Source organism: Gambusia affinis, linkage group LG09 (genome assembly GCF_019740435.1).
Source record: "Gambusia affinis linkage group LG09, SWU_Gaff_1.0, whole genome shotgun sequence".
In the NCBI taxonomy this organism is placed as follows: domain Eukaryota; kingdom Metazoa; phylum Chordata; class Actinopteri; order Cyprinodontiformes; family Poeciliidae; genus Gambusia; species Gambusia affinis.
Window position 1 is genome coordinate 19,254,847 of NC_057876.1, and position 60,948 is coordinate 19,315,794.

General features: G+C 37.5%; 4 protein-coding genes across 7 annotated transcripts; 2 read left to right on the plus strand and 2 right to left on the minus strand.

Moving 5' to 3' along the window:
• Positions 1–8,080: 8,080 nt before the first annotated feature.
• On the minus strand, positions 8,081–9,507 carry LOC122837465. The gene is made up of 4 exons (XM_044127820.1): positions 9,504–9,507; positions 9,038–9,382; positions 8,591–8,938; positions 8,081–8,106 (listed from the first exon to the last, which is right to left on the minus strand). The coding sequence occupies exons 1-4, from the start codon at positions 9,505–9,507 to the stop codon at positions 8,081–8,083; spliced, it is 723 nt and encodes a 240-aa protein (XP_043983755.1).
• A 5,282-nt stretch (positions 9,508–14,789) lies between these two features.
• On the minus strand, positions 14,790–29,048 carry gpc2 (glypican 2). 2 transcript variants are annotated; one of them, XM_044127610.1, is made up of 11 exons: positions 28,581–29,048; positions 26,814–26,972; positions 25,417–25,551; positions 24,285–24,460; positions 24,082–24,162; positions 23,361–23,526; positions 21,466–21,596; positions 20,281–20,421; positions 18,466–18,602; positions 17,355–17,527; positions 14,790–16,511 (listed from the first exon to the last, which is right to left on the minus strand). In XM_044127610.1, exons 1-11 carry the CDS (start codon positions 28,735–28,737, stop codon positions 16,225–16,227), a joined length of 1,743 nt encoding a protein of 580 aa, XP_043983545.1. In that variant the 5' UTR covers positions 28,738–29,048; the 3' UTR covers positions 14,790–16,224. The 2 variants fall into 2 exon arrangements, with proteins under 2 accessions (XP_043983545.1, XP_043983546.1); XM_044127611.1 differs by lacking the exon at positions 28,581–29,048 and adding an exon at positions 27,999–28,132 and having other exon boundaries at positions 14,805–16,511.
• Positions 29,049–32,175: 3,127 nt separating this feature from the next.
• On the plus strand, positions 32,176–47,861 carry LOC122837200 (cohesin subunit SA-1). Of its 3 annotated transcripts, none has more exons than XM_044127369.1 (32): positions 32,176–32,280; positions 32,649–32,682; positions 32,817–32,913; positions 33,457–33,675; positions 34,165–34,261; positions 34,490–34,566; positions 34,940–35,144; positions 35,450–35,601; positions 36,362–36,559; positions 36,961–37,059; positions 37,619–37,698; positions 38,605–38,712; positions 38,862–38,961; positions 39,136–39,238; positions 39,400–39,503; positions 39,668–39,760; positions 39,848–39,940; positions 40,031–40,231; positions 40,379–40,446; positions 40,531–40,618; positions 40,920–41,000; positions 41,657–41,749; positions 42,005–42,173; positions 42,478–42,608; positions 42,917–43,018; positions 44,232–44,365; positions 44,522–44,641; positions 45,307–45,482; positions 45,593–45,788; positions 46,064–46,159; positions 46,239–46,350; positions 47,538–47,861. In XM_044127369.1, the coding sequence occupies exons 2-32, from the start codon at positions 32,654–32,656 to the stop codon at positions 47,586–47,588; spliced, it is 3,672 nt and encodes a 1,223-aa protein (XP_043983304.1). In that variant the 5' UTR covers positions 32,176–32,280; positions 32,649–32,653; the 3' UTR covers positions 47,589–47,861. The 3 variants fall into 3 exon arrangements, with proteins under 3 accessions (XP_043983304.1, XP_043983303.1, XP_043983305.1); XM_044127368.1 differs by having other exon boundaries at positions 32,187–32,275; positions 47,538–47,826; XM_044127370.1 differs by lacking the exon at positions 32,176–32,280 and adding an exon at positions 32,348–32,366 and having other exon boundaries at positions 47,538–47,826.
• A 370-nt stretch (positions 47,862–48,231) lies between these two features.
• mcm7 (minichromosome maintenance complex component 7) lies at positions 48,232–60,555 on the plus strand. Its single transcript, XM_044127628.1, has 15 exons — positions 48,232–48,551; positions 51,726–51,805; positions 52,843–53,007; positions 53,100–53,224; positions 53,308–53,488; positions 53,579–53,716; positions 54,278–54,427; positions 54,509–54,623; positions 54,695–54,826; positions 54,958–55,041; positions 55,954–56,165; positions 56,241–56,506; positions 56,588–56,756; positions 58,378–58,487; positions 60,019–60,555. The coding sequence occupies exons 1-15, from the start codon at positions 48,521–48,523 to the stop codon at positions 60,233–60,235; spliced, it is 2,175 nt and encodes a 724-aa protein (XP_043983563.1). The 5' UTR covers positions 48,232–48,520; the 3' UTR covers positions 60,236–60,555.
• Positions 60,556–60,948: the final 393 nt, after the last annotated feature.

The following is a 60,948-nucleotide window of genomic DNA, read 5'->3' on the forward strand; positions in this document are numbered from 1 at the left end:
CTACTATTCACAAAGCAAACTTTGAAGCGAAATTCTTGTTCTTGTCCATCAATCCATACATACATACATACATCGGGTCGTAGGGGTAGTAGGAGGCTTAGGCTTCCCTCTCCCCAGCCACTTGTTCCAGCTTCACCGGGGGAATCCCAAGGCATTCCCAGGCCAGCCAAGAGACATAGTCCCCAGGGTCTTCTCCAGGTGGGACATGCCCAGAACACTACACCGAGGAGGCATCCTAACCAGATGCCCGGGCCACCTCAACTGGCTCCTCTTGACGTGGAGGAGAAGCAGCTCTACCCACCACTCAGTCAACCCTCCCGGATGACCGAGCAGACGCTGCACCAATCCGCCTGTCAATCTTCCGCTCTCTTCTTCCCTCGTTTGTGATCAAGACCCAGAGATACTTGAACTCCTCCCTTTGGGGCAGGACACCCCCCTGACCCGAAGAAGGCACTTTACCCTTTTCCGGCTCAAGACCATGGCCTCGGATTTGGAGGCACTGATCCTTATTCCCGCCGCTTCACACTCGGCTGCGAACCGCTCCAGCGAGAGCTGCAAATAACAACCTGATGAAGCCAACACATCATCCGCAAAAAGCGGAGATGAGATCCAAAGATCACCAAAACGGATCCCCTCAACACCTTGGCTACGCCTAGAAATTCTGTCCATGAAAGTAATAAACAGAATCGGTGACAAAAGCCATTAGTGGTTGCTAATTGCAACCATTAATGTTGGTTAGTGTATGCAATAATAAGATTTTATACCTCAGTATAAATATTTAAACGTCAAGTATGCAGATTTAAATTGTGCTTTCAGGTATTTTGTGAAATAAAAAAAGGAACAAAATATTTCTTCACATTTTTATTGAAGCTGAAAATATCACTGGTTTGATACCAAAAAACAGTTACAACATGAAAAAAAGTTGTGCCATAAATTCACCTTGACAGGAATGTTTGCAGAAGTTATCAGAGAAAGAGTTCCTGGCGTTTAACATATACAACAGATGCTGCCAAGTAATACAATACAATCAGAAAATTATTATTCAATAATCTCCCAAAAGTTAAGCTTTTTGTCCACAGTGTCAAATGTGAAGCTTTCTGAATATCACTCAAACATGTTTTCTTTGAAACCAACTGTTTTGGGTTTTTTCTAATAACTCAAAATCATGTAAATGTTAAAGATCGTTCTTTGTTATTTTTGAAAGAACTACGTAGAAAAATTTCCAAACAGCCAGAAAATGTCACTCACAAGATAGGATCATCATATTTGTTTAAACTAAACAATAGAAGAATACTTCAAATAATGGAAACTGTTTTACACTAGTATGGTGACTATATTCTAAGATCATGATTTTAAATGCATCTTTACTGTTCTCTTTTTTTTCTAGTTTGAACTTCATCCTCTCTATTTATAGGTATTCAGGTTGCTACCATATGATTTACTGCTTTATTGTTTGTTTTTACAAACCGCTGATTAAGTACGGTATATCTAATAAGATAATCATTATACTTAATGCAATTCCACCAATAACCTGAAGCATAGTTTAAGTAATTTTGAGCCTGCTTATATTAAGTATGGGAAAAAATTTAATAAATGAAATTGTGTAGCCTATACTATAACTTACACAGGGAAACATAAATCTGATAATCAGACATAGCGTGAATTGTCAATTGTAATACTGGGTAAAGCAAGTGGAATGAACTGGAAGGATTGCATGACTTCTGTGAACAACAGATCTGTAGTATATGTGACTTCTCTCTCTCCTCAACAAAAAAAATAACAAACAAACAAACAAACAAAATAACCATCATGCGAACTGAAAGAAATTAATAAAATATAGCCTTTGAGTAACTGTGTTTTTCAGAGACCTTCATGTGGCGTGTGTCCTTCTATTGAAAATTAGTACAATGTCATAATTTGGACGATTCTGCTGTTGCTTTGGGTTTGTGAACTTTAAGGTGTCTTCATGCCACAAAGTTGGGGTTTTTAAATGACACAAATAGGCAGGTGGCGAAAGGGTAACTGTGCCTTAGTGGTAAGAGTAGTTGAAAGTTGTGGGTTCAACTCCAGCTTCTGCCTGTTACATGTCTTTTGCAATGAGCCCCAAGTTGTCTGGGGGACCTGAATAAGATAGAAATAAGATAGACCTGAATAAGATAGAAAGATAGAAAAAATAAATGTGTGCATTTTGAAAATATTTATGTCTCTGTTTACAATTTTGCAGGTTACATATATACTACCTTCTTCTTTTCTGATTTCATTTCCAAATAAAATTTTTCCACATGTGGAGACAGCCCAGAAGTAAATTTCAAGGTGAGAGGAGCTGATGTTCCTGGGGAAGAAAAAATTACATTTCCTCTGGGCATTAGGGTTTTTCTCACAATTATCATCTCTTTTTCCTTCAGTGTATATGATATTTGGGAAAAAGTTTATTAAACCATAGTGAAATAATGAATACACACCACACAGGTAGAAGAAAGACCCAACATTGCCAGGCAAAAACAGATGTAAATTGAGATATGACTATAAAAAGAAATCTGAAAAATATACAATAAACCACATTTACATGTATACACTTAGAGCACTTTAATAACCAAAAACTGTTTTACAGCTTTTTTGCTTTTATAAAATTTATCTGTGTAAAATAAGACAGCAATGTTTTTTTATATATTTTTATCAAACAACTGTTGCAGCATTTTAGCAGCACACAGAAAAAGAAACTATGTAAAAAAAAAAAAAAACTAACTTTCTATTTATATGTTCACTAATAGGCCAATGGACATTATCATGACTCTAATATGTCACATCAAATTTCTTTATTCTCTGTCAAGCAAGTTTAAAACAAATATGTTAAAACATATAACAACATATTAACTTGTACATTTGAAAAGCCTGGAAAAGCTTTCTATACTAAGGTGTCTGACAAGGCTAATGTACAATATTACTGTGATACATCTTTGATTTGCCCTAAAAATGAATATTTCCAAATAATGTAAATATAAAAAAGTCAAATGTTTTTGTACATATGTTCATTTTATATTATCCCTTTGATGGATGCTGCCTTTCATGGACAGTTTAATGTTTGAATATGTGCAGTTGTCCGATGTCTCCCTCTTACTCTTCCTTCTTGTAGATTTTCGTGAAGAGAAATTTAGAGCCACATAGTTCAACCCATCCTCCGCATCATCCTCCTAAAATTGGTTAGACAATAGTGTTCAGTTTGTTATAGAAAATATATAAGTTTTTTAATAGATAAAATCTGTTTTTAATTATTCCAAAGATGACTTATGTTTTTATATAGTCAGTTTATTGAAACAGAAATTATTTTTGTTTTAAGTGATAAGCTGCTGCTGTGAATATTATATTTTCATCAGTGTCAGTATTTCAGCATATATCATGGCTTGATTTTTTTATTCAAACTAACATTTATATACAAAACATTTATATACAAAACTAATGTAGAAAAAAACACCATTTGTTGAACATAATAAAACAGGTTTTAATTAATTTGCATCGTTGGATTCTCTGTTATTTTTGCACATAGAAAAAAAATGTTTTTACCCCATTGCATGGCTGATCCTCATCCAGTTCAGTAAGACTTGTGACTGTTGTATTCTCTGTTATAGAAATAATACATTAGTTGCAGTAATCTTTTGACCAACAGGTCCCAGATTTTATAAGTGGTGAAAATATAATTAGGTGTTCTGCTTTTCTTATATTTGCCTTTTACCTTACTTTGTACGTGAGAAATCAAAGTTCATCAATCTCTCTTTGTGAAGTAGAAATAAACCTTTACATGGAATGGACTTGAAGGTGACTGGTACCTGAGCTGAGACTTTTAGGACGGCTTACCAGGGCAATAGCCTGGAGTTCTGGGGTTTGAGGTTTCCATAGAAAAATTATGTTGAATGGACTTTGTTTATTTCAATTGTAGAAATATACCCAAGACTTAATTGAGTTCATCCAATTAGTCATTTCTATGAGTGAGGTGCCCAATATCTTCTTAAATCTGATCCCAGTATATATACCTTAACACATGTGCAATTAAACAAACAATTTAGAGAAAATATTATACACACAACAAACCTACCTTTGAGATTTTCACAATGTCGTTTTGGCTTTCTTCTTTGGAAAATCAAAGTGATGTTCACAAGAACAGAACAAACCAAAAGTCCTCCAAGCAATACAATAGCATACAGGAACAATTCTTCTCCTAAAAATAGAAACATAGACATTACATGTAATGTAACACATGTAATACTGTTTTAGTGACTCCTAAATCCACTATAGGGATTTAATAAATCATATGCTGTGGCATTTTTTCATATGGTCTGTGTGGCTCTCTATCACAGTGACTACAAAGCAATTCATTTGTCATTTATTTCTAAACTTGTTAGGCATGTGTAAATTAATTGCAAAGATGGAAAAAAAGATAAAGATGTACTTAAAAGCTTACTTGTCTCCACTTTGGTTCCTTCTCCAAACAGGATCTCCCCACAAGTGACCACAGCACAGTAGTAAGTGCCAGTGTCCAAGGAGCTTCGTATAGTTTTAACCAGACGGTATCCACAGCTGCTTCCTGCTTGTTTATTGCAACTTTTTTTATCAGCATAGATGAATCCTGGATTCGATTTTGATTCTGCTCTGAACCAGAACACATCATGTTTATCTGCACACTGGTCTGTGCTTTGTTTTTCTTTTTCCTCTGAGTGAAGTGAACACTGTAGAGTCACTTCAGTTCCAGGCAAAACTGACTTCACTTCTGAAGTTTGAATCACATTGAAAGACTTCTTATTTTGAGATTCTGAGTTTGAAAAAGTAAATAAAAATCATGCAAAGGTTAATTAACTACTTCTTTTTATTAGACATAATGAAAACATATCATATCTTTGTATGAGGATATGAAGATATCTTTGCACAAAATGAAAATATCTTACCATTCACAACCAAGTTGGTGCCATTAACAAAGGTCATTTTATATGCTGACCCTGCATGACATAAATATGTTGCTTCATCCTCTTTGCTGACATTTTTGATGATGAGACAATATGTGTCTTCGACTTTTCTACTTTCGAATCTTGAGTTCAAAAAGTGTTGATCCAGCTTCACTTTATCAAATCTGCCTCCAGCCACTGTTTGGACCTTATGTCCAGAATTTATCTTATACCAGTAAAACAGTCCATTGTCAAGCCCAGTTATGTTACATGTCAGATTCACAGTTTGTCCAAGTTCAGCTTCAGTCAGAGGGATTTTGTCAGGAATCTGTAGGGTTTGAATCACACCTAAAAAAAATTTAAATACAGCCATAATAAAACACAGAACAACAGTAAAAGGTACTCTAAAATAGTATAAAGCTCAACAAAAATTTGACACATTTAAGTAATTATCCTCTTTGAACTCACTCATTGTGGTTAGAACAATGAAAGCAGTCAGTCCTCCAACCATTGTCATTTTTTCCCCGTTGTCTTGCACAACTGATGTCTTTCCACCAAGTTAGAAGATTTGGGTTGTCAATGTTGACGAGATGAAAATCACTTTGATTGGCTAAACTAAAGAGTGCACATCCCACAAATAAGTAAAACAATGACCCATTTTCAAATAATCTGCAATAAAAGTAAAACTTTTCATACATGACTGTAAGGCGGAGGTAAAATTTGGTTCAATTTTTTTTTCTTTTTTTTTTGGTTTTGTGAAACAATAACTGCCTACCTTTTTAGGTCTTAATTACTTTAAACAAAAACATAAATCATGCAAATGTTTGCATTTCTTTGCTATTGTTAATGATGAGCAATATTTTCTTATTTTAAAACAAAGAATGAAACCTTGATTTAACATTAAGATAAATTTAATCTTTTGATCTATTAACGGCCTTTAAATTGTGAATGCCATTAACAGACATGTGTCCCTATAACAGAGTGACCCTATAACAGAAAACAGACATGACCAGTTTTCACATCCTGTCCCGGGCAGCTGGAGGACTGTCTTTGATGAAGATGTCTGCGTTTTCATCGATTTTCAGGTGACCAGTAAATTGACTTAAACAGACTTGAGTGATGCAATATGCAATATGACATTAAAAATACAAACATATTGCATTAACATGGAAATAAACACTAGTTATTCATTTCAGCTCAGAAATGGCCAACATCAGCCAATAGCAATGTTTATTGTTTCATGTAAGTGTTTCAGGGCTTTTTCAGAAATCAGAATATGATCTGAGAGGAAAATGGTGCAAAAAAGAGGTCACCTGAATAGTTCACAGGTTGTTGAGACAGACTCACTGTATCTTGAGTCTGCTCAAACGTGATAAAAATCAAGTCTGCTATGATTTTGCTTTCGATTTTTTAAGTCATCACAATGTTACACGCTCCACTTTGCATAGATCGCAGTATCTGACAAAAACAATGGTGGTTATTTATACAGATTTGTTGCAAAACACTGTGCACTGCTGCAATGCAACTTACAAGGGGTAGATGTTGCTTTTTCCCCAACTTGCATGCTTAATAGGTTTATATTCATAACCAAAGGATAACAAAGTCCCAATGGTACCAGAAAATCAGACATATAAAATCAGGTATGACTAGAGAAAGAAACCGGGAATAAGATACAATACAATACCTTAAAACAGCTATTTAGATATGTCTTTTTTTTTCTTTAATTAAATTTTACTGTTTAAAATAAGACAAATCTGTTTTTGTTTTTTTTTTGTTATCAAATAACTGTTACAAGTTCCTAGCAGTACACAAAATAAATAACATACTTAAAAAAAATTATTTTACCATATTGCATGGTTTATCCTCATCCAGTTCAGTAAGAGACGTGACTGTTGTATCTTCTGTTAAAGGAAAGAGATATTAATTGCAGCAATTATCCTTTTGACCATCAGATAAAACCCTGTCAATATTAGGGTGAGATCATTCCTTGTTTCCACAAATCAGAAAAAGTTATGGGAACTCACATAATCAAGGCACAAAATTATTGGACCTCTGAGTGATTGAGTAATGTTAGAATATGCACTGACAGGGTTTTCTTTTGTAGTGTAGTTTGCCTGTTACATAGGCAAACTTGTAGTATAATCATTAAATCAAACTGTGTTTTCTTATTTGTTTTATCAGACTTGCAAATTAATCAATATTAAGTGAATATGATTTTTATATCTGTAATCTGTGATGATTTAAAATGTATCATATGCGAGTCTACATTGTAACTAAGGCTTTACCATATTGCATGGTTTATCCTCATCCAGTTCAGTAAGAGACGTGACTGTTGTATCTTCTGTTAAAGGAAAGAGATATTAATTGCAGCAATTATCCTTTTGACCATCAGATAAAACCCCTGTCAATATTAGGTGAGATCATTCCTTGTTTCCACAAATGTTATGGGAACTCACATAATCAAGGCACAAAATTATTGGACCTCTGAGTGATTGAGTAATGTTAGAATATGCACTGACAGGGTTTTCTTTTGTAGTGTAGTTTGCCTGTTACATAGGCAAACTTGTAGTATAATCATTAAATCAAACTGTGTTTTCTTATTTGTTTTATCAGACTTGCAAATTAATCAATATTAAGTGAATATGATTTTTATATCTGTAATCTGTGATGATTTAAAATGCATCGTATGCGAGTCTACATTGTAACTAAGGCATTTCGGTGCGACCTCAAACAGGGAACATTAAGACAAGGACTGAGGCAGGCAGGCACTCCTATCAGTTGTAGGCAGACACCGAGGAGACTATGTCCATAATGAGGAAAATGGTTTCCATGGCAACAAGATGCCATCACCCTTGAATAGCAAGGATGGACAATACAAAAAAAAAAAACAAAAAAACTCACCAATCCAATACTATATGGCCAAGACCATTTGTCCAAAATTTCCAAGTCCTATGGCTGGGACGTGAAGCTTTTGTTCCATCAAGTCAAGAAAAGTCTGGCCAAACATGCTACAGGTCTGCTTAAGTTACCGGGTAATGGCGCAGTACTCATCGATTGCAATTTAACAATAGGGAGGTTTTTGAAACAACTCATTTTCCAGACACCAAAAAACATTAATTTGTTGCCAAAAAGCATGTGGGTGTGGTTTAAGCGTTTGGCCTGTTAATGGGAGCTGTTTAGACCCAAATGGAAGCATAAAAACATGCAAAAAGTGAATTTTATTTACAAGGTCCCCTTAAAACAACGTCCCTGTGTGATGGTGAAGGAGCAGATATTTAATAAATGTCCTCTATTTATGATCTGGTTACTTAGTCTGGTTAACCCATGGAAGGAAGCAGAATGGGTCATTCAGATGCAGATTGTGAAAATCCTCTCTGATAAATTTCTATGTATTGGGAGGTGGTTTATACTTTGCAGATTTAGGGATGAAGAGGTAAATATAGCTAGTTAGATGGTGTTTCCACTTTTACAAATCCATTTATTTACAAGGCAAGAGAAGTGGAGAAGTAACATCTTTGACACAAGTTTTTGTAATTTGTGAAAATCTGTGAATTACACTGGTTGCAAATACAACATTTCTACTTCTAAAGTCTTCAGACATGTGTAAATTAATTGCAAAGACAAGAAAAAAGATAAAGATGTACTTAAAAGCTTACTTGTCTCCACTTTGGTTCCTTCTCCAAACAGGATCTCCCCACCAGTGACCACAGCACAGTAGTAAGTGCCAGTGTCCGAGGAGCTTCGTATAGTTTTAGCCAGACGGTATCCACAGCTGCTTCCTGCTAGTTTATTGCAACTTTTTTTATCAGCATAGATGAATCCTGGATTCGATTTTGATTCTGCTCTGAACCAGAACACGTCATGTTTATCTGCACATTGGTCTGTGCTTTGTTTTTCTTTTTCCTCTGAGTGAAGTGAACACTGTAGAGTCACACTGGTTCCAAGCAAAATCGACTTCATGTCTGAAGTTTGTTTCACATGAAAAGACTTCTTATTTTGAGAATCTGAGTTTGCAAAAGCAAATACAAAAGGTTTTTTAATAATGTGATTTGATTAGGCATGAACTCAAAAATAGCAAGAAACCAAAAATTAAGTGATCTTACCATTCACAATCAAATTTGTGCCATTAACAAATTTCGGCTGGTATGCTGCTCCTGTCTGACAAAAATATGTTGCTTCATCCTCTTTGCTGACATTTCTGATGATGAGCAAATTTTTGTCTCCCATATTTTTTACTTGAAACCTTGAGTTTGTAAAGTTATTTTCAAGTATTAAGTCTTTAAAAATGCCCCTAACAACTGTTTGGATCATATGTCCATAATTCATTTTATACCAGTAAAACAACCCACTTTGCCGACCAGATGTATCACATGTCAGATTCACAGTTTGACCGAGTTCAGCTTCTGTCAGAGGGATTTTGTCAGGAACCTTTAGGGTTTCAATCACAACTAAAACAAAGAAAGAACAAAATTATTAAAACCACAGAACAGCTAAACGGACACTAACAGAGTCTAAAAGCAAAACAAAAATTTTACACATTTAAATAATAATTATTTTCTTTGAACTCACTCATTGTTCTTAGAAGAATTAACGCTGACAGTCCTCTGAACATTGCCATTGTGTCACCGTTCTCCTGCGCGAATGATGATTTTAGATAGAAGATTTAGGTTATCAACGTCAACAAGACTGAAATCACGCTGATTGGTTCAAACGCAGAAGACGCACACTCTACAAATCCCATGAATATGACCCATTTTCATTCAGTCTGCAATAAAAAGTAACACCTGTCACACATTACTGTAAGGAAGAACTTCAGACTTTTGTTTTGTTTTGTTTTTCAATTTTGTGGTTTTGTAAAACAATCATTCAAATACAGGTTTTTATTTTTTCAAATAAAGATACATTGCCAAATATTTGGCAATGTATCTCACCATACACACAACGTAGGTTTATTTAGTAAATGTTCAGGTTAGAGAAGTCTCCCTTGAACTTGGTAAAGATAAACAATATCTATCCATTTTAAAACAGAGAAGAAAACATTATTTTCACAGTACAATTCTGTACTAAATTACAATTAATTGCTAGTGACAAATGGCTTTTAATAGATTTCAATATCTTGAGCCAGGTGTCACTGTTATATTACTTTATTTATATGTTTGTGGTAAGATGAAACAACTGTTTCTTTTTTGAAGTTAGAAAAAAAACTACTGTATATTTCAAAGTTCAGTCATCAATTTGTAGGAAAGAGAGTGACAAAGGGAATATTAAAAGTAACAGTGTTCCCCCTTAAGTTTGTTTAACATGTTTACTCAGTGATATAATTAAAGTTAGCTAAATTCTATGCAGAGCAGATTTACTATTAAAACTATCAGAAAATAATTTATCCCAATGTTTATGATATTGGAGCGTTTTCATTTGTTTTTAGCTATTAAGACATTTACCAACAATCTGAAACATTCCCAAGCACGCAACAAAGTATGTCAGGTGTGATCAGGTTTCTATGATGAAATTAGTTTGGTTTTCAGCATCGTTCATCCATATTGAAGACACTGTATCACTGTTTGTGCAGAAGTATTTCTGTTTCCCCTAACCTGAACCTATCGGGGACTATTACAGAAATAGGTAATGTCAATGAAAAACAGTGAAATGTATGTTTTTTTAAAACTGAACAATGTTTCATGGGAAAAGTAGTGCAACAAAAGAGGCCACCAGAATTAAACAGAGGTTGTTAAAGTAGATTCTCTGCAACCTGACAGAAATCAGGTCTTTTACATTTGGACTTCAGATTTCTTAAGTCATCACGATGAAGCAATTCTCACCTCAACATTACATAGGTCTTGCAAATATACTGAATCCAAATGTCTGAATAGAACAAAAAAATTTAAAAAAGACATCCCCAATAATGAATTCAAACTTTGGACTCGGCGTTCCCTTGCCCGGACGCGGGTCACCGAGGCCCCACTCTGGAGCCAGGCCTGGAGGGGGGGCACGACGGCGAGTGTCTGGTGGCCGGGCTTTTACCCATGGAGCCTGGCTGGGCTCAGCCCAAAGAGGAAACCTGGGCCCTCCCTCCCATGGGAGGGCCCATGAGAGGGGCCAAAGGGGTCGGGTGCATTGTGTGATGGGAGGTGGCCGAGGAAGGGGGCCCTGGCGGTCCGATCCTCGGTTGCGGAAGCACAAATGTCTATTCTGTTGTTACTTAACCACTAACAACCTCGTCTGAGTACTAACACAGCCCCATCATGGCTGGGGGTTTCTCCATTACAATTGCAACCCACTACTGGCAAAACAGTAATCAAGCCTGAAAAAAAAAATACTTCAGATTTGCCTCAGTTGCCACAGTAAAGGATCTGGGGTGTTTACTTGGCCTTCAAACTCCCCAAATATCCCTTTGAATGAAACTCCACCCCAAAACTCACACGGTCCAAAAGATATATGAACATTTTACAGATGCTCTCCTCATTTATATCATATGTTCTTTCTGAATTGTCTGATGGATGGAAGTTCTTTTGCTGAATGAGTAAGAAGGAGGCGGTGGTGTGACGTTTTGAATGATTAGTTTAAATGCATGTGTGATTGACTCCCACCAAATTTGTTCAATTCAAATAAATACAATTAATACAAAGAAATAAAAACACATAGACGGCTGACTCAGTTGTTGATCTAATGCAGTTGCAGACAAAGAAAATATCACTATGGTTCCACCTCTATGTTCATATTTGAGTCACCCACTGGGGACTTTCTGGAGCTGAAGGTAGGTTGGCTGGACTATCAAGCTGATCTTTTCATGTCAATGTACTCAAATAGCAACAAAAAAACACAATGTTTAACCGCATTTTGTCTATTGCTATGTACTTTCTCTGAACATTGCTGAAGAGGATGCAAAACAGGTCAGCTACAAATATATTATGCAGAGGATTGCAGAATGATTGTCTCCGTAGTTGTAGGTGGAAAATAAGTAATGAAAAGGACAGCTCTGGTGAAGAGAATTTGCTGACTCAGGCTATGCAATATCTAAAGAAACCATTATTTTTCACAGGAACTGTGACAATCATCCACCATATAACTTTTAAAGTATAAAAGTTTGTAAAAAGTAAAAATAAAATAATTGTTTGCTTGTTTTTTCCTCTTTTGTGCTGACCCCGAAATGAGAAAATGTATTTCAGGTGGAAATTCTTTAACTTGAGGTGTATTAATACAAATGCAAATATGAAAAAAAAATTGTTTGCATGAACAAATGGTTTGCACTTAATTACCTATGAAACAAGAAGTAAAGCCACATGCAGTGGCTGAGCTGCAAGATGTAGGTTGTGGCTGGCCATTTCTATGCATCTGGCAGACCGCACAGCATGTTTACTCAGAATGTGCAACGTTCTGTGCGTCAACAGGATATGCAGCCAAAGTGCACTAGATGTTTCGCTGAGCTAAATTTAGCAGAAACTATTGACCTGATCCTATGCTTTCCTGCAACAATAATTTTATGTTGTTCAAATCAATAAAACAAAATATCAACTTAACCTATACAACTACAAAAACTGCAATTAGTTAAATATTAATTGCCATTTTTACCAAGCTTAACGAACATGTCAGTCAGTTTTGAGATTGCTCAGTTAAGGCAGGGTGTGTGTGTTCAGAGTGATAAGGTGAGTTTCAGATCAACCATGACAATGTGGCGAATCTAGCACTACTCTACCCACTACAGGAGGGTAGAGTATCCAAAACTTGTACTCAAGAGTACCACTAATTCAGCATATTTTTACACAAGTAAAAGTTGAATGGAGTTATCCAATAAATAAATCAAGTAATAGTAAAAAAATTATTTTTTTTAATCCACTTAAGTAGTGAGTAAATGATGGTAATATCTCATTTAATATTAAAAGATCATGTCATCAGAAAAACAACAATCTAAAGTAACATGTAAACCCTGGTATTTTGGAAATCAAAATGAAAAAAATATAAATATAATAACAAAATAACACATTTATGTAGTAAACTACTCCTTATAGTATATCTTTTCCAAAAAGTCAAGTAAATGTAGTTACTTTCCATCTCTGAAAACCTGTGATAAAAACCCACTCCCGAATTTGACGTTAGACTGATTATACTAAAATGAAGAAAATCTTGAGGCATTGCGATAATATGTTTTTCAAAAGATAAAAGACATAGAACAGGAAGACCTTCTCATGTGAGTTTAATCAAGAAAAAAAAATGCATGGGGTGCAGCTGTGTTGCATCAAGCAGGGCTTTGATCTGAATTATCTTTCTGTGAGGTTGCATATTTCACTTATTTATGGTAGTGGTAGATTTAGGATGGGTGTTTTTCTAAACTGACAATGCATGGAAGGCCATACAGAAAGCCTCGCCCCACCTTTTTAAATGCTCGTGTGTGCATTGGTGCACCAATGAACCCGCCTAGACAAGGAACAAAAAAAGGGTGACAGAGTTTCGCATCTCCATGGCAATCACATCCCATATCTGCCTTTGACTTTGTCTGATGTGAATCCACACCTCATCTTGACCACACAACCACACTGATGCTAAATTCCATCATTGCTGTTTGTTTGTCACTGTGCTGTACCATAACTTGTGTGAAAATCAGCTCAAGCACCATAAATTAAGTCAAGTTAATTTAAGTACATCAAGCTAATCAGACTCCTCTTGAGTTGTTGCGTTGATTTGTTTGTTTTCTAACATAAGTTTTAATAAATGGCAGACATTAGGATGCAGCTGAAGGTATCTAATTAGAGTCTAAATTAAACACATTAAGTTGCAAATAACACAGCAGTTTAACATCTTAAAGTATTTAAAGTAATTGGATTTAATAAAAAAAAATGTCTAAATTTAAAATAATGTTTTATATTCTTATCAGTGCTATAAAACAATATTTTGATTATAATTACCAAATTAATTTGGTAGTAATAATTTTAAAAGATTATCATCTGGATTGAAACTGCATTGTTGCTGTTGCGTTATATTTTGGAGGCCGCTCTGTAACCCAAACATGCTGACTTGGCGCTGATAAAACCTTTTGTGCCCCCTAATGGTACATTTTATGTCTTTTTTTAGCCATTTGAAAAATTGACATCCTTTTGAGTAGTTGCTGTTGCATTTATATTTGACGGCCTTGGGCCTAAGACGCTGAATTAGTGTTGAAAAATCCTTTAGTGCCCCCTGTTGGTAGATTTTATTTGATTGCTCCTGTCACCCTTGTGAAATTGTTGCATGTTTTTATGGTAGCTCGTGTCGCATTAACTTTTGGCGGCCATCCCTCAACCCAGATGCTGAATTGATGTCAAAAAATCCTTTGGTGCCCCCTGGTGGTAGTTTTTTTTTCTAGGTCTGCTGATTTATTCACATCTATTTCAGTGGTTGGTTGTTCTGTGCTGAACTGGTGTGAGCATAAATGTTTATTTGAAATTGTTTTATTGCTCGTAATTAAAGTTAAATTGATCAAAAAATTGTAGGTTAAACTGACTGCACATCCTTCTTCTAATCAGTGTACACAGTGTTATGACAAAAGTTTGGACCTTTTCTTTCTTCTCATATTTTTTTGACAAAGACTTACAGAGTTTGTTTTTCTCATAAAACAACACAGTAGGCTACTCCCCATGAATTGGCAGATTTGCAGATTGCATAAGCAGATACCTTTGGTTAGTATATGCAATAGGGTATGTGCAATATGCTATGGCATATACTGTATATATATATGTATATATATAGCATAATGACACAAATCTATAGCATAATGACACAAAAATAAGATTTTATACCTCAGTATAAATGTTTAAATGTCAAGAATACAGATTTTAACTGTGCTTTCAGGTATTTTGTGAAATAAAAAAAAGGAACAAAAAATTTTCTTCAGGTTTTTATTGAAGCTGAAAATATCACTGGTTTGATACCAAAAAACAGTTACAACATGAAAAAAAGTTGTGCCATAAATTCACCTTGAAGTTATCAGAGAAAGAGTTCCTGACGTTTAACATATACAACAGATGCTGCCACTCAATTATCTGGCTGCTGATCATCAAAAGCACATAATTAAAACACTTTCATTCATTTGTTGTGTAATTTAATCCTGTGTGTGGTAAAACAATGTAAATGAATGCCACTGTTTCTACTGGAATGCTTTTTTTCTGAACTGACAATCACTTCTGACTTGCTGGTGTTATTCTGTGAAAAAGTTTGGCTCAGAATAAAAAATTTTAAAGCAGAGCAAATAAAAGCTTGATTTTTTTTCTACAGTGGCTGATTTGCATAAATAAACATTTCTTTTTCTGTCAAAACCAGATTTTCCAGGGTCTGTTTGCAGCATTTATACATTCTTTCGAGTCTCAGTGCCTCTTTTCTCTTCAAAAGTCCAACCAACAGACTTCAGTAACTTTGTGTTTTATGTTGACATTTTGGGAAATGTTCTTAGTGCATGAGTCTTTATATGAGCAAACAGCTGATTAGTAGTTTTACTTCAAAATAAAATTCTAAAACATACAAACATCTAGAGCTTGTTGGCAGGAAATTAAAATCAAAATTTTCAGTTGGTAAATATGGTGCACCACGTTTACAACTTAATACCATGCACATCCATTATATGTAGTGACTCAACATATGTAATTTTTGCAGCATTTTGATAGCCAAGCAATACAACACAATCAGGAAATTATTATTCAATAATCTCCCATAAGTTAAGCTTTTTGTCCACAGTGTCAAACAGCAAGCTTTCTGAATATCACTCAAACATGTTTTCTTTGAAACCAGCTGTTTTGGGTTTTTTCTAATAACTCAAAATCATGTTAGAATTAAAGATCGTTCTTTGTTACTTTTGAAAGAAGAAAGTAGAAACATTTCCAAACAGCCAGTAATAATTGGGACCACTAATCTCTACTTCACAGATGACACTATTCACTTTCTCAAACACTCAGAAAAGGTGCTAATTCACTTGATGTTAAAATAATAATACAAAAATCTCTTTCAACTTTCATCAAAAAAGTACACCATTCAGTAACAAACTCCAATAGGTCAAAATCTCACAAATGGCACTTAAAACATAGCTCTACTTGTTTTGGGGGGTGGGGTTTACCTCAAAATTGGGGAATGTTTGCTTTTGATAACTGGGGGGAGAGAATTTCATTTTGATTTCTTCAGTATAGTGTAAAAAAAGTGTTTTCTTTATTGCTAATTTAGCCTCGGTTTGTCCTTGTAATGGAATTGCCTTTTTAAAATCTTCAGAATGTGCTTAAGACGGCAGCATGACAGAAAACTCTCTACAATACCTCCAGATTGTAATAACCAGCTATCTCCACAAGGGGGAAACCATGATTACACACTGCAAAGACAACAAGGAAACAAGGGAGGAAATGTGCAGATGAGGAGAGGTGGCAGAGGCTTTGACACGTCCCTGGCCATGGTTTCTGCTCCACTTGGACCCGTTTCTCTCCCGGCCTCGCGTAGGCTTTGCCGGACTGGAGACGGGGTTACGTGGGGTTTTGCTGTACGGAGGAGAGTGAGGGCCATAACCTGGCCAATCATCACTGTACCTTTCATCATGATCTCCACCCCCTGAGCCACTGCCCTCCTCACCTGAAATAATAATAAAAAAAGATGCATTCATATTCAATCTGGAGGCAATAAGGAGATATATGCCAATAAATATGGATGAATGGTATTTCACAACAAAACTGAATCCTTTGGAGATTAACAGTTCCCTTTAGATTTTTACACATGTAATGTTATGACATGATACATAATATTTTCTTGAGATTTTGTGTGATCAACACAAAATAGTAATTGTGAAGTGAAAGGCAAAAGTTAAATGTTTTTTTAAATGCTTTAACAATTAGGAATCTGAAAAGTGTGGTGTGCTCTATTTCCTATTTCCTTTTACTCTTATACTCCCCCTTTTCAATGGAGAAAAAAAATCTACAAAGATCCACCTTATTCACCTAATCTAATAGGCTAGACAAAGAGTTCATTTATAGAGGTGCTGCAGTGATCATGGCTCAGTTAAATAATTTGTTCAACTTTGCAGAGGTTCACCTTCCAGCAGAACAACAACACTAAAAAAGTCTAAACCGCTTCAATCAAGAGGTTTAGATCAAACATATCCATGTGTTAGAATGGCCCAGCCAAAGTTCAGACCTTAATCTAATTTTGAATATGTGGCAAGCCTTAAAAATGTCATTGGATGATGTTCATTGATGTTCTTCATCCATTCTGACTGAATTGAAAATAAGAATGGTCTAAATGTTCAATCTCTAGATGAGCAAACTCTAATGGCAGAAATTGGAGGTTCCATGAGGAATTGAGCCAGGAAGGGAGATTACAGCTATTTTTAGTACTGATTTATTACACAAAATCCCAATAAAAACAAAAATGTGACAAAAACGTTGAATACTTCAGGAAGGTAACTAAAGGTAAACTCACTGTCTATGAAATTTATATCCTGTCCGCGTTCAGCGTGCTTCAGTTTGTTGGTCACCACCTTCAGATCCACGATTAGCTGTTTGACCTTCACATCTGGACGGGCAATGTCCACCTCCACCTCTGGGTTGTTTATTTGGCTGGCGAGTCCGTTGCCTGTAACATCCGGCAGGTACCTGAACACACAAAGTCATTCACATACTTCCCATCCAAAAGCCATAAATTTTTATGATTTTGAGCAAATTATTTCCTGTCTTAATCACAGCAGTGAAAGAGAAGTTGTTTTAGCTCTCAAAGTCCAGGCTGTTGTAAATGTTGCATCATGAGAAACGACCAGATGACCATGTTTTGCTTGAGACTGAGTCATTGATGTGGCAAATATGCAACAATTCAGATCAAACTGACATATAATGCTACAGAAGGATTTCTATGTACATTTATATTTAGTTTTTTGACCTTGTATACCTCAGGCTGTCAGGCAGGTTCTCAAATATTTCTTGATTCTACAGATAGTAGAGGTGTTAAATTGAACCAGGAAGGTGAATAATCAAAATTAATTCATGAATTACCAAGGGATACATTTAGGAAAAGAAAGCCTAATTTTAACATTGCTATTTGAATTTTTTTAATCAGATGTTTTAATTTTAATCAGATGTAAGCCCTTGTGTAATGGAAAACATACAGCTCAATCAAGCAAAAAATTTAAGAAATAATAAATACAAAGTTAATGCAATCTTTAAATATTATAGCCAGCTTTAGCAAAGAATGAAACTTGATAGCAGTAAATCTGGCTGCTATTCCAGTTCTGATTAGCATGTCTAATTTTAGTGTAGTTATAGTGTCATTGTCACTTAATGCAGCAGTATTAGGAGACTTCATTTTCCTCCTCTCACCAATCCAAATGGACTTGTGTCATACCGTGTCTTATAATGTCAAACCTGCTATCTTGGCTGGATCTGTGAGCATAAAACCAAGCTTCCTGCAGAGAGCATGTGGGTGACTGGTGGAGGCTAAATAAAATACATTCCCTCACTCTCCTCCGTCTATTCCTGAAAGCCTCTCCTACCTTCCCCACATTCATCACCTCCAGTCACTTTCCTCTGATCTGGCTCACCTCCCCCGGGTTTGCCCGTTCCAGCAGCGGTCCTCATTAGTGACGTCGGCAGCCTTCCTCTCATCATTGCAGATGGTGTGTGGGAGGGACACCCAGAAGCCTCGCATAGGCCTCAGTCGCTCCTTCAGCTCAGTAACCTGTGTGGAGGTGGAAGGAAACCGGGAATGATTCAGACTTCGTTTTGAAGTTTCTGTCTTTGTTCGGCTGGCTGAAAGAACCATGTAAGGTCCTGATGGTGGGCAATGTGAAAAGCAGACATGACACTGTTTACTGATTACACCACACTTCCTTTGTTGGAAATATAATTAATACACTAACACATAAATGCTCATATTTATGTTGTAGGTCTAAGTGAGCCCTTGTGTCGTGAAAGACCAATATTTTTTCAAACCATCAACTTTGTTTGACTTTCCCCTCTTTTTGATTTATTGAATTTATCTTAAAGCACTTTTGATCTAATGTTTACAGATAAAGCATGTACATTGTATATAGTTTTACTAAATGACCTAACATGCAGTACTTTCCACAAATGTTTATTCACTTGAATATCACTTGAAATTCAAACACTAATGTATTTTTGGGGGATTTTATAAGATGAACCAACACAAAATTGTGCATAGTTATGAATTCAAAACACAAGGATAGCTGGTCTTAAATTATTTTTTAATTATTTTTAAATGGCAAACACTGAAAAGTAGTGAACATCTGTACTTTGAGACCTGGTCTTCAACCTTCCCATAAATTCAACTTCCATATTCCTGCATGAAGCTCCCAATAATATGTTTAACCATGGAAATGTTTTGTCCAGGATTATGTGAAGTCCTATACCACCCACAGTGTTCTGCATGTACCTCCAAATTTTAGTGTCATCTTATCAGTACCTTCCTTCACATCTACTGAGTTTGTCCAAAATCTGAAAATAGGACTTTTTAGTGCACTCTTACATCAATGGCTTTCTACTTGCAACTATTTCATAAAGTTCAGATTTGTGTGGTGCATGACTAAGAATGTCCTACTGACAGATTTCACACCTGAGCTGTGATTTAAATTTTTTTTAACTTCTCCAGAGTTACCATGGACCGCTTGGCTGCTTTCCTGATTAATGCTTTCCTTATCTGGCCTGACAATTTTGCAACGTTTTGGTAGGCATAAAGTTTTGCCCTACAATTTATGTTTTCCTATGACGGATTGGACGGCATTTGATGAGACATTGAAAGGGATGCGGTTTTATAACTTAACAAGACCTGCCCGTTGCATTTTTTCATCTTCGTGGTGCTGTTTGTGCTAATGTTCTCTACCAAACCTCTGAGGTGTTCAAAGAGCAGCTAGATTTATACTGAGATGAATCAAATTACAAACAGGTGGACTCTTGTTACTAAATAGACGACTTCTGAAGGCAGATGACTATACTGGATTTTACTGAACTCAATGGAACTGAAAAAATATGGATACCAGAATGTTTAGTTTGTATGTACAAAATAATCGAAAACCATGTTTTTTCTGCTAGCTCACACTCGTCTGTTACTTGGTGTTGGTCAATAGTCAATAAAATACATTAATATCTGTGATTTGAATGTGGCAAAATATAAAAACTGTTACAGGTGTACAAACTGAAGGCACCAATTGTTTGAAATAACAGTAGTGTGACTAAATAATACAATACAGATTTTTGCATATTAATTAGAGTGCTAAGCCTAGTATTTTGATTTAAAGTTTCTAATAATGAAAGGCTATGGATGTCCAAAGGATTCTCAGCTGCCTACAACAGGACAGCAGAGACTACAATTAGTCTCTGCTGTCATTTTTTCCACTCACCAGCCGGTCCAGGTTGGTGCCTGCAGCTGTGGTGGGTTTCTCCTCGGGGGTGTAGGTGCGAAAAGGCTTCCTGTTCCCTCCTGACTCGCTGGGAGAACGTTTGTTCCTTGCTGGAGTTGGATTCCCACAACCTTGGAACACCTACAAGAAAAAATTTATCAGACACATGTATGTGCAATGAGAATTTTCAGATTTCCTGCTGCTCCAAGTTCATACAACATTTCTGTATTCATGCCATTACTATGCAGCTTCTTACATCATTCCAAAAGTTGACCATAAGCTTTTTACACAAGATTCTTCAACTTCCAAACCGAAGCAACTTAATGTTTGAAAATCTTAAGAGGAAAAACTGTGTGGGCTCTCGCATCCAAAAACTGATTTCCAAAGCATCAATTTAATCAAGATGCAACATTGATCCTTCAACTACACCCACATCCAGCAAATATAAGAAACCAAAATGCTAATTTTTAGGCATGGTGAAACCCAAAAGTGAAAGAGAATAGTGAGGCTTAGCAGTCTTATCTGAGAATCAAAACAAAAACACAAACAAAACCAGTAGTAATGAAACATAATAAATGCCACCAAATTTTCAGAGATGTCAATTATAAATTAAAGGAGAAAATCTTAAGACATCACAAAAGATGGTTGTTTTCTGGAATGAAAACAGAAAATGAGGCTCAAAATTAGGCTTTCATTTTCTGCTTCTAAATCCCTTTTTCCCAACATCCATTTGGAAGATTAGACAATTAAACAAGATTAAAGCTGAACCAGGAATACTGAGAACACAGGATAATTATGTTTATGGACTTGTTTTGTATTTGTGCAAGAGCTCTGTGTATGAATTCACGTAAAGCAGTAATCACTGCACCTGAGTTTATTAGGGATCAAAGATCATTGAGGTCAGGGGTCACAGTATCTCTGCTGGGCGCACTGAACCTTGATGGAACTTTATAAGGCTGAAGCAGAAAAAACAAATGGATAGTTCCCTTGAAATTTGATCACTAAAGCTAACTTTGCAATTCAGTTTGTCATATTGATGTCATTTCAGGTACTATCTTTGTTTATTTGGAAAACAAAGGAGGACCCCTCTTGTTAAGAAGGCCCTGGACCCTTCCCATAAATGACTTCAGTTCTGTTTTAATTAATCTTTATATGCAATCATCTGTTGAGATAGCTTCTTCTTACCTTTCTGGAGATGCTCACACTGTTCTCCTGCATGTGCATAATGGCCTCAGAGACTTTTACAGAAATAGAGTCAGCTGCAAGCTCAAAGTTAAATGGTCCCTCCAGCTTCTCAGATACCACATAGAGAGCATCTGGCAGAAAGAGCAAGAAAAAGTTTGCAGTGAGACACAACAGCAAAGTGTTCAGAATATGTTAACGCACACTAAAAATAGATTTTATGTAACTCATATTGTAAGAGCAAATAAATGTTAAGACATAGGCTTGCTGTGCCTGGATGGAAACTAAAAGTATATTTTACAGGCCAAAAGGTTCACTTTACATATCTTTTAGAGATGTTTAATTAAACTGTAATAATAAAAAGAGGAGAACATAAAATACAAGGTTGGTGATTGTGAGTGGTGATTTAGAATACCTAAAATGAGTGTGAGTGGTTTTTAATAAGAATAAGGGATGAAAGCTAATTTACAGGTTTGATGAAAGGAAAAGGAAAACGCAACAGGACAGATCAGTTGTGACAGACCAGACAGGCATGAATGATTAATGGAGGAACTTATTAGGGAGAAAAGAAAGTGAAAATAAATGAGTGACAAGGGTGCAATAAAAGACCTCTAGCTTTTGCTCTGTCCAGTATAATTATGTTAATGAATCGAAACACTGCCGAAAGTAATTTGGCTGCTGACATTTTCTATTGTAAGGATATTAAGTTGTGAGCGATTTAGCTGAAATCCGTAATCTCCTTCACCTAGAAACTAAAATGTAGCTGAGGTCAGACATCAGGAAACCAAACAGTTCAGCAGAGCACAGCTTGCATAATGACATGAATTTATGGAATAAAAACATTATGGCAGCACCAATATACCAAATACTGAAGATCAAGAATAAAAAAAGCGAGAGCTATTGCCTTTAATCAGCTTTCAATATAAAAAGGACACTAATAGTAAAAAAATATATATATACAATTAAATAAGTTCTAGCTTTAAGAAAGAAATTTCCTAATATGTTGCCATGCAATCAATCTGGGGCGTTTGTAATTTCAACCCTTTACTAAAGTTTATATTTGATTTTAGATATTTTTCAGATCAATACAAAAAAATTATAATCACAACATTGATATATGTTTTTAGATATTTCTGTAAGTTTATGTTCAAAATAAATCAGATACATAATTTACCCTTTATGTTGGTACACAAAGGTATATCTGATCTCCACTTATCACCTTTGAGACATTAAACCATCAACTGGATTTGAGTCCTCCTCTTGTCAGTTTAGTTTATTGAACATGACTAAAACAAACTAGTCCATGGCCTTACAGTTGACCATGCAAATCAGAGCAGAAACCAATGCAACCAAAGAAAACCTCTATAGGCCCCCAAGACTGGATTGTGTGAAGGCTGAAATCTGGGGTTGAATAATTTGTCAGCACTGAACATCTCAAAGAGCACTTTGGTCTATATTATTTGGAAATGAAAGAAATCAAGGTTTGGAGCCACTAGAACCTTCCACAGATCTGTCCACTCAACCAAGCTGAATATTGATGAAGGGCTTTGCTCTTTAAATAGTGGTACTGTTTTCCATAGGAGTCACCTGGTCCAAATGGAGATAAGAACTCCAACATTATAAAAATAGGGTTTCCAGAAGTTTCCAGAAAATAATGTCCATCTAAAATAAGTAATCCTTTAGCATTTTTATTACTATTTTTCAATACAATCCATGAAAATATTATACTTTTAAAAAAAAGAAATGCAATGATGTAAGTTTATGGGTAAAATCTGCAAAATGTAGAATGACGTTGGATCCTTGAAACCTTTTCACAAATATGTCCCATTTTTATATTTATATTGGAAAAATACCAGGACATCATGTGGTGTGGATTGTTTTTCTATCCCTAGATTCACCTATGAAATTGTTCCACTCTGTGTCCAGTTCTGCCTGATTGGCTAAGCATCCCTTCATCACGTTAAGGCACAGTGTGTGGCAGGGCCGGAGAAAGGGCAAACCTCGACACAGGGGGCAGTACCACTGACGCATAAGGCCATGCACACACTCTGAATCTGCTGTCAACTAGAAGACAGACAAAAAACAACACAAAACACACCTTGTCAACAGTGCAAGCTAAAAACAAGGCAGTTTTACATCACCAAAGGAAGTCTTGTGTTAGAAAGCAATTAATAAAATCAGTCTTCTGTCATTCAGCAATCAGTTGGCATTCACTTTACATATTACATATGCATTCACTGATTGCAGTTGGCATTCAGTTGGCATTCAACTGAATGCGCAATATTCATTAAATATTGATTGTTGAAATCAATATTCAATAATATTTGATATTATTGAATATTGATTTCAACAAGTGAAATCAATATTTCACTTGTTGAAATATTCATATGTGCTCTTATGATTTAAATTAAACAAAAATAACTAGTTTAAATGTTCTTGAGAGAGCAGACCTTTTTAGTTTAAATAACATGTAAAGAAGATATTTCAGAAAGTGGCTATTATTAGAAATAAAATAATTTTTTTTTTGCTTGATGGTGAAATTAAGATTACTTGTCTTCATTACATAATGCCACTGTACTTGCCAAGGGAAGAGAAAACTAATCTGGGATTATCACTCACCTTTGTGGCCGTATTTACCATATCCCGACCAAAAGCTAGGCCCTGAGATAGAGCTCTGGCAGCTATGAAAGCTCTGGACACCTGAGAACCAAACCAAATATTGTAATCAGACCCCAACTTTTATTTTCTTAAGACATGTTTCTTATTTTTGGGGAGCCACCAGTACTTCATACATACACACACATGCACACACCCACACACACCTGCACTCGAAGTTTGCGAGGAACATCTCCAAACGGTTGTAGCTGCTCAGTGTGTTTGCTGACACACTCCAGGTAGTCATCACTGAACTGATATTGGGGGTTGACCAATGAGAATACTCGCTCCACAAGTCCGGACCAGAAGTCTGAGAAGACCTCTGTCAGACTCACACTGCCCCCTGAGAACAAAAAGGGTAATGGAAAATTGGGGGGAAATACATCACTAGATAAAAAGGTCACCTAGAGGGGACATTTTCACAAATGTTTTTTAATTCTTTCTTTTGCATTTAACATATTAAGTCTGTGTACTAAAGGTCATCATACATTTTAAGTTATCCACGTACCTTTTTGCTGGGCTACACATAACACAACATTGAGAATATCACATGAGACTAATTTGGTCGGGGAGGCACACTAATCGACTGTCAGCAACTTGTGACTGAAATAACACACTAATTTAGAGCTGAATTAGCTCTCCAGGAGTTCAAAAGACTGGAACACATTGTTCTCTCATCGTGATGGGAAAAGAAATCAACCATAATTTAAACAGAGCTCAACATATGATAAATAAATGCTAAAACATTATAAATATTTGCTGCCATAATGGTAGACTATAATATGGCATGACATGCTGTCTGCCTGTGAAACTTATTGGTCTCCACACAGAATGAGTCTGCGATTGTACAATCTGCAGTCGGGGATACGGCCTCAAATTAGCCAAACATGCTGCTTGGCAGACAAAGACCGGTTGACTAAGCAAGGGACAGCCTGCAGAAGGACTTGCCAGCAAACGGCTGTCGTGCCAAAACGGAGCGATATGGCACAGAATTAGAAACAGTCTGGCATCTGTGGGAATCCAATTTTCCTCCCTTTCTTTTCCTCTAAATTCCACTCGGCATGCCAGCACTCTTCAAAAAAAAGACAAATCTGGTTCTTTACTGCTGCCCACAGAGACTGAGGATTTAATAAAACAGCAGTTCAGCAATGAATTATTTCAGATGCTCGGCAGATTGCTCTTACTATCTTTAGTAAGCCTATAGCCAACATTAACATCTCTCTGCTGCTAGTTTTTTAAAATTACTTCTGAATATATACGAGACCGGGGTCAGGTGGATAGAGGAGGGAATACACCAACCAGAATAATATCTCCGAAGCTCCACGAACAGCTCCTGGAAGACATGTGTGTTCTGAGTGAAGAGGCGGCCGTAGGTCTTGGTAAACATCTGGTTCATAGACTTCTCGGAAAGGTCTATAAGCTCCCTGAAGAACTCTGCACAGACATAGAAAGATTAACTATGATGAAAACCTCATTCACCTTTTATTTTAATACATTATAGTTGTATTTCTGTGTAGGTGGTCCATCACCTCCTCTCCATGTCACAAGATTATCAGCTTACAGGGACATCAGATCCTGAACTGCAGTAAATAACAGCGCGTACTCTATTAAAAATCTGCCTTTAAGACTCATATCCAGTCTCCCACTCCTTAAGCATCTTTATATGACTCAGACATTATATAAAAGTATGAGGGTTTAAAGAAAAAAGGTGATAACAGTCCATGGCAGGTAGGAGGAGAAGTGTAAATTCAGCTAGTGAGCAGGCTGAAACAGAAACCTGCTGCACTTAAATGTTAATTCACCACAACGCAGGCTAAATTGTCTTCAGAGCAGAAACTCATTGAAACCGCTTCCAGATGCATAAAGAGGGCAATTAACTAATTTTATTCATGAAGGTCAGTTTACAGGCTGCGGTTAGTACTCTGACTAAGACTAGCTAGATAGCACATGTCATAGTGAAGTCATTGTGGTTCATTTAAAATAGTTTAAGTTTACAACAGGAAATCTGCAGTGGAGGTGGAAAAAAGAATTTTCATTAGCGGTAAAAAAGGGTCCGATCCGGTTCTGTTTAGTTTGGATGAATTCTGTTAGGTCTATGTAAAACCTCAACACATACAGCAACTAAACTGAATTACGGAAAATATATTACTTTATCACATAATAGTTGTCAAATTTAAGACCTTAAGCATACTTAAAGACCTTTCAACATTTAAACATACTTAAAGGTGTACAAATAATTAGTCTTACTACAAAATTTCTAAGGTATTTAAAATGTTATAGACTTAGTGAACGTTTTTTTTTATAGAGCAATACATTAGACTACATCAAACTAGATGGTGTAGTTTTTTATTTTCATAATAATCTTGTCTAAACAAATGTAAACTATGTTTTTTTAATTTTCTACTTGTTTAAAATTTTTAAAAATGCATATGGTAGGTGGTATAATGGTAAATAGTTTAAATGGAAATAAATGTACTTTTTACTTTTTGGTAATACAACAATTAACATGGATATAAAATGTAATATATTTGACCACTTCAGAGTAGACAATAATCGTTGTTGTGGGATTACAAGTACATATTGAAAAAATAGTTCCTATACCTTTAAACAGGTAAACTTCACAAATTGTGTTTTAATCCATTATAAAAGCAGAAGAACCTCACATTACTTAATATTATATTGTATTAACCTCTCACCATCAAACCGGCGGTGTCTCTGTGTGAAGGTAGTCAAGAGAAATTGGCTGTTGTCTTCGATGGCTTTCAAGAAGTCCCTCTCACTCTGAAGTGACAGAGTCTCCTCCATCTGACTGGAGCAGCAGGTATAATCCTGAGGACAAAGTCGCAGGTGCTCACCTACAACAAAAACATCCGAAGGACCACAAGGTTTGACGACTAATGTACCTTTATTTAAAGAAAAAACATTAGTAAATCAGAAAATGATATGTTCCATCTATAATTACAACTTCATTATAGTGACCTTGCTGGTGTCAGGAAAAAGTCTATTTGTTTACTTTTTATTTAAAGAAAAAACATTAGTAAATCAGAAAATGATATGTTCCATCTATAATTACAACTTCATTATAGTGACCTTGCTGGTGTCAGGAAAAAAGTCTGTTTGTTTACTTTTTATTTAAAGAAAAAGGATTAGTGAAATATAAAATTATATGTTCCTGCTTTCCATCAATAATTACAATCACATGACCATGCTGGTGTCAGAATAAAGTAAATTTGTTTAGGGAAAAGGTCGACTCTTCTTGCCATTAATAGGTTACTTAATAGGGAAATCTAATAAAAGATAATGCTGTGGAAGGAAATTGCAATTTATCTGTATGAATTATTCAAATTAAATTTTTCTTTCTTTGTCAACTGAGGTTCAATCATCTTCCTTTAGGTAATAACATGTGCAAACAACAGCTAAGAGGAGGTGGGGATAACACAGCACTCAAAGGGAACAGATCTTTGTTTATGCAGCATAATTACACCTGGCATGAATATTTGGTTGTTAATACATTGGAAAGTGTCTATCCCAAATCCTCCCTGCCTGACATGCCTCTTGGTTTCTTTTGTTCTCTGTGTGTCTCACCATCAGTCCATTCTCATCCCCGTATTTCCATTTCTAAACTGCCTCCCTTCATCCCTCACCCTCTCTCTCTCCTGGCCATCTGCTCCTCTGGCCCACGGGACAACCAGCAGAGACTCAGGCAGTGAAAGCCCAACACACAAAAATCAATCAATTCTACGGTTGCTTTACACCAAGTTGATTTGCCATGAAATAAATACAGTGCAAGAAAACATTTTTATCCACCATTAATTATAAAAACACCTCAGTGTCTGTGTGGGAGGATTACCAAGTAGTAATTTACATGTACAAGGCTATACCTTCAAAAAGCAGTCCATGAAGCATTTCCCCCTGTTTTTAATTTTAGTCAAAAAGGCATATTTTCTTACAACCCTCTGACAAAACTTCATATTATTCCCAATTGCAAATGCTTGTAATCCACATCAGATCTGCATGGTTTCCTGCTGATTACCACTAGTGAACAGAGCCTGTATATGTAGTCTACATGGATTTAACTGTGGGCTAGTGCAAAGACTAATTAGGGGCGAGGTTCTTTGTTGCACCGGTGTTGGCAATTTGCTCATCCCCTTAATCATCCTATTTAAACCGCGCAGAGGGGAGGAAGGGGCGGGTGTAATTTGTTTTAAATAGCATTGCTTTATGTCTCTCGAGGAAAACTTTCAACAAAACATCGCGTTTTTATGATTTTTTCTTACCTTTGTGTTTAAAGCCAATATATAAAACGTTTTTACTCAAATTGTAACTTTATTTGGGTAATTATGAGGCTTAGTCATGTTTTATATGACTTTCATGAACACAAATTCAACTTTATTCATTCTAACGCATGCTAGAGAAAGCTGCACCCAAGTTGAGCAAAGCAGGCAGTGGGACTGTTGTCTTACCGGAGATCTGAGTCACAGGCGCGGTGCTGGTGCTGTACCCCTTCTCTGAGTACACCTGCCGGGTGTCAGCGCAGCTTCTTCCCGCAGCAGCCACGGGGCTCCGTGTCCCTGACAGGGCAGCGATGGTGCAGAGCCAAACCAGCAACCGGGTGTCCATCCTCACAGCGGGACTCGAAATCAAATGAAGCAAATCCCAGTAGAATGACTGGTGGGTTTATGTAAGACCAAAGTGACTCGCAGAATGAATGACTGAACCGGATAGATGCAGGTAAAAGTATAAAATAGTGACAAGATCCAAAATCATTAGTCCTTTAAAGCAGTCATGGTGCTCCTGATCAACATCCGGGCTGGATTTTTTTTATTTTTTTATTTTTTTTTTACATCATTTGTGTTTCCATGGTGTCCCCCTTTATTTTATTTTTCCTTTCCTGGGATACCCGCCGCTGCGCGTAAACACAGGAGGAGAATGAATGAGGGACTCCTTGCGCTGCTTAACCATCATTTGACGCACCACCACTGTCAAACCCACGGGAATTAACCATGGTGAGACCGGAAAAGGAATTCCTTTCAAAATAATTGTTCAAAACTTCGCGTGTGATTTAATTTTTTAAAATGGCATCACACAGACGAATAATGATAATAAAAGTAACGTAATTACAAAATAAACAATTTTCCAAATTGTTTTTTACCGTTAAACTTAGACTGATACATTAGTTGATCCATACTAGAATGGGTCAAAAATTTCCAGTAACAATGCACTGTAGAAAATAACACAACAGGCCCTGTGTGTAGTGATGGTGAGATGAAGCCTCATGAGGCATTGAACCACTTGAGCCAACTGGTTCGAGAAAGGGTTCATTTCTTGAGGCTTCATGTGCACACAACACCACCTACTGGCCAGGTGTATAATCACAACCAGCTGTATCTTAACACGTGTGATGAATTGAATTTTTGTCTATTATGGCTCTTGGGAATGACTTCACAAAAGGTGAAGAAAAAAAGAGACAGAGAGAGAGAAAGAGATGTATAGAGATAGAGAGAAATATATATACAAAACAATCCTATCCTGTCCCACAGCTATCTTAAAAATCCTAATATAAAAATTAAGAACTTTAAAACTAACTAACCAATCCTATTTATAATAGTGAGATTATTAGTAAAAAGCTCAAATTAAATAAATAACCCAATTATAAGTCCTGAAATAATAAAGTCTAAAAACATTAAATATTAATCCCAGAAAAATAAATAAAGGGGGAAGGGGGGAAAAATTCATTTAGATCAATACCTTGCTTATTCCAGAGCAAATCTGCTTATGATTTGTGTGATGATGGTATTGGAGTTCAAGGTAACTCAAGTTAAATCAAGTGGTGAAAACTCACGTATCCTTAATATTAGAATTAAAATAAAAATTAAAAATAGGATAGCTGTGGGACAGGATAGGATTTTCTCTTTTTTCCTTTCTCTGTGTCTCCCTCTCTCTCTGTATATATATATTTTTTTCTCTCTATCTCTATATATCTTTCTCTCTCTCTTTCTCTCTCTTTTTCTGTCTGTATGTATCTATCTCTTTCTCTCTGTAAATATCTATTTTTTATTTTTCTGTTTCTCTCTATCTCTAGATCTATATATCTTTCTCTCTCTCTTTGCCTGTGTCTTTTTTCTCTCCCCCTTTCTGTATCTGTGTCTCTCTGTCTCTGTTTCTGTCTCTCTCTCTCTCTCTCTCTCTCTCTCTCTATCTCTCTCTCAGAGGACGAGGAGTTGTGGACGACGTGCGGCGGCCCGTGCTTTCCTATGACTTCCTAGTGAAACTGCCCTATTGGGTGGGGGAAGTTGTAGTGTTTATTTATCTATTCTCCCTAACTGTCTCAAACTAAATAACCATTATCCAAAATCTGCTATCCAAACTATCAAAACTCTATCCACTCTCTCAACTGACCGCAACTCGACTACAACAACCCACATTTTGAATGGAGCCTGTGGGGTTTATAAACCCCGCGCCAAAATCTGAGCCACTTCCCGAAGCAGTCACGTGGTACAGCCGGGCAGCGAGGCTTCGGACGTCATCGTTTTCGGCTCCTCCCCTAAATGAAGCAAGCCTCGATACGCGCTTTACGGAAACGCCCCCTCCATTACTCGACACACGCCTCGAAGCCTCGGCTCATCACGTAACATCACTACCTGTGTGCAAACCAGATGTCATGTATAAGCATGCACAATAGCTAACTATTTTTGTTGTAATATCTTTGATTTTCATACAATAAAGTTACTCAAAGAGGGTAGAGTAACCAGGCATTTTACTCAAGAGTAGCACTTCATAATGTGACAACTCAAAAGTAGAAAGCATAGTGTAATAAAACTACTCCTAAAAGTACTTGCACCTCTGGATTGAATATGCAGTCTTTTGCCACATCCCAACCACAAGCATTTTTTAAGACACAAAATGATACAAAGTACAACATACTTTTGGCCTTGTAAAACAACCTGCAAAGACTCCAAGTCTTTTTGGTTTTGCTACTTGGATTCAAATTGGATGGGGAATGTCTGTGAACAGCAATTTTCAAGTCTTGCCATAGATTCTAACTTTGATTTATCTATGGACATTCAAATAATTATCTTAACACACAATTATAGTTTGATCTAAAACATTACACTGTAGCTCTGGATGTATGTTTAGGGTTTGTTTTCCTTCTGGAAGACTTCAATACGTTTTAGGTTTTCTTTCAGGAGAGGTCTGTGCTGGCTTCATCCATCTTCCCTATTCTTGTTGAGGAAAATCAACTCTAGTGCATCCATGGACCTGCTGCCTCTCTGTTTAATGTGCAGAATAGATTCATTAATACTGAGATTAAAGTACATGAACATGGACTCAGTGTACTTATTAAATGACATGCAGGCATTTGGGTTTGATGGATTGTATTCAGGGGTTTCTTAGTAAAGTTGGCTGATAGCTATGCAAACCACAGTTTTCATATTTTGTGCATGTTGGTAAGAAAGATCAAATCCCAATGAAATGCACACACAATGTTATTGGTTGTACCTTGACAAAATGTGAAAGTTAAAGCATAATGTGGGTATTATTTTGCAAGACACTGGTAATTTGAGCAGAGCTAAAATAAAGCAACTGTCTGCTACAGTTTGACACAACATATTATTTCTGTAGCTTTACATATTCATTGCTGCATAGCATGTAGCAAGCAAAAATGAACAATAGACGTCCTATTTAGAACCGGTTTCAGTTTAATTTTATACGAATTTAATGTAAATGCAGGTGATTTATTTTGAAATTAAAACCGGAAGCTTTCAGCGTACTTTATTCGACACTAATATGACTTCAGAACAATGGAAATTGAGAGAGGAGAGGATTCACAGCATCTGAACACCAAACTGAACAGAATTTCACAATCCAAATTATTAAACAAAGAGCCCATAGGGAATATAAGGACAGAAGCTACCAAGTTGCAAAGACACGTGATATATCCGAGTTTCCTACAAATTCCTTGTTTAACAGACAGTAACGGGAGTCTGTACTAAACTAGACTTTTACTGCACACTACCTGTAACTAATAACTGACATTTCAGACAGGCCAATCAGGCTCGAGGATAAAAAAAAAGCGCTGGCCAATTGGCAAAGAGAATCTGTTCGCGGCGAAGTTTCTTGCCAGCATAGTAGCGAGAAGAAAAAAAGTTATCTAAGAGTAAGGTATTGTTTAACTAAATATATTTTTGTAACTTATTCACTTTTACGTCGTGTGTACTTATGGATTTTTGGTAGCTGTCCGCGTAGTGGTTAGTAATGTGTCTTATCCATTTTCAAAGCATCATTTACCGATACTTCTGTTAGCAATTAGCTCCGCTATTGAGCTGGATTTTCTCTGGCTAGTTGTAAAATATATATACATATCGTTGGATATTTGAGGTCTTAAAGAATTAACTTATACAGTATGTATTTTTAAAAAACATTTTACGTCAGAGATTTACTGATTTTGTTATCTACGATCAGTTTCCCGTTTTATTATATTAAAAAATACGCTAACCAGTCAATTCAAAATCTGCCGCGTTCTCTTTCAGCTAAAATGGAAACTGGAAGCTCCGCTTTCGACAGGTAATGTTACCCGAGCCTTTGCTTCAAATATTCTATTCTAGAATATAAATTCAATAAATGTGATTATTTTAATAGGATTCCTAATTGTGTTTAATTCTTGTTGAGATTTTCCTTAATTCTGTCTTTCTTGTTAGTCTTGAAGAGTTGGATCTTTCCTCAGAATCTGGTAGTATCTATGAATCTCAGACAAAAGCCAGAAAGAGAAGTAAACAGTCACTTCCGGCACCCCAGGTAAATATTTTTGTTTTGTAGTAATTAATTTCTCATTATGTTTATCAGGGAAATGGTTTCTGTCCTGTCTGGAAAAGTGAATTAGGGATTTAATAGTATTTTCCAGGTCTGGAAAAGTAAAATTAGAGAATGGAAACATATTTATACTTCCTTTTTCTGTTCACCCATTAATCCATTATTATTTACCACCAAACTCTTCATTTTCTTACAATCTGGGTTGTTTGCAGGTTTTGTATTCAAGATCCAACCAATAAAAATATGCCTGCCTTATGTTCTTTTCTATTTAAAAACTGTCTAAGAAAAGAACAAAGCGATGATAATAATAAATTTAAAATGGAGAAAAAGTAAGGACTTTTCTCATTGTGAAAATTGTTTAGGTTTCCTGTTTCAATTTTGGTATTTTTAATTTACCCAATAGATCTATCATTTTCAGTTGTTATTAAAGGTCAAAACTGTGGACTCCTGCTGTTGTAGATGCCTAGAATAGGACACAGTTGCTCCCAGTTCACAACATATTCCTAAATAATTCTCTTTCATGTAAAGCCACCAAAGAGACCCAGGCGTACTGCTGCATTGAGACTGACATCCAGTACCAGTAGCAGCCCCATCCCGGACCCTCCTGACCCCTCCCAGCAGCAGCCATCATCGTCCCAAGGGACATCCAGAAAGCTGTCCTCTGAGCGTGTGATGAGCGAGGAGAGCCAGGGGATCAGTGCGAAAGATATCTATGATGCTGTGTGCTCTGGAAAGAGTGCCATGGTGGTGAGTGCGAGGTTGTGAGGAAGCAAAAAGCTCACGGAGGAGGGGGAAGGTAATGATACGGACTTCAACATGAAGGGAGGGCGGTGCTAAAGGAGACATGTATAATGAAAAGTGAAACAAGCTGACAAAAAGAGAGGTGATTATGTGCTTTCAGTGGCTGACTGATGTGGCCTTAAAGAATTGCCTTTTATAAGCAAAGAGGGAGGGAGAATCTCGTTGGGTCACAGAGTCAATGATTGACAACACTGACCATCCCCACTATTGTTCTGCTATTGTCTGTTCTGAGTAAAGACTAACAGGTTAGATCCACATAACAAAAAGAAAGGAACTAAATCTGCATACAACCCAAGTAAATAGTTTGATGCATATATGTACAAAGTTACAGTTGAGTAAAAAATGATACTGAGTGAATGAATCTGAAATCTATGCTGTTATTGTAAATTAATTCTGTCTCATTTGATGTGTGTGCGGCTTCCTGTCGATCCAAAGACAGTGGTGGAGGAGTGGTTGTGCAGCTACAAACAGATCCGAGAGGAAGGCTTTCTGGTGCTCATCAACTTCATTGTTCAGTCTTGCGGATGCAAAGGTCAGAGGTTAAATGGGAGGCCAGGGAGATGCTAGATTCTATTTTGGGGGGTCAAAGTTATAGAGATTTTTTTTCTCCATTTGCAGCTCAGGTTGTCATCTGTGGTATTGATTTCTGTAACGTTGACAAGATTAGATTTAAGCCAAGGGAACATGAAAATGAATGTTCTAAAATGTATCTTCTAGTCATGGATTTTATTTAGATTCTAATGTAGACCTTTTTGCTCAGGTGTGGTGAGCAGAGAGATGTATGAAAGTATGGAAAATGCTGAAATTATCAGCACACTAACAAAGGAGTTCAATGAGGTAAGAAGGAAAACAAATGTTCGGTTTATGAGTTAGAGTTTGGCTAAATATCAACGGTAAAACTGTTTATACATCTTTGCAAGTGAATCTTTTTCTGCCTTGTCTGTTTAATTGAAGCTGGAATTAGATTCAGAAATCTAGTGATCTCTCTGTCCCATGAGGTTGTGATCCAAAAGATGGCGCACAGCGTGTTTGAAAAAGCTAATTACAATCTTAATGTTGATAAATGAACTCATTAATTAGTTAATCATCACTGTTTTTGTCATTAGCAGAATAAACCACAGGCTCCATATTAATATACAAAACAGATTGCAGAATATTAGACGTTTGTCTGCAGCTGATTGGTTTGTGGTTTTTTCTCGTCTTTGGCCAGGATTCTGTGAACTACCCACTGATCACCCCTGGTCCTCAGTTTAAACGTTTCAAAGCCGGTCTGTGCGAGTTTGTTCGGGTCCTGGTCCACTCGTGTCGCAATAGTCTGGTTTACGACGAGTTTCTCTTCCCTTCCCTGCTGGCTCTGCTCACCGGTTTGTCTGACTCCCAGGTCAGAGCCTTCAGACACACCAGTACCTTACTAGGTAAGCACACCAGTACATCACAGGTAAAAAAAATAAAAATAAAAAAAGTGGCACCTCACCTGATTCCTACTGTTTTGAATTCTTATACAATGCCTTACATGTCACTAAACATTTTTACATTAACAAAGTAGCAGATTATAGTGAAGTTTAATTAGAAGTAGCCTATACCTAATTTGGTCTAATTTCATATAATGCCCTTTAATTTGATTTGTCTTCAAGTTGTCAAAATGTGAATGACTTCAAGATGTGTGAATATTTTTCAGATTTTAGATTTTTAGATCTAATTTTTCTGTGGTTTGTTTTAGCCATGAAGCTGATGACGGGATTGGTGGACGTGGCTATGGCTGTGTCGGTTCAGCTGCAGACTACACAGCGGCGATGCGACATCGAGAACAGCAAGAGTCCACGTGACCCAGAGTCCACCCGACTGGAGGAACTGAAGACCGCCATCAGAGAGGTAAAACACTCTAACACTGACTTAGCTGTAGAAGGTGACATTGTTAGATTGTGAAGACTTTGAAATCAGTAATGATTTACTACAGAACAAAGGTTCTGATATGGTTAATATTCTGTGCCGTTGCACAGACTTATCTGCTTAATAAACTCAGCTTCTATGTAGCGAAATAAAATTGACCTGAGTGCTCTTTCCATTGTTCTTCACAGAAGCTTAAAAATTACATAAACCGATAAAAATGTGTTCAGAAATACTGTTTAACTGCAAAACTGGAGTCATGTCATCAAATTAGACCATAATCTGTTTGCTTTTCTAAAAGCTTTGAATATTTAACATTCATTTTAATATCATTAAAGAGCTCAAGTGGTATAAATAAATAAAACGTTTTAGAGGAGCGAATCAAGAAGGAAATCTGTTAGGATTTTTTCTTTATTTCAAACATGAATAAAAGACAAAACTAGATATCAAATTGTCAATATCAACTGTTGAGGACTTTTAATGTAGAGAAAAATGTGATAACATTGTGATTGTAATCTTGCTGTAAAATGTCATGATGATCTAGCTTGAAATTCATATCTTAAAGATAAATAATGATTAAAGGTAATTGTCTTTATAGTATTTGTGTTAAAACTTTTTCAAACATTTTTCCCCCTATTAAAACAACTCAGATTTGTTGAAATGATAATCTATGGCAACAACACGTTCATCTTTTTCACTTTTTCTTTGTCATTGTTCTTATCTATGTTTTATGTTTTTGATGTAGCTGCAGGAGAACCGAGAAGAACTCTCATTCATGATGAACGCCATCTTCCGTGGCGTCTTTGTGCACCGCTACCGCGACCGACTGGCAGACATTCGTGCGACGTGTATTGAGGAGTTGGGACTTTGGCTGAAAATGGATCCTGATAACTTCCTCAATGACAGATGCTTGAAATATTTAGGATGGACGTTGCATGACAAGGTAAACACAGATTTGATGAAACAGAAGGTGGAATGTGGTTTTCTCTTCGCTCCAGAAGCATTTTAGATGCATTGAAGATGTCTGTCTGGAACTCCCTACTGGCCAAAAAGCAGTAGAAATAAAAAATATTTTGTTCAACTTTTGACCTTAGATAAGCAGAGACGACACAAATCTGGTTCTTTGTTCTTTGTTTCAAAGTAATCTCTATCCACTCTGCAGTTAGTTTTCCTTGGAGTTTTCTTTGGCAGTGTTTCATCTACTCATCAAGATTTCCTTTTTAGCCTATTTCATGAGAATCATGTATAAAAAGAGAAACATTCTTTCAGAACAGGCTTCCCTGAGTGTCTGCGTAGGATGCAGAAAAGCATGTCACTGTACTTTTGTTTTCTATTTTCCTGCAGCAAAGTCCAGTGCGTCTGCAGTGTGTGCGTGCCCTGCAGGGTCTGTACCAGGAGAAGGAGTTCATTGGCCGCCTGGAGCTTTTCACCAACAGATTTAAAGTGAGCCATCCCTCTGGATTGGACTCGCGCCTCATTTAATGCCTGTTTTTTTTTCCCTGTTCTCCCCCCCCCCCAGTCTGCATCTGTCTTTTCTGTCTGCTTCTTTGCTCAACATCTGTCTCCCATCTATTGTTTGCGCTTTTTGTTTTGTCTCTACTTTGTTGCCTGTCTGTGTTTCTCCACCCATTTTTTGGTGCCTTCTCTCTGTTTTTTAATGCCTATCCATTATTTTTTGTCTTTGCACCACTTCTGTTTGTTGGTATGGTCCCATCTTTTGTCTGGGCTTGTGTCTGGTTGTGTTAATTGCCGCCAATTACCCATAGATAATAAGCCCTTCTCAAATACATGAAAACCCTCTTAAGCCACATGTGCTGCTGCAGATAAATGGTCTTTTTTCTGTCATGGCTTACATCCTAATCAGCAAGTAAGCATGCGTGTGTGTGTGGGTGCATTTATGCATATTATTTATCAGTTTGTTTGACTGCTGGCACGATTGTACATTTATCTCTGTGTGCGTGTGTGTGTATTGCGGTGCAAAACTGAATTTCTGTGTGCTCAGGAAAGGATTCTCAGCATGGTGCTGGACAAAGACCCAGACGTGGCAGTGGAAGTGGTCAATCTGTTGCTGATGATCCAACAGTGAGGGCTTTCTCTGTTTCTGAGGGTTCCTTTGTTGATGTAATTCAGGAATATTTTTAGTAGATTTGTAAAAAAAAAAAAAATGTCGTCGTCATTTAAATTGTTTAGAGTTTTAATTCTGATCTTCAATAAAAATTACAATGATCAGCTTTTTACAGAGGGCTAATAGAAATTTCACATTTGCTGCCTGTAGTTTTTTTTTTTGTTTTTGTTTTTTTTTTTCATCTGATTTTGGAGGCAAGCCAAGTTCCCCCCACATCCCACTTCATAATCCATAACAACTAAAGAATCTGTTATCAGAATCTGATGTCTTTGTCCAGGAACTACACAATCAGAGCTTTGCAAGTGCATATAAGAGTGATGGCTAAATAATGTTGTCTTAAAAACAAAACTCTTAGCAGTCATAGTAAGATTTCAAGCCATTTATAAAAATGTGTGATACATTATCTCAGTAATGATAAAGATAAGCACCTTTTAGGTTTATAGTTGTTGCTTTTATTTTATGTACAGTCCCTCACAAAAGTAGAATAGAATAGAAATAGCCTTTATTGTTGCACAGTGAGGAAATTCAGGTGTAATATCAGTGAAGTGACAGGTGTTTGAGTCACACAGAGATAAAAGTATAAAATATGCAAAAAAAATACATTAATGTACAGTAAGGCAAAATTATAATATAAAAAACTGAAATTGTGTAATACAATCCAAGAAATAAGCAACTGAGTAGAGTTGGATATTTAAAAAAAAGAAAAATTAATGTATATTTATTTGTGCATTAAAAACAGACTACTTACAATTTGGGGAAAAATGTAATATCTTACATTGTACATTTTGAATGGCATTTCTTTTGACTCATTAATCATAGGGTTTGGAATTGACTGCGTTGGCCGTTTATTTTGACACTTGCAGCAGCACAGAAGACGACTTGATGGAGGAGGAGTCCGGCCACATCTACCCCCTGGTTTACGCTTCACACCGAGGTCTGGCGTCTGCAGCCGGAGCCTTCCTCTGCCACAAGTATGTTCGATGTGGTAGGAATCATTAACTCCTGCTGATCCACAATATTAGCATTGAAAGTAGTTCCTTTTTTAAGCAGTTCATCTATGGATAAGAACTTTATTTTCCTCTGAGTAAATACAATTTACTAGTTTCTTTATGTGTGACAGGCTGAAACGTGTGGTTACTAATCAAAGCCAGGATGATGATGATAAAAGCAACAATGCAGCGTTTTTTCAAATACTCATCTCCTTCTACATCCAGAGTGAGGTAGCCATTTTGTTTTTGTGATCTCTTGCTTCTCTTGAACTGATGTTCTCATGATGGTTTTTCAGTTCCTTTTTTCCCCTCATAGATCCCATATTTTCTTATTTTTGTAATTGAAGTCACAATGTTGTATTTTAAAAGATTGAAGTGGTTTCATCTGAATTGTTTATGCAACAGTTCCATGAGCATGGTGCGTACCTGGTGGACAGTCTGTGGACTGTGGCCGGCTCTGAGCTTAGAGACTGGGACACCATGACGGCTTTACTGCTGCAGGATTCTGGTGAGGAGTGTTAAGGGTGTGAGTGACTCAAGCTGTATGTCCAAACGGTATTTAACTCCATGCATTATTTCTACTTTGATTTGACATTCTTTTTTTATAGTTGCTGATAACAATGTCTGTTCCGGGAGGTCATCTCTTTGTCTTTGCCTTCTTGTTGCCAGGTCTGATGTATGAGGAGGAGGGGGCGCTCCTGGAGATCATGATATGTGCCATCAGACAGGCAGCAGAGGCAACGCCACCAATTGGGAGAAGTCAGGGCAAAAAGGTGTGAATAAATGTTTGCAATAGCTTTATTATTTTGCTTTCACAATCTAGTTTTGAAGCTAACGAAAATTGCAGATGTTTTCCACACTGCGTTTACTGATTTTGTCAAACAAACAAAAATTGTGGTTACATTGGTATCCTCTGAACTTTTTTGACACATATTAGATCCTGAGCACAAAGTTGAAGAAGATTCAGGAACAAGACAGGACTCGCATTACCACACATTTCATCCCTGTACTCCCACAGCTGCTTTCCAAGGTGCACAGCTGAACACATTTATGATACTTTATTTTTATGTACCGTAATAGAACACTGCTTCAATGTAAAACTTCAATCTGCCTGTAGTACTCAGCTGATGCAGAGAAGGTGAGCCTTCTCCTCAGAGCTCCTCTTTACTTTGATCTGGACATGTACAGCAGCACTCAGTGGCTTGAAAAGGTAAGAAAGAGGTCATAAATGGCCTCACCAGATTTGTGAAGCCATAGAAATGAATGTTTAATTTTCTTGATCCATCCTTGTTTCTCTCAGCATCTGGACCTGCTGCTGTCCCAGATTTGCACCATCATGAAGAAGCATACAGATGCTGCTGTGCTGCAGGCCTGCGCCTTGCTGGTCAGCACCCTCTGCTCAGAGAGCCACACCTTCTCCTCCCGTGCACACCTGGTCTTCAGTCAGCTGATGGACGAGCTGACCGAATGCTTCAACTCCTACCTGAGCGACTTACTGCAGGTTCGAAAATCTCTCTGAGAAGCCCGCATACCATGAGATACAGCTTTGTAAGCACCTGTATGTTTTGAAAAGTGAAGATAATTAAGAAGAGCAGACTGGCTCTTATTTCCTCTTTCAGCCTTTCAGTCGCTGTGTTTTATTACTTAGGGTGCAGCAGATGAGGATGGAGTATACAATGCAGCTTCAGCCTTGAAAAGGATTGCTGCCTTGTGCAGGTGAGCTCGTATAATAGATAAGCTTTGTACTGACGATGCTTTTCATTAGAGATGTGTTTGACTCCAAGCTTTGTGTGTTTTTAGTGCCAAGGACCCGACTAGATGGGAGCTGCTTGATTCTTGCATGGAGTTGCTGAAAAACAGGATAGAATCCTTGGATTTTGACACTGAGGTTTAAAGCAACATTTTATGTGATAATATAAAGGTTGTTCAGCTTGATTAGGATTTTACCTCATGAGAAGGATGAGCGAGAGCAGGGTAATGAAATGTCAGATATGGCATGAATGTCAGAGCTTCAAAGCCCTACAATCGGATTTAGCTAGAATAATTATAAAGTTGACTATTGTTTTTTTCCTCTGTGTTCCATTTGAGACATGTTCTTTCAAGTCTGAAGGAATTGCAGGAAGTCTTTTTTATTATTATTTAAACAAATATCCAAAGAAGTTATTTTTGACTTGTTTGTGTGATTTCAGCTCTTGGTGGCGGCTCTGAAGTGTGCAGCTTTTCACCTCATGTGGGCAAAATTGAATGTAGTCAACCTGAATCCAGCTGAGGTGATTTGTTTCTGTTTTTAAATGAAACTTACTTTGATTTAAGTCTAGCATTTTCCCTTTAACAAGCAGCCTTTATTCCAACAGCATCTGCATTAATTTAAGCCAAATAACATGGTGCAGATTGCGTCTCAGCCAGTTTATCAGTCTATTAGTGGAGATCTTGGCTGTTTTTAGAGCCATTATGTGTCAAACAATTCACCAGATAGTTTACCAGCAAGCAAATCATTCAAAAAAAATCTTTAAGTCTGAAATCACAAAATCATTTTATATACCCTGACTATGCATTAATTCATTCATTATTGCATAATTCATCTCTGATCTCCACATCCTATCGCTCTTGTTAAAGACAAAAGCATTCAATATTATTCACCTTAGTTAATTGTCCAAGCTAACATTTTCAGATATTATTCAAATATGCAAGTTTTTCTCACTTGAAATACTTCCTCAAAAATACATCAATCATTTGTTAATTGTTACTCACAAGCAAATATCTTTGAATTACCGCCTCCTACTTTGACTTGACTAACGCTGAAGATAGAGAGTCCAATGACGGAGACATTTATGTTTAGCAATTATTTCTCTGGTTAACTAAAATGTTTTATAATTACAGTCTTTCTCTCTGTTGTTATACCTCTATTTCTCAACTTTTTTCCCAGGGTGACTTAAAGCTTCTTAGGAAAAGGGTGCGCTTGTTTTGCAGAATCTGCCAGACTTGTTTGTCTCTGGACCAGACTGAGATAAGGGATCAGGTAAAAGCTTGATGAAAATGAACATCATTCTTTGTGCTGACTGCACAGCCAGAAAATAAAGTTAAAACACTTCAACTTTAATAGAAATTGCCAATAAAAGGTATTGACTATTGAATCAGAATCAGCTGACCATTTAAATCTAAATTAACGGCCAATTCCGATCTACTGATATTAGAGTGTTTGTGGGTCTTGAATTTTACTTGGTAAAACTAAAACCTGTTAAAGTCAATTTTCTGTTTATCTTCCCATTCTTAGGCATTTGAGCTGCTGTGTGACCTGCTGCTGCTGTATGGAGCAGTTTCTGTCCGCGGTGAGCCTGTCCTCCGAGAGCTGGTTCACCTGCCGTCCGACTCTCTGCGCGCTGAGTTGGCGTCTTTTCTCCTGGACTACGTCTTCAACGACAGCGAAAATATCGAACTCGATGGTACTTTTATACCAACTCGTATCACAGTGCCAGCTCGGACCTGTGACGGTTCCAGCAGCAGTTTTAGTGAAAAAGAAGACTATTTTCTCAGATCAGCCTTTGCACATTTTTCACTTTTTCATGTTTCCTTTCTGAGAATGTTTAATCATATTCCTTCCAACTCCAGCAGATTCTAGTGTGGAATACTGTTTGCTTCTGCTTTATAAGCATCTGAATCCTCTAATCAGAAAAATAGCCTCACATGATCTCATGTGATATGCCTTATTTTAAAATTTTGTCCAACCCTTGCTCTCGTATTTTTTAGATGAAGATTTGGAAAAGAAGGTGGTTCTTCTTCAGAAGAAACGCAACCAGCTGGGTGGCTACTGTAAGCTGGTCCTCTACGGCGTCCTGGACCTGTCTGCTGCCACCAATGTCTTCAAGCACTACAGCAAGGTGGAGTAATAATCTTTATTATTTGTGCTCAGCTCGGCTGAATGCTTTGCCTTCTTAGTCCTGAATCATTCTTGGATGAATTAGCTAGATTTGGAAAGCCTACTAAAACTAATTAATATTGAAGAGGATGTGTGGAAAGTGGAGGAAGGTGATAAAATTTGTTTTGGAACAAGCGAGGTGCAGAAGATGAGTCATGGAAAACAGCGGCTAAAACAAGCAACCATGACGTGAACGGAGTGGATTATTTGTACCGTCAGACACTTACAATTAAAGTGCATTGACATTTTGTGATATCTGGTTTCTTACAGTATTTCAAAAACTTTGGTGACATCATAAAGGAGACGGTGAGCAAGAGCAAGCTCATCAACCCCATACAGAGCGCCAAGATCGTGTGCCTCAGCCTGCAGCAGGTGTGCACCTCATTTCACTGCTAAATAGGGTGGGAGTGTGTAGCAGCAGATGTAAAGAAAGAAAAAAGTCAAACAAAGATTGTGTATGATGAAAGATGTGCACACTGTACTTTTTGTGTCCATTTAGGAAACTAAATGTTCAGTTGATACTGAACATATAGCATTGTTTCTATTACAGAAAATCTCTTTTCTTTGCAGATCAATATCTAATACCTTAATGTATAAAAATGTAGTAGAAATGTGAGTTTAGATGCACCAGATGTTTAGAGGCAGGTTTCCAGTCACCATTTTCATAAAGCTCTGACCTGCCTTAACTGATTTTCAGACTATTTTGAATCCTCTTGATAGGCTATAAATAACAGTTCAAATTTTTATTTTTTTTGCACCTTCTCTATAGACTGTAAATTAACTTTTTTTTAAGATGTTGTTTATTGCTAAATAAAATAATGATTTTACATTATTTAGATGATTTTTCTCTGCAACATGGATAATCTATAAATACAGTAAAATCTTCCAGGTTATGGGTCAGAGGTATTTATACTGGTAAAAAAATAATTGTTGCACATTTCGTATATAAGAAGCATTTTAGTTCACCAATGTTTTTTAAATTTTTTTTATTGTTTCAGAATAAATAACAGGTATCAGGTGTAATATTTGAGAGGAAAAAGCTCTTATTTCACGCTTATGTGAATTGTTAAATATTTTATTTGGTTACTGTAATTGTACAGGAGTGTGAGTAAAGCTTTTATTTTGTAATAGGTTGGAATATTTTTTATTAGGAGAAGCAACTTCACACAGAGTGAGAGAGAGCAGTCTGTTACACAGCTCTGCAGCAAAACAGAATGTCACTATTGTTTCAAACAGAAGATTATTAATGTACCATCATAATTAGCAATTAGTGTGACTAAACCAGCTAGCATTATTGTTAGAGGTCCATGTGTGCTTTTACAATAGAGTAAATGGATAATTAACTATAATAATCCAAAAATTGTCAACATCTCCTAATCCAACTTGTTCCTCAGGAGAAATAATTAAGTCTCTTCAAAACAAAATTCAAACCTCTTGTTTAGTAGAATTACAGCCATTTTTTTGAATCACACTTGGTATCCAGCCGAACTGAAAGCCGGTGCTCCGTGTCTGTGTATTCCTGCAGACACATTAAAGGTTTCACTATAGAGCATGTTTATGTGAAGTCATGATTGTGTGTGCTCAGCTGTTCTCCGAGATGCTTACGGACGGCCACGACCAGCAGGATTTCACCGAGATTAGAGAGTTGGCTCGAAAGCTGGCCATGAGCTTTGGCGTCGATCTGCATCGTTCCCGCAAACAACTGGTGGCCCTGCACTTGTTAGTAACACATTTCTCCGACACACACTATTTCTCTTAGCTTTAGCAAATTGCAACATGTTAACTTGAATATTTTGTATGGTATCCTGAGGAGTATTTTTTTATAGAGTTGCTTATTAGTTTGTGCAATAATCTCTAAAATGTTTTTCTCGTCAGGGACGGGATCCGTTTTGCATTTCGTGTGCCGCAGGAAGGGGAGGAGTGTCCAAACGTGGCGTTCCTAGAAATCCTCAGCGAGTTCAGCTTCAAGTTGCTTCCACAGGACTGCGTCCAGCTGTGAGGACCCCAAGGGACAACTCATCTGCATTCATACAAACTTCATTACTCTCACATCTAACAAAATCTGTCTGCGTTTCATTCTGTGCTGTTAATTGGGAGTTTTAGCAATTTGAAATTTTGCCTGAGCTGAATCAGCTCACTTTTCAAAAACGTTTTGTTTTATACAGCCTTCCTGCTGAGAACAGTTAATTATATTAGGAACAACAGGTGAATTTATGCAGTGTGTGTGAGACAGCGTGTGTTGTAAAACAAGGTTTTATTGTTTTAAAAAGGCTAAATGTCATGAAACCCTGAGTCTGAGTTTTCCTTGAGTAACAACTTCCACACCAAAGAGTGATGTTTTCAAAGTGACCTGGTAGTTGTCAGGAATGATGCATCCACTTAAAAGAAAATTCTTTTGTTGTTTTTGTTTTACCAGCTTTTCACTAGTCAGGATAGGTAAAGCTGAAATGTCTGCTTATAAGTCAATAACAAAATAAATCTCTTTTTTTTCTCACCTTAACTCCAGCGTTTCAGGGATACCTCCACTGGTATCGGTTTTAGATTTACTGCTCCTCTTGTTTCTCTTCCATCTGCATTCTTACCAAAATCACATCAGACATTCAACAAAGAGTCTTCCAGTCTTTGTCCTTGAATCCTGTCACTCTTTCATTCCCTCCCAGAGCCCAGTTTCTGAAATCTGAGTGTCCCAGTGCTGCCCTCTCCTGGCCGTCAGTTGAACTGTATCGCCGTTCTTTGCAGTCTCGCACCTCCAAGTACAAAGATCCAGATGAGGGAGGCAAAGCCGACTCCTCCCTTGACACACCTGTGACCAAACGCAAAAGGATAACAGCTCAGGGTGACACTGACTTATTTTTCTAACAGTAGTATTTAAAGAGCAAGCGTTTTGTAAAAAAGTAGTCATAAATTGCTTGTTGGTAGATTCTTTTACTTGTTTGTCTTGTCCAGGTTCAGCATCTAGCACTGCCAGAGGTTCACTGTTGGAGAGCAGCAGCATCCAGAGCCACCTTCACACTCCGGCCCTCACTTCGACCGTCCTGAAACAGAGAACCAAACGGACGGCTGCCAAGAAGCCCAAGGCCACAGTGTCAGACAGTGGGAGCATCCTGACTGAGCTGGAATCAGAGGATGAGTTCTCCTGCGGGTGAGTTGGATTTTATTATCACAACATCTGCACCGTTCACCACGTCTGTGTCAGGCTGCTGGGAGTTACAGTTGGACGTCTGCCAAAAGCAGCAATTTGGTTTCAGTAAATGACTACCAGGCTTTTTCCCGACCATCAGCAGGCCAGTCTGCACTCCTTTCTAATTTAATAATAATGTTTCCAGGCAAAAAGGAAAGTGGATATTGAAATAAACCAAGCTGTATGGAATATAGAAATTAGATTACAAATTCTAGTTTTTTTTGTTGCTCCTACAGGTCCAACATGCGAAAGGTAAAGCCAACCAAACGTGGGAAAGCTTCTTCTGTGCAGACGTCTACACAGCAAGAAGATCTGGATTCTCACCTCAATTTGTAAGGCTGACGTTTGTTTATTTTTGAAAATTCTGTTTGTAGCCATGGAAAAATAATGACTCCCCTTATTGTTACCCAGGCTTTCACTGATTGAGGATGACATTTCAAAAAGGGCTGGGAGCGACATTTCAGGAGAAGAGGAGCCTGAGATAGAAGATTATGAAAGTGACAAAGGATCTGAATTTACACTGGTAAAAGAATCAATGTTTTGTAAATAAGTCAAACTTTTGTTTTTATGTGTATCTCTAAGGGTCTTTTCGCGCCTGAAGTCAGGTGCACTCGGTTAAATTGGAGTCCATAACTAACATTTGCTACATTTTTAGCTGGTGTGGTTTGCTTTCACATCGCCTTGTGTCAAACGAACCAAATCCTTCAAAAGTGGCGTCAAATTTTGGCAGTTTTAAGATTTCTCTTTTGTTTTTGGTAAAAGGCCAAAAGTCATTTCTTCCTCTAGCAGTAGATTCACGCATTTGTTTTGATTGTATTTACCCAGAATGCTGTGCACTGTAGATTGCTTCTTACATTCGCATTCAAACTACACCACCGTGGTTTTTAAGCGGTCCATATTTTGTTTTTTGTTTTTTTTGCTTTTTTTTTGGTTCACATCAGAGTTTGAATATGCTTTCACACCTCCCCAAATGAACCAGAGTTTGACTACAGTATAGTAAACAGGGCTGGTGTTGCTGCATTTTAAGAATATGTAAATAGAATGGAAGATGGTCGGCTTGAGCTAAACGCCATGTTGCTGCCTTCAAACTTATTACAACACAGATTAAAGTACTGTTTTTCAGGAGGGTCTGCATCTCTTTCTAATGCTTAGAATCATGATGTAGAATATTTTTGAGGGTTTTGAACTCTTCTTCTAGCACCATATTACGGCAACTTGTTTTTCCTGCTTTAGTTTGCGTAGAGGTAGAGAAAAGGGCATGCACCTCAAAATTTCATCCAGACTCAGTGACGCTGGTTGCCTGGAAACCAAAAAGAAGCAGCACATCTTTTCAAGCTGCAGTGTGAACAAAGAGTAAAGCTTTCTGCTAAAGAAAAGCCCTTATATTAACTGATGCAGAGGAAGAGTGGAAGTGGCGGTGAGCAATATTATTGTAAGTGCACAAGATTTGAGGTGCTTTCAGCTCTTGGGTCTAAACAAATGAAGAGCATTGTCAGATGCCTGTGCCACTTCTCCTAAAAATTAGAATTAAAAAAACAACTTCAGCCAACAGAAATCAGATCTGCAGAGCTCTTTCCAGACAGAGCTGTGCTAAACCTAAAATTATTATGACTTGGACACAGGATTGGATTCTTTGCAGAGTGTGTGGAATATTGTTTGCTTGGAAATGAGAATCTGCATCTCCTAACTTATTTTTTTTTCCCCCTCCAGCCATCAACGCGTCACACCTCGGCCAGCATCCTTGATGAGCTCTTTGACTGAGAGCTCATCTGAGAGTTCATCTCAGCACTTCTGCATGTTCTGAGTTTGCACCAATCATTTTTGTGAAAAAAAAAACCCATACATTTTTCAAAATTTGTTAATCATACCTGATAGTTTGATTCTGATTACTATTTTTAAAATGTAGAAAAACGTTCAGACTACATTTTTAGTTAGATCACTGTCTGCCAACAGTAAGCTAAAGGTTTTCACCTATTTTGTCGTTACTGCCACTTCTTTGTTCAGCACTTTTGTTAAATAAAATATGATTAATGTTACAAACTTGTGCCAAATGTTTCTGAAACATTTCTTGTCGGGTGATGCAAATATATTTCCAAACATTTTTAAAAAGTCATTTTTTTCCCCAACATTAAACATTCATACTATAGTTTTGTATTCAACTGAGGAAAATTCTATTGAATTGTAAAATTTGTTTAATTCACCTAAATTAACCTCTCACATTTTTGTTGTTTTGGTTTAGATATTTTAAAAACAAGACTTTTTAATGTTTTATTATAAACTATATTTTGGCAAAAATCATAGATGAATCCAAAAAAAAGTATGAATTTATTGAGTTCGGGCTATACTTCCTACAAACATATAACCCAGTTTTCAAGATTAGTTGTCCTACTGGAGGCATATTTGTGTATCAAATCCTATTATCACATTTCGCGCCTGTTCCTGTGGTCATGTGACACTCTACCTCCTGCAATTTTCGCGCCATTGCTAAAGCCCGCCTCCTGCCGCCGAAAGACGCGACGCGATTGGCTGTTGTGGATGTCAGAGTGGCGCCAGATCTTGCACTGAGACCGGGGAGAAGTACTGGCTGCATGTGAATGAATTCAGGGCTGTGGTGTTAGAAAAGCAGTCAAATTAATACATAAAACTGCACTTTTACTCGGTTACAACTGAAGGGTTGCTCAACGCTACAAGACATGGCTCGTAAGGATTATGAGGCAGAGAAAGGTAAATATTTGCAGTTCTTATTATAGCAACAAGTTGGCCCATGATGACTACTCCTTAAAAGATGCTTAAAAATGTAAAATAAACGTATGACTGTGTGACATGGAAAGATATTGTTTAAATTAGTTCGAGGTATAAACATAATTTTGAAAAAACGTTTACAGCAGAGTTCTTATCAAATACTGTTGGTTTGTATAAATGTGTATGAATCTGATTTTATAAGAGACGCTGTAAGAAAATAGTGTTTTTAAGTTTTTCCATAAACTTTTCAGAGCTTTTTTTCCCCCAGCGCTGTTGTAAGCAGTAAGCATTGTCTGTAAGCTTGTGACTGCTCGGTGACCCGGATGGATCCTTAAACAAAGAAGCAGGCGCCACTGAGCAGCCACATGTCCGACCTAGGTTTTCAACGGAATTTAGTCCTAAAGTAGTCAGGGTTCGTGGAAAGCTTGCCATCTTATTTGGGAAATTCTTTCATGGTTTCGTATGAAAACACAAATTCTGTGTAAGGGCACGTGAATAAAACGGCTGCAATGTTTGTGAATCAAACACACGCGTTGACTAGTTAACTTTACAAATAGGAAGGATTTAAATCTGCGAGTAAACAGGTTTATGATTTATAAGTGACACTAAACACGATTTTCGGGGATATTTAGCAACCCACAGTATGTTTCCCTGAACAAACATTGATAACTGGATGTTTTCCCTGCTTGGCTAACCTTTGAGCTAGCTCTTGCATTGATGGTCAATGAGCCATTTTGTATTTAGCGCTGCGTTTGCTGACGGCTTGGTTTGAATCAGCTGTTGAGTTTTACGCTGACTTTCTATTTAGCATAAAGTCGATTCATGGTTGTGTTTAGCTTCGGAAATATTGTGGGGGGTTTTTCTTCTTTTTTCTTTGTGTTTGAAACAAAACGCAGAACCTTTGCTAAACCTCTAAATAACAACGACTCTGAAGTTGGTGTCTGATTCGGTTCTTCCGGTTTTGCACAACTTTAAAGGGCTTTTTCACGAAAGTGTCACATCTCAAAAGCTGATAATGATCAATCCTGGACTGAACTTTTCTATACAACCTGTAGTTTCTTCATAGATTATAAAAACGATGACCCTAAAATGTTATCAGCGTCACATTGGTCAGCTTACTAGTTATGTGTGAGGAAATGTGGTTCAGATATCATTTACTTAACAGTTGCCTACTGGTTTATTTCTCTTAGAAGTTGAGCATTTAAAATGTTCCAGTCTCCAAATGTAGTTGAAGGAAATGGTTTTATTATGGTGGTAGTGGTCTCTGTTTTGCCAGCTGACCCTTATGAAATATAAAATATTGTCTGATCAAATCAAAAATCACTGGAATGTTGGATAATGGTTTATTTGAGTTGCATAAAATTTTCTTTACGTTGGATCAAGAGAGGATTATAAAAAGGTACTTGAACTCGCCAGCTACCAAGTACACTACAAAACCTCCCCAAATGAGTTGATATCCCATAGAAGTCTCCTTCTTTTCTTAGCCAAAATTGTAAAAGTACAGAATTGTGAAATGACCAGCACAAAGCGAGTCTCCTGAAATGGCTTTCTGAAAACACAAAAGGACAAAAGATGCTGCCAACTTAAGTTTTACTAATTATAATTGGCCTAATAATAATAACCAAGGTCGATCTCTTGTCCACCTTGGTTTATTTATGACTTTGGCAATAGAAAGTGTTTTTTGGTCCACCTTTATTTTAAGCTACTTACAAATTTCTTAAAAATGCTTTTTTTGCATGTGAAACTGTGAATTTATGTGACAAAATCAAGAAACAAATTTTTTACTTAATTATTTATGTTTTCACCTTACATTTAAGTTACCTTATTAAACTGGACTCTTATTGAATATTGCACATCTGAGGCAAACTCAACATAAACCAAATAATGCAATACAAATTTTAAATCAGTTACTTTGTGAAATAAAACAAAACAAAAAAGCCAATTTTATTTTCAAATTGACTCGCTTTGTTAAATAGGGTCCAGTTTCAAAATCACAACTCTTAGGTGAGTCATATCTGGAGGAATTGTTCTAAACATATTAAAAACTGGTTCCAGTGTAGAATCTTTTAGTTTAAGTTTACCGAGGCTAAAGGTTTAGATTTTGAACTACAACTAATCACGCAACCCAAAAATGGTGCCAAAAATTACTGACTTCAGTGACGTAAACTATCTTGTTAGTAATTCAATATAAGCTTCGACTTAAATTAATAGCCTGGAGACTCCCCCTTGGTGCCTAAACCGAAGAATACATGAGTCGTCAAGTGTCTGAATTAAGCAGCAACATCTAACTGCAGTAACGCAAGTTAAACTTTAAGCCAACGGTCAGAAAGCTCCGGCGTTAAATATTAAATCAGCGCCTCCTCGCTGTTTGGTGCGGGGCTTTGTAACAGTAGCGCGGTTCTGCTTCTGGGTACAACCCGCAGCTAACCTCGGCTAACATTAGAAGATGGCTGGCCGAGGTCTGAAAACAACAAGCGGGACTGTTTTTATGTGCGGATGAATCGCGGAGGGATACCCCAGTGACGGGGCACAAAAGCCATGTGCTGCTTTGTTTACAATAACATCCTCGAACATGGAAATTAACCAGCAGCGTTGCGAATTTTCTCCGGCGGCGTCAAAGTAAGTGGAGTACATTTAAGTGCTATTCTAATAGGAGTTTGGTTCCTCCTGACGCGGAAATGAATATTGTTTTTAGTTGTGGCTCTTTTGAGAAGTGAGGGGATATTTCCTAAAGAAAAAGGGACGCCGAACTGAGCGCGCTTGTTGTTGTATTTACCTACTTGCCCTGGAGCGATTTGCTGCGCAGCGCCAGTTTATTTCACTCTGAAACTGTGATAGGAGATTCATCCAGGTGAAATATGCTTCATATGCTTCCCAGAGGCAGTTTATGCTGTACTGTAGCAATAGTGACTCATCGAGATTACAGGATGCCATGTTACTCAACAAAAGGGGGGGTCGGTGCAGGACAACAAATTAGCTCCCAGCATGTAGGCCCTCCGCTGTTGTTGGGAATCAAGTATTTCTCCTGTTTTCAACTCAAAACATCAGATTTTTTCTGTGACTTTAAATAACACTCAGTTGAAAAGATCATTCTTTACAGGATGTGGTGGGTTTTTTTGTAAGTAAATTAAAGCTTGTGTGTGATATGTCTTGCAGAGAAGTGCAAAAGGTTCCTGCAGGAGTTTTACACAGAGGATGACAATGGGAAGAAGGTGTTTAAATATGGAGTACAGCTGGTGAGTATAGTGTTGTATACAGAATGTAGACCTAATTTTTGCCCATTTCTCACAATAAATGGTACTGGACTTTTAAAATCTGAGGACAAAAAACAAAGTCTTGGAACAAAGACTATTTCTTTTTCTTCAGTTCCTAAACCAAAGTCTTCCAGTTTTTAGATGAAGTAGTTAACCCACAATTTAAAAATATATAAAAGGTCAAACACAAACCAAAATATCACCTGAAAAAAATGTATTGTTCTATTGGAAGTCATAATATGTTTTAATCACCAGGTCAGACCATGCGGAAACTGTAAATTGCCTACAATAAAGTCCTTTGGCGATTTCAGAAAACAATTTTTGATGAAAAACTCACTCAAGTCTAATAAAAAAACTTAAAATAAAAGGAGCAACTTCCATTTCATTCTTTATTTTTTTTTTAGCTCTGTTAGATATTTTAATAATGGTTTGCTTCCAACTTGCTTATTTTCAGCAGTTAAGGGTTTTTTTTTTAATTCTGTATAAAAGATCAAATGAGGTTATAATTTGGAGACAATTAAGAATCCTTTATCTGTTTTATTCTTTTTAATTTTTATTATATATTCAAGATTTAAAAAAAAATTTGCATCAGTTGTGTTTTATAATTTTTGTTATTCGTCACTTAATGCGAGAAGTTTGTCGACTACGATTTTCCTGGACTATTTCACAGTTTAAAGTCTAGTGTGATGTAAATAGTAACTCCTTTTTTTGTTTTGTTTACATCACAATCTCGGCGTAGCATGAATGCAGGGGAGGTTGTAAGCAGCTCCCTTTAGATTATGAGGTTGGAATTTTCTTGGAATTGTATGTTAATACTGGATTATTTTTAAATCAACAATTTTGGTCAATTTTAATAGTAACAACATTTATCAACTTTCTGCAAGACAAACTGCATGTTTGAGTGGACAAGCGGCTTAGATTTTGTCTGAGGAAGTCTGGTTCTGTTGGAGGCGGTGATGAGGGTTTAAAAAGTGGGTGTAACTGTGTTTGTCGACTCATCTAATTGCTTGTCTGCTCAGGTGGCTTTGGCCCACCGGGAGCAGGTGTCTCTCTTTATTGAGCTGGACGATGTGGCAGAGGAAGACCCTGAGCTTGTGGAGAGCGTCTGCGAGAACGCCAAGCGCTACACAGCTTTGTTTGCTGACGCCGTCCATGAGCTGCTGCCAGAATACAAAGAACGAGATGTATGCAGTTTTTAAGAAAAATACTTTATGAATAAAAGCTTTGACTTTATTAGGTGGATGATGTTAATTTTGTTTTTCCTGCATGCATGTAGGTGGTGGCCAAAGACTCTCTGGATGTGTATATTGAGCACAGGTTGATAATGGAACAAAGAGGTCGGGACCCTGCTGACACCAGAGACCCCCATAACCAGTACCCACCTGAGCTCATGAGGAGATTGTAAGTAGGACCACATTAGGTTTTGCTTTATATTTGGAGCTCTGATCTTTGGAGCTCATGAGCTATGATCTTTTTTTCTACAGTGAGCTCTACTTTAAAGCTCCCAGCACATCTAAGCCCAAGGTGGTGCGTGATATTCGGGCTGACAGCATCGGCCACCTGGTCGCAGTTCGAGGCATCGTGACCCGGGCTACTGAGGTGAAGCCAATGATGGCTGTGGCGACGTACACGTGTGACCAGTGTGGTGCTGAAACTTACCAACCGGTAAGATTTGATTTATTGCTCCCAACACCAAAATCTAGCAGCGACGTTATCACAAAACCGCCGCTGTAACGGCTTCTTTGTGTTCATCAGATCCAGTCTCCGTCCTTCATGCCCCTCATCATGTGTCCCAGCCAAGAGTGCGTCACCAACAAGTCTGGAGGTCGGCTTTACTTGCAGACCAGAGGCTCCAAATTCATCAAATTCCAGGAACTGCGTATTCAGGAGCATGTAAGGAATTTCAGAAAGTTGATTAGATTTGGTTAAAAAAATTAATAAATAACGGCAGCAGATATTTTAAAAACTGCAAAAAAGGGTCTGAAAGTATACACTAGACTGAGACAAATTATGTTTCGCATACAATCATCAAAACTTAGTTTTATATTTTTAACATCTACATTTTTCAATAATTTGCCTTAAACATGGTTTTTCAAACCTTTGCAGTTTAATGACCCTTTGCAATTATCTGAAATTTACTGTTATCTGTTAGTATTTTAACAAATTACACAAGAATGTGATTTTGCTTCATTGTGATAGCAACTTTTTCACCAACAGCATCGTCTCAGAGTCAAACGATTCCACAACCAACCCAAATTGTTGCCATTACTGCCATTACTCCTGTTATGGGGGAGCTGTTAGAAGAAACTGTATTCTTCCAGAACAGGATTTGGTCTTTAAATAAAATATCTTCAGTAATCTCCTCTTTCAACCTAGGACAGTGGAGATTGGTCCATAATTGGACGTGTCAAAGTGTCGCGAAAAAGTGATTTTGTGCCGTCTGATATTCTACAGAGTGACCAGGTTCCTGTTGGCAATATCCCCAGAAGCATGACGGTGTACGCCCGCGGTGAAAACACGCGTCTTGCTCAGCCTGGAGACCATGTGGCCATCACAGGGATCTTCCTCCCTCTCCTGCGTACAGGATACAGCCAGGCTGTGCAGGTAAAACCAATGGTAAAATCACTTCAGTTTAGCTTCATGCAGATGCATTTTATTAAATATGTCCCAAAATGGCCGCTGTAGGGACTTCTGTCAGAAACGTACCTTGAGGCTCACAGCATCACCCTCATGAACAAAACGGAAGATGATGAGCTCGGTAACGAAGAGCTGACCGACGAGGAGCTTCGCAGCATCACAGGTTGGGATCTGGTCACCTGGTCCAACATTTGATCCTCTCCCTGTAACTAAAGCACCTGTTTTGTGTTTTAGAGGAAGGATTTTATGAAAAGCTCGCCGGCTCGATTGCGCCGGAGATCTACGGACACGAAGACGTGAAGAAGGCTTTGCTCCTCCTGCTGGTTGGAGGAGTGGAACAAGCTCCAAAAGGCATGAAAATCAGAGGTGAGCAGAAATCAGCCGACTCAGAAGGAATGTTGTTTGAATCTAATATAGTTTTGCGCTTCAGTTATCCCCATAAAAAGTCGTAATAATGGTTTTAAATAATTGTTGTGTTTGACTCATTTCCCCTGAAGGCAGCATAAATATCTGCCTGATGGGCGATCCAGGAGTCGCCAAGTCTCAGCTGCTGTCCTACATCGACCGATTGGCTCCTAGAAGTAAGTCCCATCTCCTGTTTAATATTTGATCTACTGAGGAATTTTCTCTCTATTAAGGCTTTCATGGTGAAATATTAACTTTCCATGTGGAATAGAGCCTGTTCCTGCTAATCGTCTGCCACTAATGAGCAGCCACAGACCAAGGTTCTCATGGTAAAACCTGGAGTGAATTTATTATAGTATTCACACAAATTTAAAATGGATGTATAACATTAAATTACATTTTATATAATGAAATGACAGCATTATAGTTGCCTGCTGTTTTTTCTTTTTCTTTTTTTTTTTAGCTTGGTTGGATATTTAGAAAGTGTCTCAACCAGGGAGGGGCAGTCTTTATTTACTTTACTAAGCAATTCTCTAGGGCTGAAAAGATTAATCATGATGAATCGATTATTGGAATAACGGTCAAACAATTTAGTAATCGATTAGTTGTTAACTGGATTATACACTCAAAAGGTCATTTGCTTAATGAAGAATACAGTCAGAGCAGAAATTAAATCAAAAATGTACAAAGGTTTATACATTTTACATTTAAAAAAAAAAACCTTTGTCTGTAAATGTTTTCTACCCAGAGCCTCACCTGGTTCAAATTTTTAGCTCCTTTTGCTATTTTAATTATTGATAAGTTCATCTAAAAAGCATACACCAAAGAAATGCTGTTAATGTATTTTGGAAAATAAATAGTGTTATTTTATCATTTAGAAAATAAATTGAATTGTTTGCATCTTTTAATATATTTCTAATATTGCATAAAAATAGGTTGAACTAGTTAAATGTAAAATCTGCAAACTGATTATTAAAAAGATCTTTAGTTGCAGCTCTATGTGGTTTCTAAGTTTTATTTAGTTAATTCAGCCCAGATTTAGTTCCAGTTCTGTCTGTTACTTCATTGCTGTTTCCTCTGGTTTTCAGGTCAGTATACGACGGGTCGGGGGTCGTCTGGTGTTGGTTTGACCGCCGCCGTCATGAAGGACCCTCTGACTGGTGAAATGACTCTGGAGGGCGGCGCCTTGGTGCTTGCTGACCAGGGCATCTGCTGCATTGATGAGTTTGACAAGATGGCCGACGCCGACCGCACGGCCATCCATGAGGTCATGGAACAGCAGACCATCTCCATCGCTAAGGTACTACTGACTCTAACCAAACTTCAATCTGAAGATGAAACCGGCCTCGTTTCTAGCAGCTGCTCTTCTCTCCAGGCCGGCATCATGACCTCCCTGAACGCCCGCTGCTCCATCCTGGCCGCCGCTAACCCCGCCTACGGCCGCTACAACCCACGAAAGAGCATTGAGCAGAACATTCAGCTGCCGGCGGCGCTGCTGTCGCGTTTCGATCTGCTGTGGCTCATCCAGGACAAACCGGACGCCGACGCCGACCTGCGGCTGGCGCAGCATATCACATACGTCCACCAGCACTCCCGCCAGCCGCCGACTCACTTCACCCCCATCGACATGAAACTCATGAGGTGAGCAAAACAAGTCTGGATAAGATCCCCATCTGATCCTGGCACTAGTAAAGAGTTAAAAGTGATTATTATTCCTCTCAGGCGCTACATCGCTCTGTGTAAGAAGCGTCAGCCAGTCGTGCCGGAGATGCTGGCGGATTACATCACCGCCGCTTACGTAGAAATGAGAAAAGAGGCTCGGGTCAGCAAAGATACCACCTTCACCTCGGCCCGTACCCTCCTCTCCATCCTGCGCCTGTCCACTGCGCTGGTGAGGATTACCATCAGTCATTATAAACCTTCTGCACCGTCCAACGCTGGCGTTGCTTCAGAAAGTCGGTTCTCACATCTGTTGTCTGTTAAATATTCAGTCTGGAGGGATCTGTGCTCATCGACAGCCCGGTGTGTGATAAAGTGCTTACAGTGCAGGTAGTGATGATTACCTGGTCTACTGCAGTGTGAGCACTTCTTTCCCACGCCGGACCGACTCTTCAGAGGGTTTTAGTCAGACATGACGCGTTTCGAGTTTCTGAGAACTCCTAAAGTCTCCTCAACAGGATTTGATTCTGTCATTTTAAAACGCATTACAAAGTCATTGAGTTTCAACATTTCCCCCGTTTTTTAATAGGGAGAATATTTTCTCACAATTTTTTTAATTAAGACTTTTATCTTGAAGTTACCTGATTTAGAAACTTTTCTGTTTAACACATTTTAGATTTTCAGTTATGGATGGTTTACCTGAGGGGAAAAACAGCAAACTAAATATTTAAATGGAGAAAATTCACAGTAAATTGGCTCCAGTAAATTTCTTCATTTGGAAAGAAAAATGAGTCCACAGTATAGACAGAATCAATACATTCTTTAGATCACAATTTTTTTGGTTTCTAAATTATATCAAAACATCAGATAAGTTTGGGATATACATTTTAAAGCATTAGTTGGTTAATCTTGTAATTTCTTTCTTTTGTATCCAAAATTGCCTCCAATTTCAAACTTGAAGCAACTTTTTCTTTTTTTTACAACCCTTAAAAGCTTATAGGTCAGACCTCAAAGAGTACAAAAAAACATTTTAAGTGTCTAAATTCATCCAGGTGCCAAAAATGTTGTTTAAAACTAAACTTTTAACACTGTTAAAATAAACGATAATTTTCTTTATTTTCATAATTTATGGAAAATGGTGACAATAAAACCACTCCAGGTTTAATGTTTTGGAATCAAATGTATAGACTCTTCCTGAACAAATATGGAAATGTTTTAGGAAAGAAAGAATCTCAGTTCATTTAACGGTAATGTTTGTACATAAATTTTCTCCTGGTCTAGCTTTGGTCTGCCTCTGGTTGTCAAAAGTGCTGTTTGTGCAGGTAGTAATCATCCTCCTACTGCAAAACCAGCACTTCAGGTAAACAGGTGGGCAATGTACTGCATGCAGATGGCCACTAGGGGGCACACTGCTGCCACACATCAGCTTGATTTAGTAAGTTTTGGTGACTTGTACTGTTATTCTATTCCTTTAGCAGTTTGTTTCCCAGCCTGGTTCTGGTCAGCTTTGCAGGGTGGGCAGTCAGCCTGTGTTCAATCAGCAGCTGTGCAAACCCATGCAAAACTGACCATGGCTTGGACAGCCGTCATCACCCTCCGCATGGAGTCTACAGATGTTTATATCGCTTTGTCTGTTTTGGATTTTGTTCCCCACCTGTGGAGAGACTAGCTGGTTTTGAGAGGCGGAGACTTGGGCAATTGCCGGCCTTTCCAGAGGGCATTGCACTTGTCTCGGTCTGACAGTGCCGGCATAGCGCAGCCCACACGGACCTGGACCCACATTAATATTTTGAAGCGTTTCGTTTATTTATATATTTATTTTTCTAACTCGCCTGCACTTCCCCACTCTTCAGGCCCGGCTTCGGATGATGGACGCTGTGGAGAAGGAGGACGTCAACGAGGCGATGAGGCTGATGGAGATGTCAAAGGATTCTCTACAAGCCGACAAGTCCGGCACCACCAGGTCGGTGTTGCGTCACGTCGTCATGTTGGGGATTACTGAGGCGCAGGTGGCGGGACGTATGCTGACCCAGAATCCACTTTTATGGGCTGCTTGTGTTTTGATCACAGTAGCTGTTTTTTGCTGGCGGAAGCTGTAAAACCTCTCTGGGTTTTTATGGCACTTCATGGAGAGACGGGCTTTTCAAGCAACGTGTTCACACTTTTTTTTTTCATGTTTGCATCGCCGTCAGGGTTTTAATTATTTGAAAACAGGAAACTTGACTCTTTTTAAATGTGGTGCAGATTAGGAAACTTTTAGTGAAGCTCTGGATTTCTGTGTAGACCAGAATAGACACAGATTATCCTTTAATTTTTTTAGAATTTCTTAAGACTGGATAAAGAAATTGGAACATTTAGTTTGGACAAAATCTGTTTTTGCTTATTTCCAAAGGAAGTGCTGTACTAACATTTGTAGTGTTGCTGCTAATATTTTTTAATCTGTCAAATGTTTTTGATCTAGTTTAGAAATTTTTATCCAAAAAATAAATTTTAAGTTTAATGTTCAAATTTGATTCATGTGGAAATTGACTTTCCATATTTCACATGTAACATGTGCTAAACTTTGATAAAAAAATTTCTTTTAGATTTTAACATCTACACACTTAAATGTGATTTTTAAAAATGAAATAACATGAAATTGATATGGCCGTCTGCAGACTTGTATGCGGGCAGATTTGTTTTTCAGCTGAACTTTCATCCAGACGTTTCCAGACCAGTTATTAAGGGGAAAATGTAGTACTAGTAAAATTCGAATGTCACAATTCATTTGCAGCGGTATTGTTTTTGTCTTTCTTCAGTAACCTCTGGATGTTTTCCATTCTGATACACGTGCTTATCGCCTGTGATGCGGTGATTTGCTTCAAATCCTCAGTGTTGAAAATTCCCGTTTACCGTCTCCTATCTTGAAAGACACTTTACAGCTTCTTTGTCCTTTGCAAAGCAATTTTTTTTCCTAACTTTTTAGAAAAGAAGTTGACAATAGACGTTAGGATAATTAACTTGATTTGGAGCTCTTAAAGCTTGAGCTTAAATGCACACCTTCTCAAAATAGAAACGGTGTTAGTGCTTTTTGTGTTGAATGGGCAGAATAAATAAAAGTCTCGATGTTCTTTGAAAAACTTTCCTCGATTTGTAAAGCATGTTGTAATATAAGGTAGACCTGAATAAGTTGAGATTCTAGAAAAGTTATGAACTGGAAGGTGAATGAATCAGAAGCCATCTTCATTGCGATGTTTCATGAAATGTTTGTGAAAAACCTGGAATAAAACATTACTTCTATTGCTGGGTTTTTATAGGAAAATGTTTCTTCTTGCTGAGGGAATATCTAAAAATTTGTTTTGAGGAAAAGAACAAAATATGACAATTTGAAGTGGAAAAATATTAAAAATCAACAGTTTGAAGCTTTAATGGGTTTCAGATTATTTTTCACATAATATCCCGGTTTAAAATGAGTTTTCAAAATCTTCTAACATCTGAACCCTTTCGATATGCAGGACCCAGCGTCCGGCAGACGTCATTTTCTCGCTGGTGCGTGAGCTCGCCACGGAGGGCGCTGCGGGCCGCGGCGGCGTGGTCCGCATGGCCGAAGCGGAGCAGCGCTGCGTCTCTCGCGGCTTCACTCCCGCTCAGTTCCAGGAGGCGCTGGAGGAGTACGAGGAGCTGAACGTGTGGCAGATCAACCAGGCCCGCACCAGGATCACCTTCGTCTGAACCTTCCACAGGCTCCGACCCGCTCTTTCTTCCTTCTCCTGCATTTTGTAACACAAGTCAGGCAGAACATGGACTTTCACTTATGCCCGTCTGTTTTGAAAGAATTTGTGCTCTTAAGGCCCCATTGCTAATGTTTCAGAAACCAATGAAACTGCTTGTAAATATGTATGTCAGAACATAGTATCGTGTTGTATCTGCAGTTGACAGAAGCATCTGGTTCACATTGAGAATTTCTGTATATTTTATACATTGTAATGCAAAAAAAGTTAATATTGTGCCCTGTATTTGAGGAGAGTTATAAAAAATGCATCAATATTCTGCCTCATGTTCACTTTGACTTCTTTATGCACATGGAAAGTAAAATATTGATACCTGGTTCTGTTCAGTTAAACCAGGCAGCAAAACCAACTTGAAAAGATGCGACTGGTACTTATGGTCAACCTCATCAACTTTTTTTGAAAAATCATTTCAATTTTTTTGACTAAGGAAGCTCAATTACTTGTCAACACATTCTCGGTTTCTTCTTGAAGAAATTGTCTTCCATAAGTATTCATACACCTTATACATCTTCACATGATGAGGAGAAACTGAAAATTATGTGATAGACTAACACAGATGGATAATTTTGAAATGGATAGGGTGGGAAATAAAAACTTTTCCATAAAAAAAAAAGATGCTTTTAAATTAATTCCCCATTGACTCAACTTTGTAGT

Bases quoted from the DNA above. Each gene is read 5' to 3' on its own strand.
- LOC122837465 (XM_044127820.1), bottom strand. The intron at 8,939-9,037 runs GTAAGATCACTT...TTGCAAACTCAG, and splicing joins CACAAATTTGATTGTGAATG to ATTCTCAAAATAAGAAGTCT. The intron at 8,107-8,590 runs GTAAGCTTTTAA...GGGTCTAAACAG, and splicing joins AGGAACCAAAGTGGAGACAA to CTCCCATTAACAGGCCAAAC.
- gpc2 (XM_044127610.1), bottom strand. From the start codon at position 28,737: ATGGACACCCGGTTGCTGGTTTGGCTCTGCACCATCGCTGCCCTGTCA. The intron at 25,552-26,813 runs GTGAGAGGTTAA...ATGTCTGTGCAG, and splicing joins GAGACACCGCCGGTTTGATG to AGTTCTTCAGGGAGCTTATA. The intron at 18,603-20,280 runs GTGAGTGGAAAA...ACCTCCACACAG, and splicing joins GCACCAACCTGGACCGGCTG to GTTACTGAGCTGAAGGAGCG.
- LOC122837200 (XM_044127369.1), top strand. From the start codon at position 32,654: ATGGAAACTGGAAGCTCCGCTTTCGACAG. The intron at 35,602-36,361 runs GTAAAACACTCT...TTTTTGATGTAG, and splicing joins TGAAGACCGCCATCAGAGAG to CTGCAGGAGAACCGAGAAGA. The intron at 41,750-42,004 runs GTAAAAGCTTGA...TCCCATTCTTAG, and splicing joins AGACTGAGATAAGGGATCAG to GCATTTGAGCTGCTGTGTGA.
- mcm7 (XM_044127628.1), top strand. From the start codon at position 48,521: ATGGCTCGTAAGGATTATGAGGCAGAGAAAG. The intron at 54,428-54,508 runs GTAAAACCAATG...TGGCCGCTGTAG, and splicing joins GATACAGCCAGGCTGTGCAG to GGACTTCTGTCAGAAACGTA. The intron at 58,488-60,018 runs GTCGGTGTTGCG...TTCGATATGCAG, and splicing joins GACAAGTCCGGCACCACCAG to GACCCAGCGTCCGGCAGACG.